Source organism: Alligator mississippiensis, chromosome 3, assembly GCF_030867095.1.
Source record: "Alligator mississippiensis isolate rAllMis1 chromosome 3, rAllMis1, whole genome shotgun sequence".
NCBI classification, from domain to species: Eukaryota; Metazoa; Chordata; order Crocodylia; family Alligatoridae; genus Alligator; species Alligator mississippiensis.
Genome location: NC_081826.1, coordinates 222,072,388 through 222,144,476, shown reverse-complemented (window position 1 = coordinate 222,144,476; position 72,089 = coordinate 222,072,388). Strand labels below are relative to the sequence as shown.

Genomic DNA, 72,089 nt, shown 5'->3' with positions numbered 1-72,089 from the left:
CTCATATTTCACAGGAGAGTTGAAGGTGTGGTAAAATCTCCTGTTTGAAATAGTTCATTTTATACACAGATTAGGCTCAGAGAAAAGTTGGACTCCCCAGGAGAGCTTTCACAATCTTTTCTCCTATGCCTGAAGAAGGGTGTTTGTGCCCGAAAGATTGCAATTAAAGAATTTTTATTGCCAAAATCTAGCTGGTTTAATAAAAGATATATTACTTCTGCCATGAGTTCTGATTCCTTTTTCCTCTAGACCAATACGGCTACAACCTGAATACCTGATAGATAGATAGATATAATATACACATGCAGACATGTGCATATATATAGATGTATGCACATGTCTCTGTATAGAGGAGACTGAACAGTCACCTTGCTGGGGTTACCTGATGCCAGTTGTCTTTCCTGCTTGGTGCAGGGGGGCTGGACCAGATGATCTTGCGAGGTCCCTTTCAGCCTTACAATCTATGAATCTATGTATAAAGTGAGTCTATAAGGCATCTTGTGTTTTCCCCATGCACCACGCCAACATAAACGTTGCATGCCTCCCCAGGCTGGGGGGGCATGGTGACCACCTGCAGGTGGTAGCGGTAGTGATGGGGGTATGTTGGCAACAAGTGGGGAACTTTGCAGGCAGCTGCAGCTGTGTGCAGTGAGGGGGGGGCGGGGTGGCAAGTGACTACCTGCAGACGTTGCCAGCAATGGCGGTGAGGTGGGGGGATGGTGGTGAGCAGTGACCACCTGTAGGCACTGCCGGCAGCATCTGCAGCGGCCAATCTCAGGAGGCGTATGTGCACCCACATGCATCCCCTACACATTGCCAATACATCCAGGCTGTGCAGAGGCTGGGCTCAGCCTGAGACACTGATGGTGGTAGTGGTAAGTGGATAGGTTCCCCCTCCCTGCCTGGTCCCCTCCCCCCAGGTATTCCTGGCCAGTCTGGTAGTAAGTTCAAGGAGGGAGATCCTGCCTGCCCATAGCTACCACTGTCCTGAGATCAAGTGCAGGCCCTGTACAGCCTGGCTGGAGCAGGGTAGGATCTCCCCTCACCTCTGGAGAAATGGGGACTATGGCAGCAACAGGTAGAGGATGGAGGTGGGAAACAGAGGTTAAGGGATGTACCTTTGAGCATGGGGGAGAAAGCAGGGGGGGAAATTCTTGCCTTTTTTGAGGAGTTAAAGTCCCGGACTGCTGCTCCTGCTATATGGTCACAAAGTGGGGTATGGCCATACCACTGCACCCCGCAATCTGCCCCTGTTTAGAGCTATACCAAGACTAAATAATATCTATTTTTTCTTTGGCATGAAACCATGCAGTTTTGTGACCCATTGAAATAGATAAAGCAAACCATACCAAATTTAAGCCTTCTTGATTACTGAGTTTAGCTTTACTAAAGCACAGCACATTATGATTAAAGTTGTTTGGCTTTGGCAACAATTTAATCAGCATAGAAAATGAGTGACATTGGGATGCTGGATTTGCTAGATCAAAAGCTTTAGAAGGTATGCAGCAACATCTACTCTCTTTTATATGGGTTGTAACTATCAAGAGAACAAAATGATGTGCCCTCACACATCTTTTCTATTCTCTGTATCCATGTTTTTAACATAAACATTTAATTCAGTATTTCATGTCAAACTACTGATTGTTTGACACAGAAGTGTAACTGGCAGTACCACACCCTGAGCAGTACTTTGTCTCCTTCCCTGGCTTTGGCTCCAGTTCTGGATCCTGCAGTGGTATGGAAAGAGAAGCGACAGTGATGCATAATGCAGAAGGAGTGGCCAAAGTTTGCAGCTGCTGTCCTGGCTGCCCCAAGCAGTTTCCAGAAGAAATTGATCTCCTTGTGAGACTTGCATGATGTTATTCATACAGTGCCCTGTCTTCCACTTGAGTGGTCCAGTGTTCTTCAGAGTCCAAACCTTCACATTTATGCTGGTCATATAGCCAGTCCTTTCCCTCTTTCTTTTTCTTCTTTCTTTCCTCACTTGTAGAACTGGAGGGGTTACAGAGGAGATAAGTGGCTTTCTTGCATAAATCAGATCAATTGCTTATATGGGAAAAGTAAAGTTAGTGAACTTTAAAGAAATTAAATGCATTAATGGCTTTTTGCTGGCTAGAAACAGAAAGAGGAGACTATAGCATGTGACTGGGCAGCTCTTTTGGTACACACCAATGCTGTATAGACATTTTGACCTTCAACAAACTTCTAAAAAGTGAAATGTGAAGTTGATAAGAGAATATTACAAGGTAATTAGTTTTTAGTGAAATTCTACTGAGATCAAGATGGTATATGAATGTTATCAGCAATTAATATTTGGTGCAATAAACAATGTTCAATATGTTCATCACAATTGTATCTTCACTTTTTAATTGACTCCAAGAAACGGTGCACCTTAAAACAACCTATTATTTCACTGCTTTTTGATCATAAAGAAATGCAAATGTGTACATACTTTGAAATTCTAATTTGATTATCAAGTATTCTTATGTAAAGTGAAAGGAATTAATTAAATACTAAATTAACTTTGTGCACACTGGCTGACTTGAAACTGCAGAGTCCTCCTTTGATGTTTAATTCAGAAGAAATTGCTCAAACATTTACAAGAAGGGACCTGATAATCTAGCAGAATGGTCTCTTTAGAGACAGCTGAAGGAGAGGCTATAGTTCTATTCCACACTAAAGGAGCTCATCCCTCTGTACGCTTAGTCCAGGTAGGTTGTCTGGACCAATGGATAGGACACTGAGCTGGGAACCAATTCCATTCCTGGCATAGCCACTGAGGCTGAGTACAGACATTTTGGAGGTTAGGGGGAGGTTAGATTGCATTAAAATAGCCACCTCATCTAAGGTAAATCAGTATGGACATTGGCGACATGTAGGGAGTGCACGTGGGTGCACGTGCACCTCCTGAGATCAGCTGTGCACTCCCTGGAAGCATCAGTCATGAAATTAGAAGTGTCAGTAGAAATGTAGTTCCAGTTTCACTGCTGGCTTGATGATCAACCACTAGGGGATCTCCCCCCAGTTGGCGATCGGCTCTTGGAGTCCCCCGGTCAGTGATCTGGTGCCCCCCAGACTCAGGAGGCACCAGTCACCCATGAGTATGGGGGAGGATTGGGGGGGGGGCAAGCAGGCTCTGGGGCAGTCTGGGAGGTACTGGGGGACAGGTAGAGTCCAGAGGAGGGCTGCTATGGTTTGGGAGGGTTTGGTGGGATCAGGGGGACTTGAGGGGGCAGCTTGCGGGATGGGGGTGGGGCTGGCTGTTCCTCTGTGGTGGGGAGGTTGTCTGTCTGGAGCTGGGGAGCTATAAATAGCCTGGTTCCAGGAAGGGGGTAGAAAAAGTGCAGCCCTGGGGCTGAGGCCAGCAGCTGGGCTTTCCCAGCCCCAAGGTTGTGCTGGGAACTGTACAGAAGTTCAGTTAAATTGGTCCCACTGAACCTGAGCTAAGTTAGACTACCTCAGAGGTGCATTTAACTTAGATCAGGTCAGCCATTTTCAGACTGATCTAACTGTCCTAAATTTCTGTACAGTTTGCATGTAGATCCACCTAACTAAGTTAGATCAGGTGGCCTATTTTAATGCAATCTAACCTCCCTGAACGTCTGTACACAGCCTGATTTGTGTAATTTTGGTCAATTAATTTAATAACAGGAATATAATACAAAGGAATAGTCCATACTTTTTTTAAATGAAAGTACATTTTAAAGTTTTGATGTTCACAAGGGAAGACAGCTATATTGACCCTCTAAGGCATAATTTGTATAATCATTAGTATGAAAATATATATTAATACAGTTCTGTATGTAACCATAATTTTAAATTTAAAAGAAGATGGAATTGGTTGTTCTTCAATGATGTTGCTGTTGTAACTGTGGTATTCCCAAAGATTGATGCTATGATTTTTATTATGGTATTTTTTTAGTAAAGTCCACAACAGACGTGCAGGGTAAAAAAGCAGTATTGACAGAGAAGTTACCATGTGTGTTTGCAGTATGCTTAGCTAAACTGTAACTGAACTGAGTGAATTCCTCTTCCGAAATTGTAGTTTGGAGTCCTAGTGTTCCCATTCTTTTCTATCTTTAGTGATCTTATTAATAGCTCCCCTCTGACTGGGAGGCAGAATGAATAATGTGCATTGCAGTTAACGGGACCTCCATAACTGCTGTGACAAAACTGCTGTGCCTTATCTATGAGAACTTGCTCTTTGACATGCAGGTTTCTACAGTAACCAGAATTACATTCACATAACTGCACCCCAAGCCACCCTCCACCCTGCATTACAAAGGCAGCATTTTATAATCTTTATAATCCAAAAATATAAACACAGCTTCTTAGAGACCTGCTAGATTGCAAGTCTAATTAACATGAAAGTTGCTTGAATGCTACAGGAATGGTCAGCCACACAAATCACTAAGATAGAATGCTTCGGCAATATCATTTAGCTGCAAAGACAATTGCAAAGCTTTATAGGTTCATCAAATCTTGTGTTTCTATGTGTATTCTGTTATGAGGGTAATTACCTTCATTGATCACCAGCACTGTTACAAAATAAATGGAGCCATCCTCATCAGTCATTTCAGAGAACCAGAGAAACAGCTCAATAATGCATTTCTTCTTCAAAGTTTTTATTAAATTAAAAAGCAAGACAGAAACAAGCAGCGAAACAATCAAGCAGGACCGCACAGTGCTACTCATTATGATTACCTTAAAAATTTAAGGTGGATACCATACCAGAGTTACCATCTCCTGAAATAGAACCTGATCCTTATTGTATTGAAACACCAGTATTTTATAAGATAGCATGTTAACACCGGTTTTAATTGAAAACAGCAAAAATAAATAGCTCAACAATATTCACAAATGCATCTTAACTCAGAACGATGGAATATAGAACATTAGTTACTTACTTTTGTTATATTCTAACTGACAGTGTTAAAGCAGGAGTACCAAACTCACCTTGTGCCTTGTGCTGCATGGCAGATGATGTTAGGACCAGCAGTCACAGGGTGAACAAGGTTGTTTTGGCACAGCCCTTGCTTGCTCTTCTGCCATCAATGCCCATATCCATTGGTGCCCTGGGGCCCTGGATTTAGTAGATGATTACACTGTTCCCAATTCCGGTAGCCCAGCCGACTGGATCTGGCCCACAGGCTGTATATTTAAAAACTCCTGGTTTAAGTTAACTTAATTGTGCATTTATTTAGAGCATTTTAGCAAATGCAAAGAAATCTGTTGATAGTTTTGTATAGCCCAGTGTAAATTCTCAGTTATTATCATTGTTAATGTGTTCTTTTTGCATAAGCAATTAGGAAAAACCGTATCATTTTAACAGCAGAATATTACCTGGTCCAAGTGCTTCAGCCAATTCTCAGCACACATTTGCCATTTTTAAAGCTGATGTCCTGTGGGATTTCTTCCAGTTTCACACACAGAGTATTCACCCATCCCACTGAATTCATCTGGAGTAATGAATGCTAGCACTTTTGACAAATAAGCCTAATAATTACATAACTGAAAAAATAAATCAAGAGATGACTGCTTTTCTCTCCCTTTACATTACCTTGATGTTTTGGGGTCAGTGGAGGCTTTCTCCCGCTCCTCCTCCTCCTCCCTAAACATATGAGTGAAGAAAGCACATATAGGTAAAACTTTCCAAAAGGGTGTGGCTGTGATTTTTTTTTAAATCTATTTAGAATGATTTGGCATAGCTATAAGATGCAAAGTCTCTTTTCTTATCTGTTGTTCCAGTAAAGTAGTTTGGTTAATAACTAATTCACAATTTCTAACATAAGGAGAGTGAGGTAAAAAGCTGCTCTAAGGAGCTAATAAACTAAATTACTCAAAAGAATGAAATACATGTTTGAAGTGTATTTCTTTCAATAGTCTACCTATATATTTTTTAGCAAAACACCTTTATATTGAAGAATGAGTGATATCTCACTACAGGCAGACTAGACCATTTGCTAAGACATTTTAATGTCCAAAGTATGTGTGAGCTTTATATCCTTTTTTGCCTTATTATTTTATTAGTGAGAAGTGAGAAATGGGATTGTGACATGGCCATCTATTACTCTACCCCTAAACTTAACACAGCAGATCATGCACTCCTTTACCTCTTTCAGTAAGTTCTGAAGGAGTAATGTGAACATTTAACATTGCCATTTAAAAACAATATTTCTTTTTCTTTTTTTTCCCTTCCACTAGCAGGCAATAATGATTCACCACTTTGACCTACTGATGTGTTTTTTTTAGAACAAAGTTTGAGTTAGTGAATCTTGGACCACCTGGAAAGCTTGACTATAACCTTTGAATAATGAGTCATCTCCTTGATGTATCTTGATGGAATATTTCCCTACCACAATAAGAAGCGAGGCCTAAGAAATATGCAGCAATTGAAAGAGCATTGCTTCAAAAAGCCTGAAATAAGTTTCTTAATCTCACATGCATGTACGGCTGATTTTGGCACCCAACATTTAGCTTTAATTTAATGAGAGAAAAAATATTGGTTTAATAATTAAAATACAAAACACAAACAAACCCTGCTGCTATGAAGTTCTGAGCGGCCACAGAGGACAATTGAACCATTCCAAAATGTCACCAATTGTGAACCATTTCACAACCGTGTGAAGTGCTGTGTCTCCTACAGGGGATGGGAGTGCCCAGCCCAGCATGTCTTGCAGTGGCCAAGTGGGGAGGGAAGTGCTTGCATGCATGCTTTTAGGTCCCAGGGTTTAGGTGACTTGTGAGAGTTGTCACTTTTTTGCTTTTCCTTGTTTCCTAAATGTGAGTTCAATAAACTTCAATAGCCTGTGAATGACTATAGTCTGCAAGATGCTCATTTGACTGGAGGTGAGAGAGGGGAGAGAGAAGGCATAGATCCATGTTTTTTGGTTCCCAGGGACTGGAGTGAGGTATGGTGATGGGTTACAGCCAAGTAGGGAGTGAAGATATAGTTGTCTGTTAGGAAGATCACTTTTATTGAACAAGCAGTGCAAGGCAGTGCAATGATAAATGGAACAAACAAGCAAAAAATAGGGAGGGGGCAGTAGAGTTCTGGTTGCATGCCAGAGTGGCCATTTGCAGCTGTATGTGGGCTAGGGGAGGTGTGCAGGTGAGGAGCAATGCAATGTGGGATTCCTGGAGGACTAACCATACCCATATAATAGAATGCTTGGGCTAGGGACAGAAGGTACACATAAACTGGTTTAAGTGATCAGAAGCTGGCTTAAACCTCTAACAGAACAGAAGCTCAGTGCACACACATTGGTTTCAAAATGACTGAAATTTTTTTAAAGATAAACCTGGTTGAATGTAGCAGCAGACTTGGGTCAAACTGGTTTATGAAACTTCTGTCCCAGAGCCTTTCCTGGTTCAAGTTAAATCACAATCCCCCAGCATTTTGTGGGCTGGGCTGTCCTGTCTGATCCAGAGAGCAGGGTTGGCCCTGCTGCTCTGCTCTGTAGCTGGAGCTATGAGGGCTGGCTGACAAGGGGGTTGGGGGAGCAAGCCTAGCTGAGGATATAGCCCAGTCTGTGTTGGGGGGTGGGGGAGAAGGGGACTGCCCCCCCGGCAAACCCCGGCTGGGGTCTGGGGCTGGGGAGGGGGGTTAAACACCCCTTCCCCCTTTCAAACTTACTGCTGGCTGAGACTGTGGACTACAAATCCTAGAGGCACCTGGAAATAGGAAGAGGAAGTGCTGAGCAGCCCTGCTGCTGTGATTCTGGACTGGAAATCCCAGAGACCTTGGAGGCAACAGGAAGTGGAAGCAAACACACAGCCCATGCTGCTTATGCGCCAGAGAGCCATACTCTAGCACCCCCAGCTTCTGGCTTGTGCCAATGCAGGCATCTGGCTGCATTTCCTGAATCAAAGGTAAATGTCTGTCCACTTCTGTTTCAGTTTAATCTGTGGAGTTTAGACTAACCTGCAAAGACTGAATTGATTCAGCCTCGGGCTGTTTTGACTTAGTCTTGGTGTCCACAGGAAACTAAACTAGTTCACAGTAAGCTAGTTCAAGATCATACATAATTTTTCTAGGTATGCTCTTGAAATGTTCTAGGCAGATTTAAATCAGTTTAACAGGCTTGTATGTCTGTTTGCTTCAGATTTAAACCACATTTACACCATTCTCACTGTTATGTGTATCTGTGTCTTAGATGAGCACAAATGTAACACAGTATTATGCATGGTTTTTTTACATTGGGCTGAACTGAAGGAATTGTGGGGGCCTTCTTTAATATCACATCACATTACATTACAATCTCACAAAATGATGATCTTTTGTAATTAATAATTTTAGAATGCATTACTTTTCTTTCCCATGTCATCCTGACACCATTTGGGGTGAATACATTAGAATGTATATGTTTTTGTCACATTTTTTACTGATTATGAATCTGATATGTATGGAGGTTTGGAGTGTCAAGTCTTCTTATTTTAGCACTTTAATATATTCATATTCCTTATAACAGAAATGCATACAAACAGAAAAAAATCACATTCATAATCTTAGTAAACAAGTTAATATTTCTGAAAATAGGTGACTGGATTTAAATTCCAATGGAAAGCAGAACTGAGATGAAATTAAATTCCTGGGTTTCAGTGTGGCAGCCAGGACAATATGTCTTCAGTCAGTGAGTTTTCTTTCCTCTTACAATTTTATCAAGTTCATGGATCCGAGAAGGAGGTAATTAAAATCAACTGAGGGGAAAAAATGCAATGTTTTACACACATCCATATACGTTTAAAGGTGAAGTGAAATTCTGACTGTAAATGTGATGAAAAGGTGAGAGGAAGCCCTGAACCTTGATAGCCTAGTTGAATGAAAACTCTGTAATGAAGGCTGGTTTTTTTTTTTTATGGCATTTGAGGAGGTGAAAGGCTTGCTAGAACACTGCAGACTGATATTTCTTTGTGCTTTCATTTGCACCATTTAATTCAGGATCCATCCCTTTTTGTTTTTAAAACTTTTCATAAAGTTGACCTTGCACACATGGACTTTGTCTCTGTATTTCCTCCAACTGTTTTCTGCTTGTCCAGAAAACTTCCTCATACCTGTCCCCTTTCCAAGTCTCACCATTGTTGTAATAACCTTAATTTCCTTTGTAATGCTTGACATTTAGAATAGCTTTCAGCTAATCTCAGGGCATATAATTTCTTCCTTGTCTATTTATTTTCCATCTCTTCCTCATGATACCAAACAGTTATGTGGCAACTCCCATAGTTGAAGGGTGTTTCAGTTGACAAATTTCAAAGTAGCCGTGTTCCACCAACTGAAGGGGGAAAAAAACAGGTGCATAGGCCTAGTTTAGCCTTTTAAATAATTACTTTTTAGTAAATTCCCTATACATTTTGTAACCACTAGCTATATGGTGGGTAAGCTTTTTTGCCTGTTAAAGAGCTCCTAAATTCTATGTAACTGTCTTTTTTTTGTATTTAGAGATCATGTTTTTGCATCTGTTCAGTCCTATAGATTTTATATCATCTGCAGGCACATTTTTTTAGACTTACAGGCAGCTAGCTTAAATTTGACCCCATGAGTATGTTTCCACTGCAGTCATGGGAATAACCAATAACACCCTAGCTTTGACAAAATAGAGTTTGGCCTGGGTTGTAAAACCTGCCAAAGAGGGAAAATAAATTAGCCCACAGTCAACTCAGTGCTAGACTGGTAGGCAGGCACCTGAGCTAGCCAGTCTGAGTATCTTTCCACACTGTTTTGCAATCCCTCCTTTAGTGAAGACACCCTAGAAAATATACAGTAAAAACCTTGTTTTCCAGTGAAGACTGGCCTGGCACAAGGGCTATGGTAATTACATGGACAGAGGTTTGTTAGGCCTCTACTGTGCCAGGGGTCTATGATTCGCTTGCACCTGAAAGGGTTAACCCCTCAGTTTTGGCCTGTGGCCCAGCCCCACCCTGAGGCCCACTACTATTAATAAATGCAAGCACCAAAGTAAGGGTTAATAAGCAATCGGTATTACAAGCCAAAAATAACAATAATCATAGCAATATGAACTAGTTAACAACTACTTAACAGAACGCTATATACAAATATGTACAGAGAGCCATACCAGCCTGTCACCAGCCGTGGCAGCCAAGAACACTGACACCCAGGCTGCAGGGCCTACTGTCAGATCCCCATCAGGCAGAGGATTTCTACTCTTTCTTCCACAAGTGGAGTACTTGGAGACCTCAAAAGGGAAGGGTGAGACTTCATCCGTCCTATGGGGAAATGAAGGTGAGTATCTCAGGTGAGAATTCTGGTGTCCCCGCACACACTCCACTTAATGCCTGCACTCCCAGTCTTCCCCAGCCTCTCCAACAGATTCAACACCACACAAAACCCTCAGGCTCTCAGACTCAACTCTCACAGCTTCTCAGCGCATGCGCTTTTCACCAAATACAGAGACATGCACGCACACACGCATGCTCATGCACACACACGCACACACCGAGATGGTGCCTCACACTGGTTTTTGTAGCGGCCACCTCATGCCACCTGCCAATCATACCATGGTCCAATCACTGCTTGCACATCTCAATCCATCAGTGTCACTCAACAGTATCATTTTCTTGGACCACTCATATTCATTATCACTTCATAACTTATTAACATAAAGTTCCCACTCTTTGGTTATATAACAAGGTTTCAACTGCGCATGCCTCAGTTTCCTAAGTAGGTTATAGCGTCATCAAGGTCAGAAGTTTTGATGTTCCAGAGACTTCTAACCTCTAGCCATCCTATGTATACATAATCACTATTATGCCTAGACCAGGACTCACACTGTTTATACTAGCATGAGTGGGGAATGGGGGGTGCACATAATCTAAAAATGCCTGTTACCTGAGGCACAGGGGTTTCTGGCCAGACGGGGGGGGGGGGGGGGGGAATTGTGGTGGTGGCTGCAAGCAGAGCGGCAACAGCACAGGGTGGTGGGTGGCAGCCACGGCCATCACATGCAAGCTCCCCCTTAATAGAAATGCCAGTTAGTAAAATGCTGGATAACAGGGCTTTTAGTATATTGGTATTATTCTGGGTTTATTAATGCAGAGATTGTGTAGTTTGTCCCTGTGGAATTTGTCTCTTTGGAGATGTATATATATATCTCTGTCCAGCATTTTCCTGTCTTCTTTAAGTACAAATGCCCAACCCCACTCTTGCCTTCAGCACTAACTCATAGTATAGAAGCATCATTTAACTCTTGGCAAAGTAATCATCCTGTCTGTGATATAATAGAAAGTTACTATGTGGTGCTTGAGAAACAAGGGGTTAGTCTTCATTCCACTGGTGGCGATTTGGAAAGCAGAAAGGTGAAACCAAGGATCTACACACACAGCTTTCTGGCTTTGTTGGACCCCAAGATAGGGAGTTAGTTTTGATTTAATTTAGGTTAAAGAGTTCCTAATTATCTTATTATGAAGTATAAGCTCTTGAGAATGAAACGGCAATGAGCTTAGTTCAGTACTCTTGTTCTAGGTCTGGCTGGTCCTAATGGAGCTGTCAGGGCAACCAGTCCCTGGGACTTTACACAAACAATGATCAGGTGGCAATGTAATGTTTGTCAGTCTTTGACCTATTCAGAATGTCACTGGATCTTGTCAAGAGCCAAGATCTGAATGGAAGCCAAACTTCAATTACTCTCTCATATAGATAATGAGGCCATAATTAACTAATTAAAATTGAGACTATTATTTATGTAGTAAATTATGACTAAGCTTAGTTAATCAAACAGAACAGCTAAGACCTTTATGCACTTACACTCTGACTAACTACAGGGCTCAGTACTGCAACCTTGTTCAGGTGAAAAGCCCTCGCTCATTTGAATATTTCCACAGGTTTGAATGGGAATAATGAGATGAGAATGGAAAAGCAGGTGCCCAGTGACAGGAAGGATATACATGAAGCCCTGGCCTTATTCCCTTCTGAAATATTTTGTTAATAAAATATTTCTATATTTGTTTCGGCATTAGTTAATCCAATAGTCACCAAGAACAGGTGATTAATATGGCTGATATAACTGTAATAGGTTCTGAAAAGAGCCAGCCCTGCCTCTCCAGCCAGGTGCTGAGCTGCTGCAGCTTTGGAATAGGAGAGAGAGAAGCATTTGTTGGAAGTGGAATAAAGAAAGCATATCTCATTCTGGAATGTATTAACAGGACTGCTGTATGGGAGACATGGGAACTAATTACTCTCCTTTGCTTGGTGAGTCTCCATCTGGAATTGTGTGTCTGATTCTGGGCACCACAATTTAAAACAGGTGTAGAAAAACTAGAAAGTGTCTAAATGGAGGGCAGCAAGAATAATAAAATGTTGTAAAAAGACTTGTTTGGAAAAATTTGAAGAATTGCATTTGTTTAGTGTTTAGGGCTAGGGATAAACATTCAAAAAGCCTGAGCCTGAATTGATTCAATTTTTGCAGGTTAGTCTAACCTGGCTAGGCTGAACCAGTTTGTAACAGTACAGACATCCCCTCTGGACTGAAGAAATGCAGGCACATACCTGCAGTGGCTCAGACTAGAACCTGGGTGGGGGGGTGCTATAGCAGCCCTCCCTTCCCTTCCCTTCCACAGTACTGAGCTGAGGTGGGTTGCAGCCACGCCGTGGCAGGGTGCTCTGATTAGGGAGGGGTTCTGCCCCCCCCCCTGCTTCTGACCTGCCCAGCAGGGAGTTGATAACAGATCATTTAGTACTGCATCAAGAAAACAAAGTCCTCTCTTGTTAGTTCAAGCTCTTCTTAAACAAGTTTTTCCGAGGAGGGAACGGTGGGACATGACCAGCTGACTAGTTGATTAGCTCCAAAAAGCCTTAAGCGGACATTCTCCTGTTTACCTTTGTCCTGTCTGCCTTACACAGACACCTCTCAGTATTAACTAGCATACCACATGCTGCCTATGATCTGTGCTGTGGGAGAGGAGGAGGTGGGTGGAAATCCCTGCTTGAGCAGGGAGAGGTGGTGGTTGGGAGGCAGGGGGAAGCCAGGCAGATGCTGCTGTAGCTGCCGTCTCTGCTGGAGCTCCAGTGAGGGAGCAGAGGGGAGGGGTGGGGCCAGCCCTGCTGTAGAGCAGGGAGCCCTGCCCAGGGCTGCAAAGCATCTGAGATGTTGGGGGACTCTGGTTAAAGTTAAACCAGGAAGGGGTCTGGGACAGACATTGTATAAACGGGTTTGAGCCAAGTCAGTTAAGTCTGATAAACCTGGTTGAATGTAGTATCTCAAACCAGTTTCAGCCATTTTTAAACCGGTTTATGTATCAGAACAGATGTTCAGTGCACAGGTTTAAACCAGTTTCTGATCACTTAAACCAGTTTATCACTTTAAACCAGTTTATGTGTTATGTCTGTCCCTAGCCTCTAAGTGAAGTCATGATAACCACCCCAGTATGGTTCCAAAAGTTTCCCCTAGCAGGAAAAGTAATTAAGTGCTCTTCCTTGCCACTGGTACAAAAAAAGAAATCAGCTTAATTTGTAAACAAAAGCAAACCACCCTTTCTGATTGTAGGGATAGCTAAGCTTTGTACTAAGCTCCCAAGGCTTGCTGTTGTAGTTTCCTTCATTGGAGGTTTCTAAGGATAATTTAGACAAACACATCAGGGATGTCACAGGTGTACTTATCCTGCCTCATCCCAGGAGGTGGACTAGGTGACCTTCAGCTCAACATTGTTATGATTTTATATGGTGGAAGAGCCTCAGCTCTACAAACTAATCTTCCCTGGGCATGTTTGCTTCAGAGCTGCCTGGAAGTAATGGAGAATCCAGCTGATCTGAAAAGAGAGGATTATTGCTGGTCACTATTGGTGACTGCTTGCCTCTAGATTTGGTGGAGTGATTGTCACAGCTACATAACATTACCCAGGTTATGTTCACTGCGGCTTCACAGTAGGGATAGGCTCAGGGACAAAAAGAAACTGGTTATTCTCTGTAGCCCTACTTGTTTTGTAACATTTTTGAAAGAAATATCTTAAATGATACTTTGTTACATCTAGAGCTAATGCCATTTTATGGGGAGGAGGGGGGATGACAGTAAAGTGAATTATACAAATCAGTATTTGCAGTAAACACAAAAGCAGTAAAGTTCTTTTAAAAAGAAAGAAGTGGAGATTCTTTTAGATGTTACTGTAGTGTTGGAAAGCAAAGTGTGCCAGCAATGGGTAAATTAAGGGGAAATATTTTGCCATGAGGGGCAGTCCTTTACTGCTCTTTTCTCCCCTGTGTAGCCAATTATCAAACTTTGTACATTCTGCTTTTCTTGCTAAGTTGCCTTCTCCTGCTATTAGTACCTGAGATGAGCGAAGCATTTGGCCTTCTTAAATAAATGCACTACTTTATTGTTTAGAGGGCTCTTTTCCTTCCCACACCAAAGGGGGTTGGTGTTTATCAGGTGCAAGATGGTTCTCAGGTGTTTGCTTTGGACCTGACACTCTCCCCTAATTCTGGACTGAACCCACATGGCTCCCTTCCCCAACCCAAAACATACACAGTGGGAAAATCCGTTTGTGCGTGGTTTTTGTTGTTTTGTTTTTTTTGTGGATAAGGCAACCTTTCTCTGCCCCCTCCCTTGCAACCCTAATATAGTTTTACTGTTTTCTTTTTAATAGCGAGAGACAACCCTGGCCCATCAATTTATATTATAAAAATATCTCAGTTTCAAATACTGTATGTTGGCTTCTCAAGGAATCAAATCTGTTATACTGTGCTAAGTTTCTTAACTTCTAGAGTCAGCATTAGATGTGTGTGTGTATGCTGTAAGGGGAAAATAGATACCTATCTATATAGATATATAGATATGATACCTGATACAAGTAATGGCTCATTATATTCTGTCCTTGCCTGAGAAACCAAGTGCTCTTTAGCTCAAATTTTGAACCCTTCTGGGTTCCTCAGTCAGACAAACTGTGTCAAAGTTGAGTGCGCCTCAGCACCTTTGACTCTTCTATCTTCAAATGAACTGATTTAGACCCTTTCCTTTTCAAACCAGTTAGCCTTTTTGGCTATAATCACATTAATGTTAATGTGGAGCTTTTAATCTGGCAGAAAGTAATTGTCACAGGAAAGGAGAAAATAACTATCCCAACTGCTCATGTTCCAAGTACAGTGTTTTAATTTGGTTTCTTTTGTTTCCTTACCAATTATCACTTAGATGCTATGTTCACAGCTTGCTAGCATGGTTGGCTCTGCCTTATTTTAGGGCCTGGATTAGGTGACAGGATGATTGCCTTCTCTTTGCAAAAATTGCCTTTTTAAAGCCCTTTTAGAAGCTGTTTTACTTGATTTTTTTTAAAGAAAGTGTGTTCATTCTGACTCCACGCTCTATTTACAGCTGGGAATTGAGTTAAATAAGTATCAAACTACACCATTGATATGAAAACTGTGTATGGTTAGAGCTGATCTAAACTGTTGTTTCTTTTCCCAACATCTTACAAAATATAAATAGCTGTGGTGAAATTTAGTGAAAGCAAATTAGATTTAATTTTAGCCACCTGTATTTTCTCTCTGCCCCACAAATCTTCCTCTGTTGTAGAAGACTACATTATGCCCAGTATTTTTGGATATCACAAGAAAGAAAATAATATATGTTATGCACATGTTACGCAGTAAGAAGCTGCAAACATCTAAATGTGTATTTTGCCTCTTTCAGTAATTTCCACTTACTTATAGGGCTAGCAAAATGAGCTTTTGGTATCCTCCAAGATAGAAAAACTACTTCTCATTTATTACCACTGCCATGACTTTGGTAAACCTAAACCTTGAGAATACTGTGTTGCTCTGGGGTAACTTAGTTTTGAAGCCTATATTTAATTGGCATACACCTTTCACGTTTTGGTAAGACAAGAGTACCTCTATTCTTTGTTAAACCATATTTATACTTGGCTCTGAGCATTTTTCTCACATTTTGTAAATCACTGTAATTTTTTTGTTTGTTTGTTTGTTCCATTGTTCTCAGGCTCTTTTTAGAGATGATACTTTCTATTTTAGGACTAAATTATAGTAGTGTTCAGTACCCTGTGCATCTTTTCTTGCCATGTATTTCTGCAAATGAAGATAAAAAATGATTTAGGTAAGGGGGTTTCAACAGCTGTGCAGAACAAAGGTCTGGAAAATGGGAGACCAGCCTCTAATGGTCTGGCTTTGACACTGACGTTCTGTATCAACTTATTCAAAACACTTAACTTCTCAGAGGCTCATTTACCTCTTAAAATGGAAAAAATATTCACCATAACTACCTCTCAGGAGTGCTGTAGGTATTAATCAATTAGAGCCAAATCATAGCTACTTTAAATTGCTGAGTTATTACTGATACAAATAATCATTAAAGTTAAGCTCCTAGCAATCTGAGAATGAGATTTCCAGTATTGTCCTTAGTTTGAAATGTTTTAAGACCCACGGATAGATGGCCTTAATAATCTGATATTGCTGTGGTTTATTATGTAATAAATTATCATTTAATTATTACCCTATGCTACTTGGTGATGTCTGAGGATCACACTAGTCTGTTTTCTAGTTCTGTTGTAAAAAGATGCCACAGCAATTCTGCAGGTTTGGGAGAGATGATTCTCATTGGCCTAAAATAATTTGTTCAACCTCACTGATAATGATGACACTTAGTTTTTATACAATTGTACCAAACCCTGGAAACTGCACAGGAGCCAAAAGGAGGGTTTTCAAATTTATATGAGGGATTCTGGGGGGATAGGGTCACAGGCCAGTGGGCCAGAGTGATTGGGAAAAACATGGTGAGCAAACATTAACATTAACATATGCGTAGAGTACATATAACAGACAATAACAACTCAGTGATAAAACCCTTCAGAGACGGATAACAAATAGGGAATATTAACAATGGGATGCAATACACTGAAGAAACCTTAAGCCCTCCCTTAACTCCAGAGGGACCCTCAAACCAGTCTTTAGCCTAAAAGAGCACTCAGTTACTGTGTACCTAGGTTCCCAGTCTGAGCCCCACTGCTGTGGCCTACTGATTCAGTCCCACTGCAGCTCCTGGTCTTTCCCTCCCCTTTCCTCTTTCCCCAGCAGCCTGCTGGGAACACTAGTTCCTGCTGCATTATTACAGTCCATTACACATGCTTTTCATCAGTAGGTCTCAGAATGCTTTACAAAGGTGGTAAACATTGTGATGCCTATTTTAGAAACCATGAGTCCGAAAGAGATGAAAACATCCTGAAGCATCAATTTCATAAATAGAGTAAAATAGAGGACAGAATTTAACAAAGTCAACACAAGTAAAAGCAGTAAGGGAACCACTGCCATAGTTCTTCTGGATCAAGCAAAACTTTATTTCTGTTCTCCTCTATTTTCAGTTTTCTTTTCTTTTAACATTTTTTTCCAACGTGTGAACTAAAATATAAAAAGTGTGAAAGAATATAAAACTATTTGGCAATATTACAAGACACTCCAGCTTCTTCTTCATTATTTGTTTCTATAGACTTCTTGAGAAATGTGCTATTTCTTGTAAAGATTTAGGACCTGATCATGTTTTATTTCAGGGATGGTATAAATTAGTGATATAGAGAAGACTGTAAAAAGAGAATAAGATTGGTTTAAATTCAACTCCTGAGTTCCTTATATTCACTAAAGCTAGGTGAAATCTAGTGCTGGAACATTTTTCTACTAAAAGATGCAGGTTTGGGTTCATAAAACCTTACCAAAAAATTCTTTAAAAATTGAAAAATTGCTTTCTTAAATTATAGGTGTAATTTTTTCCACTTGGAGTTTTTGTTTGTTTTACTTCATTTTAGTTAAATAAACAAAAAATCCACAAGGAAAGTTCAGAACTATTTTTTTTGCTTGACTTTTTGGATTTTTGACCAATTTTATTTAAGGTTTACCCAAAATATTTTTTTCAGTACAGTATGCAAACACAAAATCATTTTGTAATAGAGCTACATCTATGACCACAAGATGTCTCTATCCTAGCATTTCCCATAAGCAGCAAGGCCATATTTTGAATGTTGAAGCCCCATTTGTACAGAGAGCAGATTGAATAAAATGTGCTTAAGTGAATGTTGTAAAACCGAAAAATCTCCTTTGTTGTCATTGTTAGTTTTATACAGTAAATCAGCAGGAGTTTTAGTTTAGTTGGTATAATGTTTATAAAATGATTATGGAGTTGTCAGAACTCTTGACATATTTAATCTGCTATAAGACTTTAGCAGAAAGCTTTCAGATTTCAAATTTGTCAAATAACAAGTATTTGTACTAGGAATTATTTTTGCTTAAACAGAACTAAGTTACAGTCATCAAATAAGCAAGTAAGAACAAAGATTAAATGCATCTCTGGAAAAAGATAGAAGAGCAGTGAAATATAGCTTAAAAGGAGAAAATGAATGGTAAAAGACACAAGGAGAAGCAAAAGGATGGGATGCAATATGGTAGGGGAACATAGAGGGAGAATGTAACGGCACTTGTGTAAGCAAAGGTAATAATCTTATTGGCTTTCTCCTAATGTCAGTTTTTAACTATCACAGCTGCAGTACATGTATAGTCCCTCTCTCTTTTTCTAATCTAACATTTCAGACAGTGTTCTCACAGCTAGCTTAAACGATTGCAGTGTAATGTGTTTCCATTAGTATTTCATGTGATGGAGTATGAATTAAAAAAAAGCAGAAGTATAATAATTCATATCTTCCTTCAGTACATAATATCATTTTTCCTTCCAGCTTGTTTTATGCAAATTTGCATTAATCCTTTGGATGTATAACATACCAGCTGACGCAGTGGGGCTGACTTCTTTGGCAGGCATACTATAAATTAGTCCTGCACCCTCCCCAAGTAGCACTCTGATCTCCTTCCTGCTTGATCTGCTGCTCTGCATTCTTGTTTCCAGCCCTATCTGTCATGCTGTGCTGCATGCCACTCAGAGGCTGCCTATGCCATTGGTGGTACCTGTGATGCTGCTTGGCCACCCTTGAGATAACAGATTTAACAATATCTAGCTCAATTTGATGATAGCACATCAATTTGGGAAGTTTTAATAGATTTGGTTTATTGAAAGTTGCTTCAAACAGTTTTAAAATGCTTACAATACCCTTTACAACATGAAATAGCTCTACAGCTATGAAGTGAATTAAGTGTCTGACTACAGAGTTGTACATGCATTCTGTAAAAAGCCTGGTCTTGCTATTTGGTTCTGCGAAGCAATCTAACTAAGTGCATCTTTACTCACCAGTTGCTATATGGCAGCTCCCTTTCCTATTTCCCTGTCTAGACACATGGGACATCTTTACACATGCTTCAGGGGAGGGGGGTAGCAGGCTCTTTAATTACAGCGGCCCTCGGTAGCTGCTCTACTTAAAGTGCCTACAGCGTCTTGTGTATTCAGTGTCCAGTGCTTCAAAATGGTGGCAGGGGCTCTTGAAATAAACCTCGTTTGATGAGCTTCAGTTAAAGTGTTCCCACCACCATTTTGAAGAATGGGGATGCTGAATGCATGAGACACCAAGGCTGCTGGAGTATGCTAATTGGGGCTCAGTTAATCAAGTCTGCTCTAACTTGTCCTAATGATCACGTGTTGGAGCAGGCATCAAGCACGTGTATAGGTGCCCATGGGGAGAAGTGCTTCTCACAATCTGAACTTTCTGAATGTTATGCCAAAAAAAAAGGGGGTGGGTGAACTTGAGCTTGAACCTGAGTAGTTTCTGTTGTGTAATTGGGGACCAGAAATATCTTAAATTGGTTCAAACTTGTTCAGAATATGATTCTTTCTCACCCTGTTAATTAAACATTTGATTAGATGCTGTTTGCCTATAATTTAAGATTTACAGTTATGTGAATTGTTAACTAATACTACATACTGTAAATATCATCCATGTCTCATCTAACGAGGTTTGATAATAACACAATGATCATATAGATGCATAAAAATAAATACAAGAAAGAAAGGAGTGTGAAAGATTATCACACTGTAGCTAAATATTTCTTTACCATTTATTAATGAAAAATACCAGCATGTTTTTAACTTTTGATCCAAAGCAGAGCAAAATACCTTTAGGGATAATTATCTTTCTGACCTAAAGGGAAAATTTTAGAAGTGGTATATGGCATTCCCATTCTTCTCCCCTCTCCCCCCCCCCCTTAGTTTTTGCCTGAATCCATTATAAATCAAGCTTGGTCTTTATCCAAGTATTCTTATTTGCATTTATTGTCACAGAGGGAACATCACAATTTATTGCAACCAGAATTTCTTGCTAACAGTAAAGTAGAAGTGTTCCCCAACTTGACCTTTTGTTCAACTGATATCAGCCTTCTCTTCCTGAAATCTTTACCATCTCTAAGCTTTTTAAAGAACTGCTTTCTTGACTAGATTAGTAATTTGTATTTCACTGCTGATTATCAGCCTAATGCAAGTATTACTTGTACCATTTGGAGATGATTTTCTTGCCTGAGTAAATGTTTACAGGAGGCTGCCATGAGGGGCTTTATGAGGTCTTTCCTATTGGAGGCATCAGCCTCTTTGAACCCTCTTGCATGGGAACACTGAAAAACAAAAACCACACAGGCTAGGTAACCAAAAAAGATGTAATCCCTCATGGGCCCATGAAGTTCAGGAGAAGGTGCTAATCAATTGGAGGCTGTCAGGCCAGTTAAAAAGCTTGCCTCCTTTCTCTCCTTGGGATCTTTTGGCTGAAGCTTGATGAAAAAGGCAGTCCTTAGTGCAAGTACTGAAATGTCTTCCATCCAAGATTGAGGATCAGGAAGCATTTGTATGTGACTTTAAGACACAGAGAAACAATGTCCTGGGCTTATTTATCTTTTTGATGAACCATTTCAAGATGGACACCAGTTTGTTTTATTAAAAGTTGCCCTGTTCTAGAAGGGTTGCCTTTATTCAGGTAACATAATTAACTGTAAAGGGCTGAGAAATAAATTCCAAGTTTATTTTAAAAATAAAAGTAAAACAAAATGAACACAATGTGGCTTTTTAAATTTTTTTATAGAGAGAACAATAAAGATATGGTATGAGGCTTAGTACATTCATCTCCTGACTATTTCCATAGAAACAACACTGTAAGTTACATTTTCATTTTAAAGTCATAATTGTTAAGAATATTTGTTTGTCTTTCATTTGCCAAAGAGTATACTCTGTCCAAAGGGCCATCAGGATCACCTGTCGAAGAGAATGGACAGCATTTTGAGTTCCAGAGACCAATCCATCTCGACTATTTCAGATGCATTGTCATATAAAGGGCTCCTGGATGCATTTCTCAGCTTCACCTTTTGCCTTCTCAACCAATTTCCTAGGCCACTAGCCAAGCAATCCATGGTTCCCTTCTGTAGGCATCTGCAGGGATGTTAGGTCAAACAGATTCTGACCCCAAACTTGTGCGCATGCTGTGGGGTTAGTGGAGCATTAGAATCCTACACACCCTGAAGTATCTAACCTCAAGCGTGTAATGGTGTTACAGTAACTGGGTGGATGCATGCATGCAGATTTTTTCAAAATAAGACTGGCCCCAATGTTGCAAACACTTAGACATGCTTTTGTAGCTATTAAAGCCAGAACAGATTGCTGTGATCACTTGGTCAGCCTCCTGTATAACACAGGCCATAGGACTTTTCTGAAAACTTCTTGTTTGAATTAGAGTAACTGCTTAAGAAGAAAACACCCTGATTTAAAAATTGCAAGTGGAGAAAATACCCACAAACATCAGTTAGTTTTTTTTTTCTTTTTCCAAATGTTAATTACTCTCATTGCTAAAAATATGGACTTTAGTTTTAGTTTTGAATTTGTCTTGTTATATATTCCATTAACTAGACTTACAATGCCTTTAACTGCTTGACTGGTTAAAATTTTATTCTCAGTATAGGTACTTATACAACGTGAACAAATCACCCTTTAACCTTCTCTTTAAACAGCTATCAGCTATCTTTAAACTCCATCAGTAGATGGAGCTCCTGGAGTCTCTCACTATATAAACTACAATTTCCAATCCTTTAATCCTTCTTGCAGCTGTTTTCTGTACCCTTTCCAATTTAACTGCTTTGTTCTTGAATTTTAAATACCAGACTGGATATTGTATACCAAGAACAGTTGCACAATGCCAAACAAGAGGGAATGAAACTTCCTTACTATTACCCAAGAGTCCCTTGTTTGGATTTTCAAAGTCCTTAGTGGTCTTTCTTCCCACTGTGTTTCCCATCCAGCTCGTGTTCTGTTTTGGTTATTCACCAAGGCCTTTTCAGGGTCATGGTTGCCCAAAATGTTTCTTATCATGTAAACATGGCCCAAATTCTTTGCTCTTAGATGTATGATTTTATATTTTGGCTGCATTAAAATGCACATTGCTTACACCCTGCTTCCAACATGATCCAGATATCTCCCTATCAAAAACTTTTTTAAAAACTATCTACCACGCCCCCAATCTTTAGAATGATTTTCTGTTTTCATTGGTGATGATTTTATATTTTCTTCTGATCAAAATGTTGAATAGTGCAGGGCCTAGGATCAATCTTTAGACCCCACTTGAAACGCATCTGCTTGATGATTGTTCATCCTCACATTTTAAGATGAGTCTGGTAATTTTTAAATTCACTTAAAATATACCATGTTAATTTTGTATTTTTCCAGCTTCTTAATTAGAATGCCATTCAGTACCAAAGCAAATGTTCTATGGGAAGTCATGTATCCTATCAACGTGGTTATTTTTATTAACCAAATTTGTAATCTCATTAAAAAAAAGATATTAAATTAGTTTGATAGTGTCTAATTTGCATAGTCTGGTTGATTAGCCTTATGTTTTGTTCTTTATTAATAGAGTCCTATATTAGCCATTCTATTATTTTTACATTGCTTTGATTTTATTGAAACTACTTGCTTGTATAAAAAGTAATGTTATGTACTTAAGTGCACAGGACTAGACTGAGTTTGTGTCTTTATTGTGTTTTGGATCTCATGTTATAGAATCATTTTCACTTGCATTTTTGAGGTCCAACTTCAGTTTCTAATATGTCATAGGGGTAATTATATTATGTGTTCCTGTGACTTAGGCACTTGTGCTTCTAGATTTATCACTCTTTAATTACAAGATACTTTATTATCAATTCACATTTTAATCTAGTTATTTTAATCTGCTTTTAAATCCCTGGTAAGTGTAGTTTTGTCACCATTGAAAAAATGTATTTCAAATTTATGCTCTAAGATGTGGTGCAGATGTTTGATAAAGTGCTCTGAACTAAAGCACTTCAGTCTGATACCACAGCCATCTAGGATAAAACACTAGTCTGATACCACAGCCATCCAGGATTAATTTTGAGAGCTGGTAGATGTGCATGGATGCTGCTACAACATGCTGTAATTACAGTGCCTCAGATCACACTTGATTAATTGACTGTTGGAGTGTGCAAATTAGCATGCTTTCAGCATTCCCATACTTCAAAGTGGCAGCAGAAGTGCCTTAACTAAAGCTCGTTGAATGAGCTTTAGCTAAAGCACCCCTGCTGCTATTTTGAAGCCACTCTAATTAAAGGATTCCACCCCCCAGAGCACATGTTAAGATGGTTTTAGATTAGTATCTGCCATTTTTAAAGTTCTTTATGTTCTGTGAGTGTGTGTTTTGTTACAGCTGTAAAGTGCTTTCTGCGTGCTTAACACATGCTAAGTGTAACAGCTGGACCCAGTCTGAGTGTTTCCTCTCTTGTCTTAAAACTGTTTATTAACTCTCAATTCTAAGCCAAAACCTAGCATATCCTTGTATATCTCTGGCTGCTGGTGTCTTTGAATGAGAAAATTAAAAAAAAAATAATAATAATAAAAAAAAAAAAATATATATATATATATATATTAGTTTTTATAGCTCCCCTATTCCTTCACACTATTTTATCTGAGATCTGCTAAGGATATAGATTCTACTAAGATCAATTTCTTCTACCAGCATAGAAATCCATAAAAATTTAATGGGGCTGGTATGTGAGGGAGTAATATAACTCTTTATCAGATGGTATAAAAAAAAAAGCTGAGTCTTGTTAGGGCTACTTTAATGTGTTTCCATACTTTATATTATTAATGGTTTGTGAAATCTGTTAATAATTTGCTGTTTCCACTTTCACTTAGCTTTGTATTTTCTAGATATTATATCCATACCTACTGTATATTTATCTGATGCCATGCTCTTCCAAGAACTACCTGTTTGCTTATATTTAGTTCATAAAATTAAGCTGGAACCTTCTATTTTTTTTGTGTTTTAAACTTTTGTTTATACTTTTTTTTCTTTTAATGAAGGATGACATCCCATGGGGAAACACTGTATTAATACACTGAGCTCACACACAGCCATCCAGTTTTTCTTACCATTTTGGTAAGAAAAGGTTGACTTAAATGTTGAAACCATTGGCTTGTTCTCCGTTTCTGAATGTCCTAAACTAACTCAACCTTAAAAAATGATCTGAAAGAATATATTTCACAATGGAAAAAGAAAAAAAAAATTGTCAGATAAGTTATTCTAAGGATAATTTATAGGTTTTAATATTAAATATAACTTAGGCACATACTGGTTTTGATCTTTGTCACAGGGCACTAAGGTGTGCCTGCTCCTTTAAGGGCAGAAACTGCCTAGAGAGAGGGCCCTAGGTAACACCCCCACAGGTGCAGGTTGCCATGGCAGCAGGCTAATGAAGGAATTAGTCTGCACTAAACCCAGTCAGCTGACTGGAAGGAGGCAGGGCCCTGGGCACATATAAGCCCCAGGGCTGGGGCTGAAGGCAGTCAGTTTTCTGGCAGCAGCCAGAGGGGAAGGAGTTGATGCATAAAAGCTCCACAGAGATGCTTGGCCACCTGTCTGACCGCTGGTAAGACTAACAGGCTCTAGGAGCTCCTAAAGTGCCTGGGGATAGGAGGCACACATGGCTGAGGGAGAAACTGGGCCTCTTAAAGGCGCAGTGTGTGGCCTCCAGTATCATTGATATTATTATTTTGAGGTTATAGCCCAAGAGCTCTTGTTTTTGTTGTGGTTTAATCCAGTGGACTGGGCTGAGTGTATTGGGGGGAAGGAGGCCTCATTGGGGGCACACTACCATGCAGAGCCCCAGTGCCAGTGGGTGCAGTGACAGGGGGTGAGGAGACCCCAGTGCCAAAGGGTGCAGTTACTGAGGCTAAGGGTCCAGTGACAACAAAAGGCCGAACTAAACTGAGGCCTCACCACTAGAGGCGATGTCTAAATACCATCTGTATTTGGGGCCCCACACCATGGGTCATGGTAAAGGGATGGTTTTGGAGCCGTGCCTCTAGCCCATAAGGCTTGGGGTATCTCGCAAGGCATGTGCTTAGAACGAGACCCAGCAAGGGGTCTAAAAACCCTAAGGGTTTAGTGGGGTCCATCAGGACCGTGACTGTGTAGCAACTTGAGGGCAGCCTCCCTATCTACTGCCTTAACCAACAAAGCATGGCAGGTGAGACTAGAAGGCGCCCACAGGGCAAAGCTGGCACGGTCACAGGGCCCTAGGGGCATCACGGCTGTCTCTAGGGACCCCACCTGGTGACAATCTTAATTAAAAATATAATATTGATGATTAAAATTGGTTACTATGCATCAACATGCACCATTTGTCATTCACTGTAATACACAAAGTATTGCAGGGGTTTAGGTTGTAGCTGTGTTGGTCTAAGGATATAGGCAGACAAGGTTCCTTGGGTGAATTTGATATCTTTTATTAGACCAACCCAAATGGTTGGAGAATAGTTATTAAGCAAGCTTTCGGGTTCAAAAACCCTTTGTCAGGCTAAGGACGCTGCAGCAGTTGCTGCGTGCTCTTCCTGGATGGAATGAAAAGTAAAGAAGCCAGGGGCTGGGCTGGGCTGGGCTGGGCTGGGGAGTCAGTTGCCAGGCAGATTGTAATGTGTCAAAAATCCAATGTCTGTGTTTAGTCCCTGATCTCTAGTATCCAGGAGGTTGATGAAATGGAGCTCATAGGCTCGTCTCTGGGATGTGTTGTGTAAATTTCCCTTGAGGATCAGGACTGAGAGATTGGAGAGAGAGTGGCCCTCCTGTGAGAAATGTGCCCCCACCGGTAATTGGGTGTTTCTGTCTTTGATGGATTTCCGGTGTGCGTTCATTCTAGTGCGCAGTTGTTGTCTGGTCTCTCCTACATATCTTCCATCAGGGCATTTGGTGCATTGGATGAGGTATACTACATTCCTGGAGGTGCAGCTGTAAGATCCTGGGATGCTGATGGCTCTGTTGTGGGGTGTAGTAATTGTGGGGGTGGTGGAGATGTGTTGGCAGGTTTTGCATTTCTTGTCCTGGCACGGTCTGGATCCTTTTGGTGTGTTCTGGGGTTGAGGAAGTTTGCTTCTGGTGATGAGGTTGGCGAGGTTCGGTGCTTGTCTGAAGGCTAGGATGGGTGGATTTTGAGGATTTTCCGTACAGGTTCAAGGGATGGGTGATAGGTCATAACCAGCGGTGTGCGATTTGTGGGTGGTTTTTCTTCTGTACTGCAGCAGTTCTTCACGTGGTATCCAGGTGGCTCTTTCAAACGTGCGATCTACCTCTCTGGAGGAGTGTCCTTGCTGGGTAAAAGCCTTTTTAAGATTGGTAAGGTGGCAATCCCGGGTGTTCTGTTCAGTACAGATGTGGTGGTATCTGAGGACTTGTATTGCGAAGTATTGCATACACTTGATCTGCACTATTTTCTTGCTTCCTAACCCAGAGACTTGTCTCATTTAATATAATAACTTAATGTTTTGAATTTGAGGAGATGTGAACCTGTGAAAATTTGCTTGCTATGATATCTGCTGCTAACTTGACCTGGTCTGTACTTTCCAAAGTTTATATTCTCTGGAGGAACTCCCTTCACATCATTACTTCTGCTTCAGTGATATTGGGGACCTGGAAGTACATTTGCTCTACATGGCATGATGTTCATTTTGTTCCAGAGAAATGGCCTTAATGGGAGGAACAAATTTTGAATCTACAGATATTCTTTTGTTGAAAAATTGTTGTTTCTTCTTTTGACTGGAGTGGCTAGCCAATTTGGGGAATCTGCAGGGTTGTTTTGGTTAGGAGAGAAATTTGATGAAGGAATCAAGCATTTTTTGATGGAAGCTTATTTAATTGCACAGAATGTAATAGTCTCATTTCCCTGAACATCAATATGGCCAATTCCCTGAATATCAAATGGCAGGCATTCAGTTCCTAGCCTCCTTCCACTAACATTTTAACCCAAAGTGTTTTTTTCCTAGGTTTTTCTTGGGGGCACATGCCTAAGCTACTTTAGCTGTATCTAGGGATTCCTTGTACTGTATCTTCTTTACTTTACTGGTGCTTTTTCTTTTTTTCTATCTCAGTCCCAGTTCTAACCAAACCAGTCTGCTTCTTTTGCATTTGCATTTATCCTACACTGTTCACATTTTTGAGCAGCTTTACACATTGCCTATGTTTTAGATAGTCTTGTATTTTCCAGATATTTCCATACAAAGGGGCATTTAATTATTCACTCAACATCATGAAAAGAAGATTTTTACTAACTTCTGTGAAGTTACTTTCAAACCCTAGTACAACATAGTTATTATGTACCATAGGAAATTTCCAGGCAGCAGAATAAAGCAGGCAGTGGTAATTATGCAGAAAGTATGAAAACAATGGCTTGGGGAGATTTCAAACTTTAAAGCACATGATTCTTGGGGGAATGCAGCTTTGTGCTTTTTCCTCTCTCCCTCCTCAAATTCCAGAGCGCACAGCCAAGCAGCCAAAGATCCAGTAAAATAAGAAGGGAAGTGGAGCTATCATCCCAAGAATGATACCTGATAGGTTAGGATGCATATTTTGGGTAGGATGTTTGGAAGCTTACACGTGTTCTGAGGTGTGGAGAATGAGGGACATTGCTGTACTACCACCTGAAGTTTTTTAAAATTTATTTTGCACACATCTAGTTGTACTTGTCTTTGTCAGACATACTCTTCCTTCATGTAATGGATGTGAAATGAAGGCTTTTGGAATAAGATGTACTGTTGCATCTAGTTTAATGTTTGTTGAACAAGCAAGCAGCAATCACAAAAGTATGGTAGAAGTAATTTTCACTTAATCCAGGAAGACTTTATGGAAAGGGTAATACTTACCTGCTTTTTTGTCCTGATACAAGCTTGTTTAACTGGTCAAGTTTTATAAATGTGCCCTGAAAAACTTTCTAAAAATAATGGGTAGCTGTAGGTTATTTTTTTTTTTTTGCTGCCTTTGTAAAATGCACCCATTATAAACTGTTCTGTGTTCAAGCCTGGTTTACATATAGTATGCATTAGTCAGATCATTATATTGTAATTAATAAAAAGGTACTGCTATGGTAACACTTGTGGTATTGTGAGTGAAAAATGCTGCCACTAATTACCTAATTTTTAAGGTACAGGTGCTATGGTATAAGCTATTCATGCTTTATAAATCTTATACTATTGTTGTTTTGTTTTATTTATATAGCTGCAAGGTAGCAAAATACATGTATACTTTGAGGTGATGAATCAATGCAATGTGGAGCCTTCTTTTGAACCTGGAAAGATAACCGTGTATTTTTGCTGGTATGAAGCACCAGTTATTAATTTCTCTAAACTGATTAAGGCTGCTGCGAAGGCAACCATTTTCATGTCGTTTAAAACACTAATGAAATTACTGTTAAAACACTAAAATGTCATCCTGACCTTAATTTTTGTTTTTGTCTAGAACTGAAATTTAGTTATCATAACCAGCTGTTTCCTGTTACCTGTTTCTTTTCTACTCATTATTTTTAGGAATTCTTGTCACAGCTTCCATAAGATTTTTAAAAGTTACACCAAATTTTAAATGAATATTTATTATTACTATATTGTAGTTATCCGTGGATTGTTAGGACTCTTGTTAGGATAACTCGACTTCTTATTTTCTGAAATGTGCATGGAATGAAGAGACATAAAGGATCACTATGGGAGGGACTCAGGTTTTGCCTTGTCTTGACACTATACATTTTAATGTTTTTGCTAAATATATTGAACCAATATATATGCTCATTTTAATTCAGCACTGAGTTCACTTGAGTACCCACTTGTAACCTAACTTCTTCTAATATATGTTTGGAGTACATAATATTTGGTTGTTGTGCTTAATGTATACTATACTTATTATTGACTAAGCTGGCTGCCTAGTCTATTAAGGAGTCTTAACCTGTCACATGAGAATAACCTGTTTTATATTACTTATAACTTTGCCAACTATTTGGGTTGAAACTCCCAAGGCTTGGCATCTGCCTCTGATTGAATTATTTTGGAGTATTTCATGCCAGATAATTCAATTATTTTTGAGAATGAGACTTGGGGAAAGTCTTACTTTTTTGTCCACATTAAAAAAAAATAAAAATATTGGGGTCTTTTATTGCAACATTCCAATGTCTCCATGTCTTGAATTGGGGACTTTGAAGTTTTTCTATGTGGGTATAGGGCTGAGTGGACTGGCATTTGTGCCAAGCAGAGCTGACCCTAGAGGGGTGCAGGGCCTGGGGTAAATCAGCCTGTGCAGGGTCCTTTTAATACTGCACGGGGCTGTGGCACCCCTGCAAAGGCAGGGTACAGCAGTGCTATAGCAATGAAATTTGGTGCCCAGAGCCAAGCAGATCCCACACGCCTGGGACGAGCTGTTCTTCAGTGGACATGAAACCAATGGTGTGCTGTGGGGCAGGTGGGGGGAGTGGCAAGCAGCTGGCTGCTTCTTGTGCGGTGCAGGGCTGAGCCACCAGCTCCAGGTGTGCCCCATGGGAGGAGCCATGGCTCCTTGGCCCAGCTCCACAAAGCACAGGGCCCGGGGGGTCGCCCCAATTTTCCCTACCCAAGGGACGGCTCTGGTGCCAGGGATGTGTTTTTTGCCATCCTTCTGAAAAATATGACCATTAAAGCCTTTGACATATTTGCTTGACACGCTCAGACTTGTTAGAGCTCTGGAGCTAACCCCCCTGAAGAGTCTATCTTCAATTCTGGAACAGATTTGGGCTTCCTAATAAAAGACATTCACTCTACCATCCCTGTAGAGTAAATGAGCAAGGTGATACTGCTACAGAAACACTTCCTTGTAGTGTTTTTTCTCAGAAGAGGACAGGCTTGATGGGAAAGCCAGGCCTGAGAGTTGCTGTAGAAGTGAATCTAAGGCTGATTGGGCCAACGAGATTGGTGCTGGAGGTGGTGGAAAAGGAAGGAGCTAATACTGGTTGGACAGAGAAACAGAGGCTGGAAGTACGTGTGTGTGTTGGCAAGAAGCCATGGTATGAGAAGACGGGGCAAAGAAAATGACAAACAGCTGGGGGAACAAGCAGGTTTGGATGAGAAGCCAGGAAGGAAGATTTGAGTGACCCAGTAGGAAGAAAGACAATCAAGTGAGTCACTGTGATTAGTAAGGGAGGTGGCAAACTGAATTGGAGTTTGGAAGAAGGTTGGGACTGGGAACACTGAACCCAAAAAGGATTTGTGTTTGTGAAGGGCATGGAAATTGAGTGATTAGTACCATAGGGAAGCTGATGGGGGGGGGGGATTAATATTGTCTTTCTGGCTTTCCTGAAGTGTTTGAAAAATGTTTGCTATGTAAGGCTTAACAATTCACCAAGGAAGATAAAACAAAGCATTAAATTACTGCTTAGTAAGTAGGCACCACTCATCCTGTGTGCTGATTGAGACAGAGGTCTGATGGAAAAAAGGTAGTCATGTATTCATAATAAATGCATATACTGGAGCCAAATTGAGTACAAGCAACTGTAATTCTAGTCCAGTAGAATAGAATTCTGAACTACCCTCCCGATAACTGCTTGTCCAATCAACTGCATATTGTTTCTTTGATGCAGTTTCCTTCTGTTCCTTCAATCGAGAAATCTCTTGCTATTGGAGAGAGACTGAAATTTTTTTTCTAAATTCTTATAGATGAGCAAAATACTTTAAAAGTGAAATCTCTGGCCTGACTGAACATAAATAGATATTATAACTGTGATGGTTCAGGACAAATGTGCAAGCTAGTTTATGTCCCTCCCAACTATACAGTTGATCATTAAAAAATGTCACCCACAAAAATCCTTGTCTTTAACATACGTAGAGACATATTGGGTCAGACTAATGGTCTATCTAGCCTCCTATCAGTCTCCAACACTGGAAAGTAGGAGTTGCTTTAGAGAAGTGGTTCTCAACCTTTTTAGACTTGAGGAACCACTTGATATACTCAAGGCACCCCTCAGAAAATGCTAGCTCTTAGTTTTCATTCTGTTTTTGTCTATAGAAAACCAATAGAGCCTTTCTCCTATTGCAAAGGACTCAGACCATGACAGGTCAGAGTGTTTTTGACACTTTCTATATGAAAACTTTGGGTTTATTTTGTGAATCATGTTTGTACACCTAATAGGCCTAACTTTGTGTGGCACCCTTGAATGGATCTCAAGGCACCTGTGACAGGGAGCCAGACACTCCTGTCACTTTAAGCAGAGAGTGCAGCTATTGATGGCCGATTTTAGAGGGGATTAGACCTCACTTCAGTATGACCCAGAAAGATGTGGACAAGGGTTAGAAGCTAGCCAAGGTGACCATCAGTACCAGCTAACAGTGCTGGCTTGGAAGACTGCCTTTATTTATTTGGTATATATGGCACAACAATCATGGTGAGAACCAATGAAAAATTATTAGTGGAAAAAGTAGCCAATAACAATAGGTTTGAACACAGTTTGGAATGACCAGGGATAACAAGTCAATACAAGTCAGTACATTACCAGAAAGAACCAGCATTCAAGGACAGGAGCTGAGAGGAGGTGAAGTCACTTGCCAATAAGATCACCACTCTCCTACTTTGAAACCTAGTAAGGAGATCAACACTTGCCTTCTGAGATCAAGGAGATTGGCGCTCTCCAAGGTGAAGCTGAAAGATCAGTAAGGAGATCACTGCTTTCCTTGATCTGTGGATGTGCCACACGTGGATCCAGCTTCCCACACGCACAGTTCTGGAATGCTTTAAGCACTCGCACACAACATCCCACAACTCATCTCTGGAGTAACCTAGCCAGGCTCACAGAGCACCCAGGCATGCCCAGAGACCCCTCTGCAGTGTACTTCTTATAGCAATAGTGCCCAGCAAGTTGCTGCTTTGTTGCCAGCCAGTCAGGTGCTGACAATATCTGTTGATCATGTGAGTTGTTACAATCTTTCACTCTTTTTTTTTCTTCCTCAACTAATCACAGCTCACACTTTAGTGCTGCTTGCTGTCAATCAAAAGCTGTTGCTTACATTTACCTCAGGATTTCTCCTGCCACTTTTACAGACCCGTCTGAGCATGCTCACCCCTTTATAAATGGGGCAATGGTTCAAAAGGTCAACTCTTTTAGAGGGCTCCCAGACCAGTCATCACTACACATGTGCACAACTCAACGTTAACTTTGGCATTACCTGTACCAAAACAGAAATACAGTCTACACTGTGTGGGGCTGCAGCAGAGGAGCATGGGCCAGCCATGAGGCAAAGGGGAAAACCCTGTGTGTGGCTGGGGAGCCACATGACCAGAAGGGGTAGAGCTTAGAAGCATACAAGTCCAAGGGCAGAAGAAAAAGGCACAGTCTGACTCCACATGCTGTGGGGGAAGGAGCTCCTGGGAGAGGGGCTTCAGGAGACAGGCCCATGGACAACTAAGCTACCCAGGGAAGCTAGACAGAGCAGCTAAAGGGGAAGTATGGTTTCTGATGGGGCATTGACCCAGAGTGAAGGTAAAGTTTAGTTTGGGAAGTGACGTGCTTATATTTGTGTTATGTTTAAGTCTAATATTGGAGGGCTGGTTTGTGCTACAGGGGTGGTATGGAGGCCATGGGGACACCTGAGAAGTGTCCAGAATAGAGCCCTGAGCAGCACAAGAGCACCCCAGCCTGGGGCTGGGACGCAAGACAGCAGTCTTGCCTGGGTCAGAGATCCTGGGGTTGAACAGCCCGAGTAGGGTGACACGAGGGCCAGGGGCATGTGGAGCACAAGACTGTTGAGAGACTGAGGCTTTCTATGGGATCCTGGGGCCGCCTCCTGCAATACTATAAACTCCACCAAGGTGTGGCGGGAAAGCTGGAGTAGGGCAGGGGTCACTGGGCCAGCGGGCGGCGGGGGGAGGGGATCACAGTTACCCTTGGGGCCAGGACTTTGCTACAGTACCCAGGGTGCCACCACGCCCTGCTTTAGAGGGACAGTGTGTTAATGAGGCATATCTAGAGAGAGCGGTGCCCTTTCATGGTTCTTCCTGGCATCAACCATCATTGGTTTACAGATGCAGTAATGGAGGTTATGGACAAAGGTAAAAGGTAAGGAGGATCTGCTGAAGTAAAAGGTAAGGAGGAAAGCCCATGTAACTGTTAACTGTGACTGTTCCTTCTGCCTGCACCTGTACTGATACAAATGAGTTAAATCACTTTAAATTAAGTACTTGCAATGGTATTGCTATGCTTGTCTCTATACAAGTGTACAGGAGCATGCAGATGTTGCAGTTGCGTCACTGTCCTGTTCTACTGCATGTTTTCATAAGTGCCCAGGCGTCAGTCCAAATTATTAGATGTTTGACATTCTTCTATATTTTAAAATTTATGAATCCTGGATTCAGCAACTTTAATACAAACAATAGGGTTTTTTAATTTAATTTTCGTGTGCAGTTCTCTAGAAGTTTGAGGCTTACTGTATGCGACCACCCAAGTCTGTAGGATGTTTCTTTGATGTTTACACTGTAGTGTAGAAGATTGACAAATATTGGTGTATAGTGTTGACTTCTGTGGGACAGCCTTAAAGCTACAACTGTATGTCATCAGCTTTCTTTTTTTTGCAGTTCAGACAGTTTCACTGGGATTTTTAAATCTTGGCTCTTAAACATGTCTTCTACGGGGCACCCAAATTTACAAGTCTTGGTCATTATTTTTAGTTTCTATTTAATTAAATTTACAAAGTAATAAAACAGATTTATTTTATAAATCCCGACACATCAATGTATTACATTAGGAGAGCAGAAATAAACTAGCAGCTTCTTTTGACAGCCATCCAATGTCTTCTCATGTTTATCCACACCAAACCCATCCTATTCCTACAACAGCCTGTGCAAATGGATACACCTTGTGGTTTTCCTTGAAAGGGGACAGACTGTGGTTGTTTGAATGAGGGGGAAGGTTTTACCAGAGGTCTTACCCTATAAAACAGTTCTATGGTGCATAAATAGAGGATGATCTGATTAGGAGCACTGTTGCTAATTATAGCTGTGTTTGTACAGTCTGGAGAGGGAGACATTCTCTCAGATGGAGAGAGCCTAAGACAATCTCTCAAGGGGTAGGAGTACATAGTTTGTTTCATGAAATCAGAATTTAGCCTGCAGTAGTTTCCAAGTCACCAGGATATGCAATGTAGCAACAAATCTGAGGTCCTAGATTTTTTTACAGCCCATTGAATATCTATAGGGCATGTAAGAAGTTAAGTTCTGTTTTATGATATCTATTGAATTATTGATTCGATGGGTGGACACTTACAGGTGTCTGTGAAGATGATATGTGAAGAGACTCTTCATCTTTTAATGCTAGATGATCCCTATGTTGTCCTGCGGCTTGATTATAAATCAGGGGGAAAAAAAGGTTTACCATAAGCAAGGTTGAGCATATTTACTATAACAAGATTTTTGAACTTACCAACTTAAATTTTACAGTGTGTTCTCACTGCTTGTATACTGGAGTTACTTTTAAGAAAAGCAACCATATGCTCTTAGGTATATTCCATGGTCTGGCATATTTATTTAATGTGGAGTACTTTTAAATGAAGGCAAAACAGGTTTAGGAAATATTAATTTCTCTTGTCTGACATGGAAGTTAACACTGGCAATTCACTATCACAAAAATAGTATTTGTTGATCTTTACAACTGCCTATACATTTTCACAGCCCATGATATCATCAGTTTTATTTTTATCTTATCTATTTTGAGAGGGGAATTTTTTGTTTCAGGGCATGTGCCATTGCTAACTGTTGGGCTAGGACAGAATTCTGTGCTGTTTGAGGGAAGGTTCAGATCCTTTCCTGGTGTATGTATTTTGGTTCAGTGGAGTTATGGTGAATACGTCACCAGATCTGTTCCAGTGCATTTTAAGTACGTTATTTTGAAAATAAATAATAAAAACATCTCAGTTATACTTGGGTGCCCCTTTAATATACCTTGCTTGTAGGTGTCATGGAAGGAAATGGTGTTTAGGGTTTGCATCAAGGGTGAATATAAAAGCAGGGTTGGGGGTGTGAGAGAGGAAGGGGAGGGGGGTTCATTCCAATTACAGAGTTAGCATCGTAAAAGGCACAAAGCAGGAGAACTCAGGTAACCTGTCTGAATCACTAACACTTTTTTGGCAATTAATTTCAAGTAGAGGGAAAGAAAAAGAGACGACATAAACAACAGATTAGTATAGGTGAGCAGTACGCATGCTAAATGTAAATGTAACAGGAATTATAGGCACTGACAGTGTTCATCCCAAAAAGAGAGTAATTAGGATGAAATTTAAATTAAATTATACCTATGCTTATAGCTATATCTTTATTCCTTTTGTGTAATATAAATCATAAGCCTAGGAGCATAATGAGAAGTGGGCACAAACCCTGGGTGCTGACTGCAGAGAGGGGTGCTGGGGGCCCCAGAATGGAGACCGCTACTAGCTCTGGCTGCATGGAGTGGGAGAAGGAGCCATGGGATAACAACAGGGAAAACTTGTACTTGATAATACCATCAAGCTGCCTGGATAGAGTTGAGACAGTTACCTGCTCCAGGGTAAGGAGCCAGGGGGTGAAGGTAGGGAGGTGTCTTGACTGCCAAATATATCTTTGTTCAACATAGCAGTTGGTGGCACCTGTAGGGGACCAGGCAACAGATTTAAATCCTTTGGCTGGGAAGCGCCTTCTCCTGTAGCTGCCAGGATTCCTGCCTCTACTCTGAGTCCTGAATGCCAGCTGGACACCATTGCGGCCCGGGGAAGCAAAGCCTACTTGGTACACCTCTGCTAATACCTATTCTATGTGAGAGTTTTTACCATAACAGCTATGATGGACTTATCAAGTACAAGTATCAAAGTGTACCATATTTTTATGGAATAGAGGAGTAAAATAATGTTTACTTTCCTACTCAAATACGTGAGTGTTTAGTGTTTAAATCTTGACCATTTGTTTATGGTAGGTCTGACCCTATCATCTCAGGAAGTTTTCTCATGGTCATTTTGAAAATCACTGCTTATTATTTGCACAATAAATTTACTTTGCAAAACAGTTAAAAAAAAAAAAAAGGGGGGGGAGGGGTTTGTGGATAACATAAACAGAAAATGAGAGTCTGCCTGTTTATCAAACTGAAGTCAACAATCGGGGAATGGAAATGAGATGCAGGAAGTGTGCTCAGTGTTTTAGTGTAAATAGTGACTGCTCACTGTGACCTGTTCTCAAACAAGCTATAGAATAAACCTGTTTATCCAGTCTACATGCTGTATAGTTTTCAATGATCAAAATCAGGTAACTCTGACCACTACTTGGATATTTTGAGAAGGAACAGAAGGCTTGCTCATCAGGTAAATATTTATATGTAGTTAGAACTGATCTATTTTGGCATCTGAACTATATACGATATAGAAGTATATTCTAAAGTTATGTCTAAATACTGAAGAGAAGAATGGTTCTTGAACAAGTATATTAATATGCTGAGCAGCAAACCTCTCTCTCTCTCTCTCTCTCTTTCCCTCCCCCCCATCCCACATACCCCCCTCTCATCATTGTGGCAGGACTAGGGTGAACAAATCAGGTTGCTTAAAATCAGAACTGTCTCCCCCTCTTCAAGCCAATGGTGTGTTGAAAGTGGACTGGATACACTGCATCGGTTTTTGGTATTCTGCCCCTCCTACTATTGAAGAATAATAGAAAAAAAAAATTTGAATGTTTTGGATGAAATATCATGGAGGATGGTTCTGTCCCCTATTTTGCTCATCTGTGAAAAAAGAAGGGATAACAAAACAGCAAGAGTCTGAAGCAGAATGACAATGGGAGGAGAGAGAGAGGGAGACATAATAAAAGAGGATGTGAAAATGAAGACATGGGAAGGTGAGGAAGGCAATAATGTGTAAAAAGAGTTACCCGAGAGAGAGAGAGAAACAAACAAATTGCATAGGTTTCTAGCCTGGCCAAAAATATATATGTGTATTCTCCTGAAAATGTGGGGTTCATGGGGTGTCATGTCTGTTTTCTTAAGTTAGTTTTACTGATATGGCATATGTAATCTGTACAGTTACATAGCATCACACTATATTGAGCCTTAGTGACCTTACATTCAGATGCATTGTGGTATTTGATCTAAAATGTGTGTGTGTGTGTGTGTGTGTATGTATGTATGTATGTATGTATGTATGTATGTATATATAGGGTCAGGATTGCACAATATAATAATAACTTTCAAGTGATAAACAAACACAAAACAGCAGACTCTCCCTATGCCTGAAGAAGAGTGTTTGTTCCCGAAAGCTTGCAAAGAACAATTTTTCCGTCTATTTAGTTGGTCTAATAAAAAATATTACATCTACCCAAGAACCTTGTCTTCCTGTGTCGTTAGACCAACACCGTCAAAGTGGTAAACAATGAGTTTCTTTGGCACCTAGGAGAGGTTCAAAGCCAAACAGCTGAAGAACAGTAATCATTCAGAATTAACATTTGACATGAGTTTTTTACCCATCTCCCTTGCAGACAGGGTCTCGGGCTGCTGCCAGGCTGCCTGCAGGGCTTCCTGCAGAGCCCCTGAGCTGCATGGAGCCTGGTGCTTTGCTCTGCGGCTGTAGGGGCAGCAAACGAAAACTCCTCTGAGGAGTTTTAGTTTGCTGTGCCCTAAGCCATTTAAGATGCTTTACGCCACCAAATTTCCTACAGTGGCTGCAATTAATGTGCAATACACCACCAACATGTACAAACACCAACACCATTGAAGTGTTGCAAAAGCATTTAGCTCACTTTAAAGGTGTTGTGCACACATGCCCCTTGTTTTGTCTACGCATGGCCTAAGAAGCAAGGTTAAGAAGATGTTGTTGTTCTGATGTCTTTTGTTGGTTTATTCTTATATCATCTTTGTCTGTATCTCAACATATGGTTACTGATTTCCTACACTGGTTCTTATTTTCATAATAATTTATTTTTGTTATCTTTTTAAGCCACTGTGAGAATTGTGATTCCAGAGCATTTGCTTGTACAGGTAGGCCTCTTTTCCAGAAGAGGGTATTCATCTTTTTTGAGTAACCACCAGCATTCCCTCTAAGAAGTGTGGTATGTGTGGCTGCACAGGCACATCTGGCAGCATGGCTTAAGCATGCCTGCACAGCCATGTATGCCACACAGCAGAGAGGGAATGCTGGTAACCACACCAGGGTCTGTTATCTGACAGAATCCCCTTTGCTAAGAGCTGGTAAGGCCTGTATGAGATGGGTATAACTGAGGCACCATAGGTTGGGAAAGTGACCTTTGCAGTATTTTTATCTGCTTTCTGTGGTCAAGCAACAGATGGCAGAGAGGGCCTTGTCACTGAAGGGTACTCTTGAAGGTGTGAAAGCACCCTAAGATTGTCTTGGAGGTACACCTGGTCACATCTGGGGTCAGAGCATGTCACACATGGTTTCCTTTTATACAAAAATTTTGGTGCTTAAGATTTCCAGTGCACTTTCTAGGTTAGAGACTTTTGAATATACTATATTTTTTCTCATTTAACCCACACCTTTTCCCGCAAAACCAGCTGAGGACAATGGGAGGTGGGGCTTTGTGAGGAAAAGCACTTCCCACAGGTCTGGAAATTTGGGGTAGGGGCAGAACAGGGGTAGCATTAATTGGTGTAGTTGTGGGAGCTATGGCAGTTTAATACTGCCACTGCTTCCTCCCTTCTTTCTCCCACGTATGACAAATTTCTGGATCTGTGGACAACTGCCTCCCCATCCACATGATGGATCAGCATAGTGCACAGGGTTGGTCCATGGATGAACTGGGCACTCCAATGCAACCCAGCATGAGGCTCCAGACCTAGCACACAGCTGCAAAGCCAGCATGAAGTCCTGGGTTCAGTGCACTGGAACCAAAGTGCAGGGTTGGATCTGGCACACACCCCAGGTGGAGTCAATATGCTGGACTGGGCTAGTATTGACGTGTGGCACAGCCTGATCATGCTGGAGTAGATCATGCTGGATTGGGCCCTACCATGTGGCAGGACCTGATTATGCTGGAGCTCATAAGCTGAGCAGCCCCTATGAAGACGGTGTTCAGAGGCAACTTGTTACATTTTATATTTTGTGGGGTGACTACTGCTAAAGAGAGATTCTCTGCATACATTCTTAATCTTTTCATATACCTGATTTTTGAATAATATAGAAGATTTTTTTGTATTGTATAGAAGAATCTCTTTTATATGGAAGAATCTATTTTATTGTGATTTTTATAAATTTTACTGATTCAAGGATTTTGATTCATCTGTGAGCCAGTTGTCAGGATGCCAGATGTAAATTGGTCGCTATTTTGGTTCTGGACTTCCATTGTCAAGACTTTTTTTATATTTGCAATCGAAGCATTTTCCTACCAGATTTAGAAGGAAAATATCAGATCACCCCAAACACCCATGAACAGGTCTATAAGACGGAGTGAGAATTTTACTTTTTTGGGCCAGAGCTATTTCTCAAACCATTTCATGTTCCTTCTGTAGAAAACTATGAGAAAAGATCTGGTCCTAAACAGCAAAGCCATATAATGTACTTTATTGAAGTCCGAATAAATCACTAAATTCAATCTAGTATCCATTGAAAATAATTTAAAAATCTATCTGGTTTCTGTTCACTTGTTGGCTCTAACATGCCTTGGATGCCTCCTGTGTGCCTTAGTGGCTCACTATTTCAAATTGGAGCAAGGAACTTGTTTTTTTCCAAGTCAGTCTATCAGAGCCCTTTCTCCAATACTAACATTGAAATTGGTTACTTTTAATTTTCCCAGCAGAAAATCCTAGCATTTTATGATGGAGCACCCTGGTTACTTTCAGCCAAAATGTGAATTTAGTGTTTGTACTGGGTGAACTATTTTACATTATGAAAGCCCATCCAACTCCGACCACTAGTGACTACATGTCTTGCAGCTCAATGGCTGCAATTTATTAAAAGGTCCAGCTGGGTCCTGCTACAACTGAGCAAAGGCTTCAGTACTTTACTGGAATGTAGAACCTCTGTGTTACTGGCTACTAAATATAACTTTAGAAATCCTGGGCTAAAAGAGTCCATGGTCTGTAAAATTAGACATTAAAAAAATTAAGCATTAGAAAAATTGAAGTTTTTCCCTATTATGTGCCATTCTTAATAATGTACTTATTGAAAAAATATTTATGCTTTAAATCTAAATACAAATCTTCATTGATGCACTGACAGCTAGTTTAATTTATGCTGGTTCATTGTAAATAGGTTATGCATAAATCTGAGAAATTAATATTTGTCTCTAGAACTTTAGCCTGTTACTTGAGTTTGAAATGACACCTAGTACTGCTGATAAAATGCAAATTTATGACTACCATGCAATTAAAAGGTTTATTATCATGGCAAATGTACTTAACATGCTACACGATTGATATCTAATTTGATTTCACCCCAGTAGCATTAGCTGGAATTTGGACATGTTTTATTTTCTGGGATATGTCCTGGACTTTCTCACCTGTGACTAAACAGCATTTCTCCTCTCAAATTGGATTCTTCTGGCAGCAAAATAACTGGACTCAAGAAGACAGCTTGAGCGTGAAAGTACCGGGCAGTTCAGCTCATCTTCATCTTGTCTGGGAACAGCAATAAATCTTCATCTCTTCTCTATGACCTAAGAAAATAATTGGTATGCTCATTACCATCTTTCATACGGAGAACCAAGTAGAACTTCCCCTTTTGCGCTATATGAAAAGGAATGGATATCTGGCTCCTTTAAACTTTGTTGTGTCGTTATTGTGCTATTTCTTTGCAATTCCCCCCCCCCCCCCCCCCCCCATATATTAAGAAAAAGCTGACCACCAATTTTTCTTTTGGCCAAGGAAAGACTTTGGCTTGAAGATAAATTATTAAACGTTATAATATCATAAATTCCAGAGCAAAACACCTTATGTGAGGAAAATAGTTCCCAACCACAATACCAATCTAAATAACTTGGATATTAGAATACATTTTTATATTTTAGTTACAGTTTGGCATTCTTTTTTGTGATTTGATTCTGTTCTTATGAATTTTTCCAAGCTTCTGCATCATTTTCCAAATATTTGTTTTTTACTTTGTATTGAAATGTTAAAGAATTGTTCTGTTACCAAGTTTCAGATAAATGTTACCAAGATAAAATTATTCCTTATGTGATTAAATACTAAGAAAATTAATTTTATAGTAGAGAGAGCCTCACCCTATGAGTTGTTCTGGTCTAGATGTCATTAAAATGTTCCTATCATAAACATCTAAGAGAAACCCACACCCTCATAGTAACTATTTAGTATTACTAAAGTTCTTATAGTGAAGGTCTGAATGAATAGTAACAGTCCACAAATCTAGTGATGGGATATGCTACATCAGACTTTCAGGCTTTGCACCATCAGATTTAAGGCTGAAGTGTTTCAAGAAAATGAAGAAGAGGTTAAAAAGATATCATGAACTCCACAATGATCTGGGGGGTTCATGGCATGTCATAAATGTTTTCTCATATTTTGTTGTATTGATATGGCCAAGACCTCTAACGTGTTCCTTTCACTTAGAGTTGGCAGATATGGCTTTGCTGCAGCTGTGAGGTCTAGTATAAGGACAATGGATCTGGGGCTTGTGGGGATAAGGATTTAACCCTGGGGCAGTCTTGGTCTGTTTCTTGCAACAATCAGTGGGACAGTGGGGAGAAACTCAGGGCTCTGGAGTGGTTGCACAGATGACTTTGTGACAGAAGGCATGAATCAAAGAAAGGATAATTTGAAATTAATATATTTTAAGGTTTACTGTCTCTAAGAAGAGTAGTAATATATTCTTTGAAAGCATCAAAAATATTCTGAATTGGAGTCTTTTGCTGTCCATCCAGACTTCCTGACACTAATTTGCTTTGCGTCTGATACTAGTTGTAATCTGTTCTTCAGCCAAAGTCCTCTAAAGTGTCACCGTGGAAATTCACTCTCCAAATTCTTCACATAGTTTCAGACATTTTTTAAGTCTCCTCTACTAACTTGGAAATATGGGCATGCCTCTCTCTGAAGGCCCAGTCAATAACATGTATAATGCAGTTTCTTGGAATAGGTTCATCCATGCTCCACCTTTCTCTTGCTCAAAAAATGCTTTGGCCTGGATTTTTTTATTACTTCCATCAATTAAAAATTTGGTGAGGTTAGTTTCCATTTATGGAAAAAGTGAGTGCCAGAATGGGAGAACAATTCCATTTTAATGCTGCTGTTTTCTTTAGTAACTGTCCCAACAGAAAAACACATTTTTAAAAGGAGGGCTGAGGATGATTGTAAAAAACAAAATCTAATCTTCACCTTGTGTCTATAGTTATTACAGATGACATGTAAGAATCAGCTGGTCATAGGTGCAAATGACTAAATCAGTTAGCTTCTTGTGTAGGTATTCTGCCAATTGTCCTCGCAATTTTGATAAACTGCATATACAGATGTATGCATGTGACTGTATGTAAACCTAGTAGCTCAAGTTTTTAAAAGTAGACCTGATGTTCTAAGCACATGGACCAAGTTGTAGAGGCTGTGGAAATGCAGAATTTCTTGGTTTTCTCCATTGAATTCAGAGTTGTAAAAGTGTGTTGTGGTTGCCTTTGGCTATTTGTGTTTTTGCTGCTCCGGCATCAGCTTCATACCAGCAGGTGCACGCATGCCTCAGAGCAGACAGTGGAGATAGGGCCTGAGGCAGCACAGCCCTCCCGCTATCCACTCTGAGGTCCATGTGCAGTTGCTGCCAGCATGGAGCTGATGCTGGGGCTGTGAAGCCCAGCACAGCTGTTTGCTGCCTGCTGCAGCTGCCCAGAGCCCAGGCTGGCTACAAACAGCTGCACCAGGCTCCAAAGCCCAGTTATCAGCTCTGTGCCAGCAATGGGGGAGAGGCCAGGGTTGCGCTGTCTCAGGCCTCCCCCTCCACCCCTGCCGGCTGCTCTGAGGTGCACATGCACCCACCAGTATGGAGCTAATGCTGCAATCTGGAGCAGATGTTCTGGAGGGTATGTTGGATAACAAAGCCCATGTGGGAAGTGGTTAGAGAAATTATAGAGGTTAGAGAAGGCAGAGAGAGATATTAATTAGAAGGAGAGAGGTGGTCTCCTGCTTGGAGTAAAGAGAAGGGTGTGGAGAAAGGCTTCTAGGGGCCTTTGTACATGTCACAAAATTGGCCTTTAAAGTGGCTTAAATGTCCTTTTGTACCACCTTTATGGCATTGTTGTTTACATTGTCGGCGGTGTACCGTGCTTTAAAAAAGAAAGAAAGATGAAGCGGCAAGCTTGATTTCCCCGTCCCTGGAGCCTGCCTGCCTGCCTGAGCTGTGTGGGGGCCTGGTGCTTCCCTCTGCAGCTGTGGTGCCCCCCAGTGCCGCCTGGGGGGCCTCCGTGCACCTCAGGGACCACTTGGCCTGCTGGCAGCTTACCCCCCCCTACCCCACTGCCAAAGAGGCAGGTAAGGATCAGGCCCTCATCCTTGTGTACACTCCGTGGGTGTTTAGTTCAGTTTAATTCTCCTTAAATTGAAGTGATGTTTTTTAAAAACCCACCATTTCAACTTAGGGAGAACTAAATGAATTAAACCCCTATGGCATGTGCAAGCAGCCCAGCTGCCTGCAGCCTATGTTGGTTGGTTGTGTGGCAGAAAGCCACTTCTGTTTCTCCCCCAAAAACTCTGCTCTATGACAATTTGGTTAGGATGGGCCCAGCAGAGGATACATACCTTACCTTTCTCTTTGGGTAACCTGAGCTGGATACATTCCTGAGGGAGAGGGGAAACCTGCTCCCTCTGCCTACGTGGCTGGTATCACATACCTGGGTGAGGGGCTTGCTCCCTGGGGAGCTAGGAACTGCCAGTCTGCCCTGCAACTAATGATGCATTTCAAATTGGTTGGCTGACAGCCAACAGGTGCTGGCCTCCATTGGACCAGGTAAATGAGGTCACAAGGGCTATATAAGTTAAGGACTGCCCAGGAGGAGGGGGCAGCAGGCATGAGGAAGACTCAGAGAGGGAGAAGAGCTGAACCATCTGAAACTTGCGCGCGCTCTCTCTCTCTCTCTCAAAACTTATGATTAAAGAATCTCCAGAGGGAATCTCCACCTGCCTCTGGATAATACTTGTGAGTAAGCCACTTGAGATCTAATGAGATATATAGCTTGCAGTAACTCAGATGCGTGATCAAAGGCTACCCAGCCAGGGGAGTTTGCTCTATGGGATTTCTCTGATATTGCTCTACCCTGTACCCTATTCTAACCCTACCCTTTGTAACCGATAAAGTTCTCCTTTGTACCTAATGTGGGAGACTTATTGGGAGTGGGTCTAGATTATACCTGGGGATCCTCTTAGTTCAGCTGACTAAGGGAGACCACTACTTGTGCTTCTGACTGAGGGAAGCATCCCAAGTTCTTGAAGTGAATCAAGTACCCTCAAGGTCTATTTTCTCTCAAGGCCTGTGTTTCCCAGGGTGCATAGAGCCAGAATCAAGCCCAGCCCTGGGTGGTGGCAGTGGAACCCCTAGGCTAGTGGGTATGCTCCAGGAAGGGGGTTGGCCAGATGTGAGGGGCCCCCAGGGAGGCACTTGGAGCCTGGAAGGTGGTCAGGCGCAGTGAGGTGGGTGGCTCAACACAGGAGCGCCCCCTACTGGCCCACTACACATTGCATAGCTGTTTTATGCTGCCTTATGAGTATTTTTAAGTTATGGCTGGTGAGAAGGAATTGGAAAAGATCTGGGTAGGGTTGTTATATCTTCCTGGGCTGGGAAGCCAATATTTCCCTACTTAATCTGCCTAATATACCTAGAGCTAGTTTAGAAGCCATTCCTTTCTCAGTCTCAACTGTGTCATTTGGAAACAATGTGGAATGCTCTGGCTACAGAGTTCCCAATTTGTAAGGTAGGAAGTAAATTGTGAAGTAACTGTGGGGAGAAAATGGAAATTCAATCCCCTTATTGGTTAGGAAAAGGCACACATCTCTCCAGTTGGCTGATTTCTGGGGCTTGATGTTTTCCCTACTTTCCTTCAGGTCCTCCCCTGACCCACTGATGTGAGGGAGAAAATCTCTTGTTTGAATCTGCAATTCTTTTTAAAAATTGCCAGATTTTTTTCATATTTATTTACAATGTTTTTAAAAAATGATTCACATAACTTAAGGGTTTAGGTTTTATAAATTAAAACAAACTGTTCTGTCCAAGACAACAATGAAAAAAACCCAGTTAGTGAAGTACAGAATTTCTTTACACAAGTCATTTTGGTCATCCATCAAGCTAATGTTTTCCCAAATGTTTTTATTTGATCCTTGATTAAGAATTTAAAGATTTAAACTGATATCTAACTTAACAAGTCAGTACTGCCCTGTTATGTTCCTAAGCCCATTTCTAGCAGGAGAGGGGGAGGAATTATTGTAGCTACTCGCTGCTCCTCTGGGATCCGTTTCCTGAATCAAATAGGTTATAAAACATCTGCTAATGGCCCTCTGGTTTCTTTGCCCTTTAGCACTCTTGATTTTATGTTGTCTAGTTTTCAAGCCTTATAAAATGTAATGCTCTCTAGCCTTTTAATAACGTTCTTAGGTGTGATGTCAACATTTTCTCAGGTCTCATCTTTCATTACTGTAGGTCTGATTTATGGTAGGCTGCAGTCACTTCCATTATTCGTAAAGGCTGAAAAAAGTACATTAAATGTTTCACATCTTAGCTGTTTCTTTATCTTCTCTCCCTAATTCCCTATCTCTATTATGACCAGGACTTTTGTTTCAATGTTGTTGTTTTTTTTAAATATGTGATGCTTATTGAAATGGTTTCTGGTTTTTCATGTCAGTTATCATCCTTCACATTTTTAAATCCCTTTAGCTCTTTAAAATTGATTTCTCAGGCTAATCCAGTTATTTACATACATTAAATTCTATCCATTGCACTCTTCATTTTTGTGTAATTAGTGATAGCTAATATTTTTTCTTTTTGCTTTGGGCTCTAGTCTCTTTAATAAATTATATTTGTAAATCTCCTATAGAAATCTCCATTAAAATATTAGCATTTGCTATTACTTAGCACACACAGAACTCTCATAGACATAGACAAAATTAGTGGGAGTCATCCTGACTGCTTTTGAAGATGGTGGGGGGGGGGGGGGGAAGATGGCAAGGACACAATAATAAAACTGAGAAACCCCATGGACCACTTCAGGCACCCACCCACGTTTTCAAACAAACGCAGGGGGTCATTACACCTCTGTACCCTACCAATTTCTCTATTAGATTCAAGGGACACCAAAAAGTTAAATCCCGCTGAAAACTGGCCTATAACCCAGCCCTGACCAGGGTGCAAAATGCCAAGGAATAACCTACACAAAGTAAAGTTAACAAAGTGTATTATGACAAGAAAACAACAAAACACTCTAACAGCAAACACAACACTTTACAACACCATAAATAGTATACAGTACTATAAATGGTTAACAAACCCACCAGGAGTCTGTCACCCTAGGTGGCAGACTATCACCCTAGAGAACTGCTGTGCAGGGAAGGCCTACTGTGCAGTCAAGGCCTACTGTGCAGTTGCATACCCCTGAGGATTTCTATGCTGTTCCTCACATGCAGGTGAGTATTAAATACCTCAAGCAAGGATGGGTGATACTTTACCCAACCAATGTGAAATGATGTGACATGAAGAAGCAGGTGAGTAGCTGGCAAGTGCCCAGGTGATCAGGACCCTCAGTCGCTGCCTCCCAAGCACTGCCACACGCTCTGTTCTCACTCACTCGCAAATCAGAAACACACTCTGGCATGAACTACTGGTGCCTCCCAAGACTTGGGCAAGGGGTGGGGGTGAGTGGGGGCTGCCCACAGCTGCCTGTAGAAGTGTTGGCAGTGGTGAATGGGGACTGCCTGTAGCTGCTGGTGGTGGTGTTGGTGGTGGGGGGCAGTGGTGGTGAGCGGGGACTGTTTGCAGATGCTGCTGGCCATGTCGGTGGTGGGGGGTGGGGGTGGCGAGTGGCAACTGCCCACAGAAACTGGTGGTGGCTTTGGCGGTGGCCAATCTCAGTGGGGGGGGGGGGGGCACATGTCTCCCCCTCCCCCCCCCAGTGTCCCACTACACATAGCCTATGCACTCTGGATCGCAAACAACCAACACAACTCAAATGCTAACTCAATTGTATGCTAGTTATAGACACACACTCAGTTGCATACACCAATTAAAGAGGAAGAGAGCGTGAGACAGAGCAAGTCTCAGCGAGCTCCAACCCCATCAACAACAACTCTGGAAAGCTGCCCTGACCCCTACACTGGACAGACTTTATAGGGCCTAAATAACTTGTGGAGACCCAGTCATTAATTTCTGGTCACTGTTAATCCAAGTCAATCAGAGTTAGGACCATACAAATTAAAATGATCACCATATCCTGTAATAACTCATTAGCATAACGGTCCTAACTGCCATGTTCCCTTGGTTACCAGACAAAGAACTTACTGCACATGCTCAGCTCTTAGAAGTAGGTCATGACATCATTGAGGTTTGCAGGTTGGATGTTCCAGAGAGTTCCAACCTCTAGTCATACCACGCATGCATAATCACATCAGGACTCTACTGTCTACACTTTAAATGCTCCCATAACGTGGATGAATATGGCCAGACATCCCTACAGGATGCCCCTTCTCCCTTGCCCTATTGGGCAGGTAGCCAAATTTTGGATGCTTACCTGAGATTTCCATTTTTGCTATTTTCTTCACATTGTGCCTACATATCCAGATTTCCATAGGCGGGTTTGTCTCCTCAGTCCTGAAACAGAGTAAACACATTTCTATCAGGATATTTTTAACTTGTCAGACTTCTCCTTTGGGGTAGTCAAATTCAGGATCTAAAGACCATACCTGCATTTCCTCAGCTAATGTTGCAGCAGCTCTAGTGAGCCTTACTCTGAATAAATGGAAGCCAAGATCATCTGAGTTAAAATAAAGAAATTCAACTACTTTCATCTGCACCACTATAACTGATTAAACCTGGTTAAAATTTCCTATTTGCATGGATAACTGTTGGCTTGAACCCATAGGTTGAATGGTAATGAATGGCTCATAATGCTTTATTGCACAAAAGCCTGCTTCCTCTTTTGTTCATAATGATCTTTGTACTATGACAGCATCAATCTGTTTTTTAAGATGACTGGTCTTAAGTCCTATTATAAGTCTCAGTGGCTAATGTCATGCCTGATTTAACATTCTTAGATCCAGAATTAGCTCCTCTATCCTAAAAGATCCCCAAGATAGTAATCTGAAGCAGCATGGACAATTACAAATGCTTGGGCAATGTTTTTACACATATTAAGGAGTTTAAAGACTAAATCTCTTATGGTGCGAGTAGTAATCAGTTTTCTGGGATCCTCTCAGAGGGGCCTCTTAACATGATCAGCAGGGATCTGGGTTTTCTGGTTGCCACAGATTTTCTCCTTTAAAGAGAGAAAAATGCAGATTTTCTCCTATAAAGGAGAAAAATAACAGATTTTTCTCCTTTAAAGGGAAACATGGAAACCTGGGTTTATATGTGTGGGAAATGGTGGGTTTCCCCTTGAAGGCTGGCAGAGTTCCAGCCTGCAAGGGGCTGCAGAGCCTGTAAGTCCTGCCAGGGTATAGATGACATGGGGTGTGTGTGTGGGGGGGGTGGAGATTTAGGTGGCAGCAGCCATGGTGAGGGAGGGATTGGGGCTGGGGCTGGGCAGGGCCAGGGCAGGAATGCCTGGACAGGGAGTGGATCGGGAGGAGGTTGGATCTCCTGGGGAGGGTTCAGGCGCCAGAGGTGTTCATTGGAGGATGTGGTGGGGCACATGACCTCCCCCCCGCCCCACCAATTTTGTGTGCTCATAGTGGGGCATGGGGATGCAGCCTGGCTCTCTCTACAGCCCAGCAGGCAGGATCTAGTGGAGAGTCTTGGTGCTGCTGCCACCACCACTGGGAGCACTGTACTAGCTGCACTGCTAAGGTGAGGTGCTTTTTGCCTGCCTGGCAGCATCAGGGGAGCACAACTGGGGGGAGGATGCAGAAACATGGGGCGGAGGGTGGGGGAGGATGTGGGATACTGGCTGTGGGGCTCCCTGGCCCTGTTGCCTTCCCCCTGGGTTCCTCCGCTGCCCAGGGGGCAGGGCCCAGAGTGGGGCAGAGAGACTCAGTGTCACCCCCACTGCCAGGAGCCCCACACCAGCTGTGCTGTCATGGTGAAGTGCCCCCTGAACACCTGGCAGCAGTGGGGGCAGTGTAAACACTGCAGAGTTGTGCTCTCCTGCTACTGTTTGGGTGGGCAAGGGGTGCCTTGCAGTGGTGGTGTGTCTGGGGTGGGGCTCCCAGCAGTGGTGGTGGCAGTAGTGGCATCACCGTGTCTCCCAAGGGAAGGGTAGTAGGCTGGGGATCCCTGAGTCTTGCAGTGGACAGCCCATATCCCCCACTCCCCATTAACTCCACTCTGGCCATGCCACCCATGGGGGGTGGCAACTATGGGTTGTGACTGAGGGGCACTGGCAGGGCCAGGGGCCTGTGGGTTGGGAGGGAGTGGCACCATCATATCAAGACTGCTCAGCACCAAAAAGCAGTGTGTGTGTGTGGGGGGGGGGGGCAGGGCAGGGAGGACGGGGGCAGCTGCAGCTGGACCTATGTCCTGGTGAGTAAAGGGGGCAGGGGAGCTCTGATTTTTCTATGATAAAAAAAATCTAAATCAAATGCCAAAATATATAGTTATTTAGATTTTTATTTTATTACAATGATTGAGGCACTAGTCGGCTTCCAAATTGCTTTAAAATTGTAAATATATGACTAAAACATTGTATCTGAAAGCTTGCAAAGAAGATTATTTCCCGGTATTTGAGTTGATCTAATAAAAGATGTCAGATTTACCCACAGAACCTTGTCTGCCTGTGTCCTTAGACCAACATGGCTACAACCTACACCTTGAATAAAACGTTGTGTTCAACTGATAGTGGCATTTTATTTTAATTGCAGAAAAATGTGGCTTTTGGGGTTTTAAAGCAGATAATTTGGGGTTCTTATTAGATAATTTGTAATTTTTTTAACAGAGAAAACCAGGATCCCTGAATCAGCCTTCTAGGAAACCTGTAAACTGCAGATACTGAGCATGAATAGGGGAAATCCTTCCATCTTTGCAGGGAAGAAATTGTCTGTTGATTAGTTTGCAAATGTCAGACATGCCACATTACCTATGCCACAGACTGAGGTAGGTGAGAAACTGGGATACATCAGCTGTAGGATCGATCCTGGCATGCCTTGAAATCTGTGAATGCAGAAAACCTCCTCTGCAAAGTTCAGAACATCTGCAGCACTATGGAATTTTCCATCACTCTGTGCAGTCAACACCACATGGGTTAAGGCGTTGCTACAGGGCTTGTGGTGCTAGTTCCTAAAATTGATCAACCTGAAAGTGAGAAAAAGGTATTAACATTATTAAGCCTAGAGATATGCCTGGCTGTTCAGTGTGTCTTTGCCTGTAGGGACTACACACCAAGTACCTTGTTCTTTTGGATTTTGCTGACTCTGAGTTATTACCACATTGTCACTTCAGAAGCAGATTTTATTATTCTGGAATATATTACTAGAATCTTAGGTTATTGGGAATGAGAAAGGTTCCAGAAATGCAATTGCTTTTGTCATGCCCTGTACATGCTATTCTATTGGCTACCTGTATGAAGTGGCAACTCATTGAAAATATGCTCAGAAGGACAGTGTGGGGTGCCTCTCTTTGGGGCTGTTGCTTGGCTTGCAGGTGCCGGCTTCACTCCACCTGGACCTATTGACTGAAGGAAGCAGCTGGCACAGGCAATGCATTATGGTAATTGTAGTTTTAGAGAGTGACAGTGGAATTCACTGCTGTTGGGGGGAGAATTGACTCTTTTTTGGTGACTGAGATCAGCATTTTCTTTGCCCTCTTGAAATGCATTTCGGTGGCAAAAAATGGTAAAACCTCCCCCAGCAGTAGTAAATCCTACTGGCACTTTAGAAAATGAAGTTTCCCAAGCGTCCTGCACTCTATGACACTATCTTGCTCTCTCATTGCTTCTGTTCCTCTGCCTGCAAGCCAGAAGGAGAAAAGGGAGTGGGAGATGCAGGGGGGAAGGTGAGAGAGAACTGCCCTGGCTGCATTTTTTCCATGCCATGCCTCTGGTTGCAGAATGTCCAATTCCATAACCTAGCATCATCAACTTGTATTGATTGATCAGTTTTGCTGTCAAACAGAAATCCCTTCTTTGGGCCATCTCTCGTTCTTATGGGCATGTGATTTGAACCTAGCAACATCCTCTCTGCCTGCTAATAGTCATAAGGTAAAGGTGTAACCAGGAGCCATCCCCTTGCAAACAAAACTTAGATGACCAGAACTTTTAGGATTACACTCTCTAGGCTGCTAGTATAGTGGATAACAACTTTTGAGGGCTTGTTTGTTTATCTGTAGGCAGTCAAAAGACTTCTGCCACAGAGTTCAATCTCTGTATGTATCAATTGATGTACAAGGATCTTCTGCTTTTGTCTCTGCAAATTGAGTTCCTAGTCTGAAATGCTTTCAGGAGATGCTCATCCCTCCCTGCTTTCTGTATTAAGAGAAAGTCTTGAAGATATTGGATAAACTGGTTACATCTGGATTTCCTTTCTACTTTACATTACAACTTTCTGCTAAACTTTTAAAGAGCTTCCATTGGGAGAGCTTTGTCAAAAAGCAAAAACCAAACAAACAACCACCCCTCTTCTCCCTAAAATAGTTATTTAATTGAATAGTATCTTGAAGTTAGAAGAGCATGTTGGGGTCCCAGGGGTGGCTGCGATGCCCCCTGGTGACTCCATGACTGTGTCTCGCTTTGCCCATAGGGTGCCCTCCCTTCTCTCTCAGCTGCCATGCCTTGCTGTTTCTTATATTTCTAAAAAGAGAGGCTGTCCCCCAGGTCTTCATGTGGCCCCAGTTTGACTGGACCCCTGCTAGGGTTCTCTGGCACCCTATGGTCTTCACTATTGCCCAGGCCTCTCATCGAGCCTCACTATTCCTCAGGCCTCTTGCTGGGCATCGTTCTATAACTGTGCTGCTGCAGGGTACCTCAAGCCTTAGGGGCCGACTGCATGGTTCCAATCCTTTCCTACACAATGCCCCAAGCCTTGCGGGTGTTACTATAATGTTATAATGTTGTTCTTGCATTGGAGCTTCGGCCTCCTTGGCCTCTGCCCCTTTACTTTCAGCCCTTTTGGGCACTGGGCACGTGGCCCCTGTCTGGTCCATGCCTCTCTTCGGCACTGGGTCCCTGGTCCCTATCTGGCTCTGTGGCCTCACTCTATGCACTCCCTAGGGTTAATAGTCACTCAAGCCTTGAGCCTATCCCTGGCAGGGCTCAAGGCTATTGCGTGCCCCTCAGGCATTAATGGGACCTCTGTATACCGCCCCTGAAGTCCCAACCCAAACCGCCAGTATAACTATAACATAAACATAAGCCCCTAGGCTATAACATAAGTATAAAGTGGGAAGCAGCCCTCTGCCCAATTAAGAGGACAAGCTTTTCTTCACCTCTAGTACTGGCAGACCTCCCGGCCCTGGGTTATACTTGTGAGCTCCCTGAGCCTCACTGGGGTTCCACAGGCCAGACAGTGGTCCATTCGGGAGCCCTGCTGCCAGGAGCTCTTCACCCTGCAGCAGCGAGGGAGTGGCTACCTGGCTAGCTCAGGCTCTGGGGTAATCTCTTCCCAGGGACCTGCCCCCTTCCTGTCAGCAGATTGCCTGGGCTGCCTGCAGATGACTGCCAGTTGGCCTCATTGCCCTGTTGCACTGGCAACCTGCAGTTGTTGCAACCTGCCTAACTTGCAGAGCTCCCCTCTGCTGGGCTATTTCTATCTTAAAAGAACAGGGAGCCTCAGGCTCTCTGTTACAGGGCCACAGGCAGAGAACTGAGTTAATTTAATATCACTTCTGGTCATCAATTCCCCCCTTTCCATATATCCTTATGCTTAATCCATTGAAGAGCTCCAGGCCACTTTTGATTTACTTCTGTAAAGCACGTGAAGTGTTTAGATTCACAATCATCTTCACGGAAACTGAGATGCTTTACTAGTCTACCATAGCCGAACCAGCTCCTCCTGCACACATTAAAATTAGAGGGCAATCCTTGGAGAACATCAAGCATTTCCCCTACCTTTTCCCTACCTTCAGCACCCAAACCAAACCAAACTTTTTATCTACCAGGCTGTTGTCACCCTATTGTATGGTCACAACATATGGCTTTCCGGCTCAAGCCAACACCACCAGTACTGAAGTCATGTTTATATGACACCAGCTTGGTTGGACACAACATGCCCTCAGGATGCTTGAGAACTGACTCCCCAAATGGCTCCTATACTACCAACTCACTGATAGTCATCACTGTAGAGGTGGTCAAAAGAAGAGATTCAAAGACATCTTGAAGGCCTACCTGACGAAATGCAATATTAACATTGATACCTGGGAGACTCAAGTACTGAACTGGCTCATATGGCTCTGTAATGTAAGACGAGGCATTGATCATTTTGATCAAACTCTCCTTACCATGGAGGTGAACAGACAAGAGAGATAAAGGGAAAGAGCTGTGATCTTACATCACCAGGATCTAGTCCTTCTTCCCACAACTGCTTGCCACATCTGCAATCAAACATGCAGAACTTGGATTGGCCTCACCGATTACTTCTCTATATACTGGATGACTGTTACTCTTTTATCAAGGGACTACTGATGGTGGCTTAGTTGTCCTACATATTTGATATTTTTGAGGGTTAGAGGGTGAGGGCCAAAGGCTTATGTTATTTAAGAGGTTTCCTTCAAATACCACATTATCTTTCCTTTTTCTGTTTCATAGATTTCATAGACATTAGGGCTGGAAGGGACCTCGGAAGATCATCGAGTCCAGCCCCCTGCCCAAGGGCAGGAAGTCAGCTGGGGTGATAGGATCCCAGCAAGATGAGCATCCAGTTTCATCTTGAAGGTGTTCAATGAAGGCGCTTGAACAACCTCTGGTGGCAGGCTCTTCCAGACCTTGGGGGCTCAGACAGTAAAGAAATTCTTCCTTATGTCCAGCCTGAAATGATCTTGTAGTAGTTTGTGACCATTTGACCTTGTCATCTCTTGGGGCGCTCTGGTGAACAAACGTTCCCCTAGATACTGGTGGTCACCCCTGATGAACTTGTAGGTGGCCATCAGATCACCCCTGAGCCTGCGCTTCTCCAGGCTAAAGAGCCCCAGGGCTCTCAGCCTGTCATCGTAGAGTCTGCTTCCCTGACCTCTGATCATGCGCGTGGCTCTTCTCTGGACTCTCTCAAGCTTCTCCACATCCTTTTTGAACTGTGGAGCCCAAAACTGGACTAAGTTTCACTTAGTCTAAACCAGATTTTACTTGTCCTTCCATCCCTAAGTTCTTTACACCCCCTTTTATTCTGGTAATTAAATTCTTCAACATGTTTGACCATCAAATTGTAAAAACAAGAGATGTAGTGTTTCTTATTTCTTTCATTTGCTTATTTTTATTTGATAGACATAGGAAGTTGGCTTTGCTTTAATCTTTTTTGTATGGTGAGACTAACCTTGCTGAGCTTACAGTATGGCTTTACTAATTTGATAGTAAAAAAGACAAATATTTTCACATCATTTCATTAAACAAAGTTTATATATGACTAAATATAAATGGAAGGCTAGATGGCATACATTTCATTTCACAGCTTTGAGCAATTGCTCAAATAGCAGAGGAAAATAAATTATCTCAAGAATCTTCTTATGTTGCCATTCCACATGCAGTCTCTTATTTTTATTTTTATTTTTTATTTTCACTTGGCATGGTTTTTTCTACTAAATGAAACTATGTGAAGGATGTGCGGGCCGGGTGTGATCCGGGCCCTTTTCGTGCTGCACGCAGGCTGTGGCCAGCAGCCCAGGCACGCCGGATCGGAGAGGGCGGGTGATGAGCTAGAATTAGGCACAGACGCGTAATGGTAGATTTGAAGATTGTTTACTTACACCGGAGATGGTCGCGGTGCAGGCTGGAAAACTTGCTTGAGTTGCGGTTACAGACAAAATGACACGAATAATCACGTGGAGTTTGCTAGGCTCCACGTAAACAGAGCTCCGGATGCCCTGGACAAGCGCGCCACCGAAATGGAAACTCGTAGATACGTCTTATAAAATTTTATCGTTCGAAGACGGGAAGAGGTGGGCGGTGGATCAGGCCGCCAGACTCCTCTGAATCTCACACAAGGTTTCTGTTGCCCTGCCGTATACCCAGAGTCCCCACGAGATCGATGTGGAGTCCTCCTCGGCCTGGGCGGAAACCGCTCAAGCCTCTTATACGGCTAGCAGGCCAATTGCTAGCCGCCACGTGAGAATAATTTAGAACTAGCCAATAGCAGGGAACAAATTTGCATACGGGTGGCAGGAACTCCTTTGCACCGTGCATTTCTGTTGCAACTTGAGAAATGCACCCCGCAAATAGAGCTGCAAATTGGCGGGAACTTTTCCCTTGCACGTGGGTTCTCTATGCAGCAAAACTCCACCGTGCAATGAAGCTGTAATTCAACGGAGATAATTCTAGTGCCGAAGCACACACAAAATCATACCTTTTGGTTATGACAAAGGAATGCTGTTTACCTTGCTTATTTTTAAAGAAAAACTAACAAACCAACCTAAAGGCTAATAGGTTTTTTAATTTCTCTTCATAGAAAAATGGTAAAACATGGCCAAGAATTCAGCATATATTCTTTCTTTCCTTTTTTGGGGGATTTGTTAAAATGTCAGACTCTGGATAGATAAAAGTTGTATGAAGTGTCTGAACAAACACTGTATTAGCATTTAGACAATATTGTTCTATTCAACTGTAGAATCGAACAATGCTGGATTGAATTAATTTGGAATTTGGCAAGAATTCTAATAGGTGGAGGTAAAGCATGCAAGTAATTGAGTGAATTTGAAGCTTGTAAAGACTTTTATTGAAATGAATTAAGGAACATCATGGCTGATGAAAATACTTGCAGAATTAGGACTAATCAATGCCAAATAAACACACATTTTTTGTTTGTTTATGGAGGTGAGAGGTATAATTAAAGGGGAAAATATATTCTTAGCACATTTTAAACATGCATTTTAGTGTATCTGTAAAATGAAGACTATTCTAATCTGTTGACACCAGATTAAGGGTATAGATTAAATGAGTTGAGATTTTATTTGTCTCTTCATGCATAGATAATGAATTGCAGTAACAGTAATTATTTAAGTTTTTTGATTCCCTTCACAGATAAAGAAATAAATGGAGGATATTTCATATTTAATAGAATATCTTCTCCTACACAAAGGCTTGCCAGTGTAATTACTATACGTTATAATTTATTCTTTATCTTTTTCTCTCATGTTCACATTATAGATCTAATTAGGAACAGACAGCCTATTTAATGTATACCTGTATTAGATATAGCATAGGGTTGATTTTAGAATAGTTTATAAAATAGCCTATATTAAGGAAGCAATTTATTTGTCTCTTATTTATTGTCTAAACTATAATTATGAACACATAATTTAGCAAAACATTAAAATAGCTATTTTATTACAGCCCTTTTAAAACTTTCACAGTATCTTGATTTATAAACACAGATTTTTGCATTATTGTTTCTGAAGGAGTTTGTCCCTTGATCTTGTGCACTGGAGATTTGAAATATAAAAAGGTGAATTTGAGAAAAATGGAAGGCATGCCCTATTTATTTGAATCACCATAGTACCCATACTGGAATTTTCACAAATCTTGAATGATCTCTGCAAAAATGTTCTGCTAGCTTTTGCTTAAAGAGCACTATCAAAGATAGTAACAGTGCTAGCGGCCACTTTGATAATAAGTGAAAGTTAGCTTGAGAAGATGTTTTTACATATCCCCACTAGTATCTTGTTCCTATCACCTAGCAATGGTAGCTGTCAGTTGTGAAAACACACTCCAAAAGTATCTGGATGAAATGATTAATTATATAATGTTTTGAGATTGAATTTACAATAATGGATGGACTTTTCCAGTGAATCAGATAGCTGTCACTCACAGCTACAGTTTTGACATTTTCAAATGCTCTTTGTTTTGTTTTGTTTTTTTGCTGTATCTAAAAAAAAAATGATGTGGTTTTATGATAACAGCTGCTTTCCTCCTTCTTCTTCTGTCATGTTGGTGAAAGATGATAATGAACTTTTCCCAGGCTATGCATTAATTAATTAATTTCTATCTATCTGCTAAGCTCAGAAGGCCAGATCGAGCTCTAATTGTTACAGCTGATATAGGGGTTGCCAAGGTGTAACTAGGGTAGCCACATTCAGAGATCTTGAATTAGAGAAAATTAGAGTTGAAAGGAACTGCAGGAGGTCATCTAGTCCAACCCCCTCCTCAAAGCAGGATCACCTGCAACTATATCATCCCAACCAAGGCTTTGTCTAGCCAGGCCTTAAAAACCTTTGTGGCAGGGCACCTGCAGTGCCTGCCACTTTAAGGTTTCTAGTTGGCAGTGGAGCAGCCAGCAGGTAGGTGCTAGTCTCATCAAGGGTAGCACATGAACCTAGGAGGACCCTGGGATTGGCTGAGGGGGCGAAGCAGCCTCCATTTTAACCCAGGCCCTTAGAAAGAGAGAGAGTAGTCTGTGCAGAGCAGGCCAGGAGGCAACATCAGGCTGAGCTGCTCCTGGAACATCTTGGAGGTAAGGCCAGGAGCTTATAGAGATGTTTGGAGGCTCCTGGTCCTGGGTAAGACCTAAAACTGCACCCTGCTGAAGATGAGTGTTCTGGTGGGGCTGTTCATGGTGGAACAGTCCCCAAGAAATGCCAAGCTAGTTACCACCCTGGTGAAAGGTGAGGAGGGGTGCCTGAAAACCCCAGCCCCTGCCTATGGATGGGTTACTGAGAAAGGAAGAGCCCTGGGCCAGGCAAGCCCAGAGGGGGACACATGAGCCCATTGTAGTGGGGCCAGGTAGGGTGGCAACCACCTGAGTCCACAGGGTGGAAGACCCCAGTGCAGGGGGTCAGGCATGGTGTCAGCCACCTGAGCCCTGCCAGGAGTGTGAAGTGGCCCAGTGAGGGGCCAAAGGCCAAGTGAGGGGACAAGTGAGAGTGAAGGCCCAGTGAGGGGCCGAGTGTGGCCCCAGTAAGGGGCTGAGTTAAAGACAAGGGGCAGAACCACTGACTTAGGGAAGAGCTGTATCAGATGGGATAATATGGAAATACCAGCTGTGATGGAAATACTGGAATTGACAATATGGAAATACTGTATGTGACATAGAAACAGTTGTGTGGCATGGGACACATGTAAGGGGAAGCTGGAACGTGTACTTAGGCCCTTGTTATCAAGAAGTCGAACAATGGACAGCCTCCCGCCTTAGAAATAACATTCATATTACTTTCATCAAGGCGTGGCAGATGAGTGAGGTGGGGATTTAGCCCAGGACAGGTGGGCAGCCAGCACTGAGATCTGGCCCTGAAAGGCCAGCCTGTTACAACCTTCAAGGATGGAGTTTCTACAACCTCTCTAGGTAGCCTATTCCAGTGCTTTACTACTTTCCTTGTGGGACAGTTTTTCCTAATATGTAACCTAAATGTCCCTTGTTGCAACTTGAGACCATTGCTCCTGGTTCTGTCATCTGATATCACTGAGAACAGTTTCGATTTATTCTTTTTGGGCATCTTTACATTCTCATCTTTACTCTCAGAAGCTGCTCCAATTAAAATACCTGTATGTCTCATGTATTCAGCACCCTTTGTTTTAAAATGGCGGCAGGGGCACTTTAACTAAAGCTTGTTCAACTTGATTGAGTCTTCTCTGATGTGTTCTAATTAGAATGTGTCAGAGCAGGCATTGGGCATGTGTATAGGTACCCTTTGAGAACACCCATCAGGTAGAAGATTGTTATTAAATCCCCGCTCAGTCTTCTCTTCTCCAGGCTAAATAAACTCGGTTCCCTCAGCCTCTTCTCATAACTCATGTGCCCCTTCTGGATTCTCTTCAATTTGCCCGCAACCTTTCTGTAGTGGAGGGCCCAAAACTGGACATAGTACTCCAGATATGGCCTCACCAGTGCTGACTAGAGGGGAATAATCACTTCTCTTGATCTGTTGGCAATGCTCTTACCAATGCAACCCATTATCTTTCTTCTCAACAGTATGCTATTATCTTTCTTCTCAACAAGGGCACACTGTTGGCTCATATTCAGCTTATTGTTCACTGCAACTCCAAGGTCCTTTTCTATTCTTTTGGTCCAATCCTCCAACTTGTCAAGATCTCTCTGAATCTTAGCTCTACCCTCCAGCGTATCTACTACTCTCCCCAACTTGGTATCATCTGCAAACTTGCTGAGGGTACACTCCACCCCATCTTTGAGATTGTTGATGAAGACATTGAATAAAACTTGTCCCAGGACTGACCTCTGGGGCACTCCACTTGATACCGGCTACCAACTAGACTTTGAACAATTGATTATTATCCTTTGAGCCCAATGATCCAGCCTGTTTTCTATCTACCTTACAGTCCACTCATCCAACCTGGACTTCCTTAGCTTGCTTGTTATAATGTTGTAGGGGATGGTATAAAAAGCCTCAGCAATGTCAAAGTATATCATCTCCATTGCTCTCCCTGCATCCACAGATCCATCTTGTCATGGAAGACAATCAAGTTGGTCAGGTGTTACTTGCCCTTGGTGAATCCAGACTGACTGTTCCTTATCACCTTCTTCTCCTTCAAGTGCTTAGAAATGGATTCTTTGAGGAACTGCTCCTGGTATGCCTTTAGGACATATATATTGGTAAAGCAGTGCCTAATTTTTATTCCTTGCAATTTCTTTACTGAGTAATATAGTCATTCGTGTCCAAACACAGTCAATTTTGGAGAGTCAAATGGAAAGAGAATTAAAAATCAATTTGGTTATGCTGTTACCATGTGACCCAAAGAATCAATTTTCTGACATATTAAAGCAGATGCTGTAATAGGTTTCAGGGGACATGGTCACATGTTCCAATTCTATGAATTATGTTGCTTTAATTCAGCATGTTTATCTGCATTTTGGGACTATACTTAATTAGAGTGGATTATTAAATTAGACCTAGGCTTAATGTATTTTTGAAAGCTTATTTTTCGTACATATACATGTAATGCCATACTCCAAAACGTAGCTACACAAGTAGAAGCTGGCAGCTTTAACAGACACAGCAGTGCTCTCCACACCTCACGATTCCAGAATCCATGATCTGATGTCTTTCCTCATTTTCCACTTGCTTATTGAAGTCATCTCCCATTTCCAACACCTAACTTCCTTCTGCTGATTAAAGGATTTCTTTTATTCTGAAAGACTAAAACTTGTAGGCAGTCAATGCCAAATATATATTAAACTATACACAGTTATAGCAGAAGCCATACATTTCTACTGGCTATAGATATTAACCTCAGTTTTCATAGTCTAGAAAAGGGTTGGGCAATTATTTGGGTTGGAGGGACTTATGGGGGGTTTTGGTGAGCTGTTCTGTGCTGGATCAGCACCTTTCCCCCACCCCTGCAACAGCACACCAAAATGCTCTAAGTGGCTCAGCCCTAAGGCCTGGCCTGATCCTGAGGTCTTCACGGAGGTCAGCCGGGGACCTGCAAGAGCAAAGGGCAGGGTGCGCTTGGCCAGGTGGATAGGATGGGGCTACATGTGGGTGGGGAGTGGTGTATGGGACTGGGATGGGAGGGCAAAGGTGGGGCTGGGATTGGGATTGTGGGAAGGTGATAGTGTGGGGCTGGGGCCTGGGACAGAGCCACAATCTATTCTCTGAACACCATAGCCCATGGAACTTCAGGGCTGGGTTCAGTGCTGGTGGTGTAGATGTCATCAGTACCTGGCAGGAGCTGCCACTGTGCAGGTTGCTGGGAAGTGAGTCAAGCTGCCATCCCACCCCATACCTCATGCATGCCCAGGGGCAGCAGGACCTGCTGCATGTGCCATAGCCTGGGCTGCCCCTGTGCCTGGTCTTGGTGGGGTTGAGGCACCCACTGCAGGCTGGATAAAATCCCTTGGTGGGCCAAATCCAGCCTGTAAGCTGCATTTTGTCCATCTCTGGTCTAGAGTCTAACTTACTTTTAGATAGCACCTCTCATCCAAGGACTTCAAACCACTCATAACAATTGCATCTTTTATCAGCTCTAGAGTATTATCTCTTTTTAAAACAAATCAGAGATGGAAGTGACTTGCTTAAGACCTGAAAAATGAGCCTGTGAGTCATGTAGACCAGGGGTTCTCACCCTTTTTTGTACAAGGAACCATTTGTAAACATTGATGGCCAGTCCAGACCCAGTGCCCCTCACTCCTGACCTGCTGCCCCCAGGCTCCAGCCCCCAAGTGTGTAGGCTGGGAGAGGGGGGAGTGTGGGGGATGGGGGCCCCAAGCAGCTCCTTGCAGGCTGGAACTCTGCCAGCCTGCAAGGGAAAAGTCATGGTTTCCCATCTTTTTCTCCTTTAAAGGAGAATCCATTTTTAAAGTTTGTTTGTGACCCTTTCATATATTCTTGTGACCCACATTTGGGTCGTGACCCACAGGTTGAGAAACGCTGATGTAGACAACACTTGTCCATCTGAAAAAGGTTGTCAGAGCAACAGATCATTTAACAAGCATGCATGTAAAATTAAAAGATAGCCATAAAAGCATGAGATGTTTACTGTAGATCAGAATAAATTGCCTAAAAATATGTAATTTTTTGGAGGGCCACCTGCTTGGTGAGAGGGCAGCAGGGCAGACCCTATGAGGAGAGACTGAAGGATCTGAACCTGTTCAGCCTCAGCAAGAGGAGGCTGAGGGGGGACCTGGTGACTGCCTACAAGCTCATCAGGGGAGATCAACAGCAAATAGGTAGAGCCCTTTTCTCCCCAGCACCACCTGAGATGATGAGGAACAATGGTCATAAGCTGATGGAGAATAGGTTTAGGTTGGAGATCAGGAGGCAATATTTTGCAGTTAGGGTGGCCAAAATCTGGAACCAGCTTCCCAGGGAAGTGGTCCTTGCCCCTACCTTGGGCAAATTCAAGAGGAGGTTGGATGATCACCTGTCTGGGGTCTTGTGAACCCAGCATTCATTCCTGCCTGTGGCAGGGGGTCAGGCTAGATGATCTGTTCAGGTCCCTCCTGACCCTAGCTACTATGAAACTATGTGGCCTAGATTTTCTGCAGTGCTGAGTTTCTGCTTGGTGCAGCTGTGTTTTTGTTGTTGGGGGTTTTTTTTTGTGGGGGGTGAGGGGGAAGGAGGCACACACACAGGATTTTAGGGTTGAGCAGTCTGGAATGGTTGCGTCTGCTACAAATATTAATACATGCTGCTGATACCCTTCCCTGGTTCTGACAACCATTCAGTGTAGGAAGTGTACTGTTTGCCTCTTGGTGGAAGTTCATCTCTTGATGTTCTTTAACACTTCTCTATGGGGATGCAAGTTCTGAAGGGGACCATATCCTAGCCTGTAATGGGTTGCTGATAAAGCCTTGTGAAAACTTTTCAGCAAAATATATTTTTGGTAGAAAAAAAAAATCACTTTTAAGGTATTTTTCAAAGCATTTTCAAATCTCCTGTGTAGTGTCAACCAGAAAAAAGTGATAAAAGGTTTTGAAAAATATTGAGACGGTTAATTTAATCATTACTGGTAGATCTTGGGGCATGGGTAATAAAAACAAAGGAGAAATAGTTTTCCTGGTGGTGGTTTCCTTTTTCTGACTAATTCAATGGTTAGTGCACATTCTTGAGAAGTGCTAGAGCTTGGTTTAAATTCACATTCTTTTTGATTGAATGTTATGAGAATGAAGTAGGAAAAATAATTAAAGAAAATATCCATTCTGTGAATTAATGAAGTCTTTCATTGATATTCTAGTATTGTGTTCATTAAAAAGGACCAACAAACAAATAAACACTTGAGACCAATAAATAATGTATTTTTTGTACATTAGTCTTTATCTGCTGTAATACGTACTGTGTAAAATGGCAGTTGTCAGAGGATGCACATAATGTGGAGGTGCTGAAAGCAAGAGAGAGATATTATTGACTGTTTTGGCTTATTTGTTGTGGAGAAGAGAAGACAGAATAGCGCAGCTTAGGAGGTAAAGTAATGGAAATTAGACCTTGAATGGGAAAAGTGACAGCGGGAAAGAGCTCAGTTGAGTTTAACAGATTCACTATTGATGAGTCTAACCAAAAAGAAATGCTCAAAAAAGAATGAAAGTTGTTATCAGAGGAAGCTAAGCATGAACGTAAGCATCCCATTTGGCTCTGAACCAATTTCTGATTTAATTATGATCCTGTATTTGGGGAGTGGAGGAAGAAACAAAGGCTGCAATCTGAACTTCTTCTTACTTGCTTCCTTATTTTTGCCAATGCCTGGAGCAGATGCACAGAGTCAGTAGAAATTAAGGTAGTTGTGAAACTAGAAGAACCAGAGGAGATGCATACATTTCTGTGATCTCTTCCTTTTGACTTTAAACTCTAGTGGTCAGATGGGGAACATGTAGTCTGAAACCAGGCTTTTGCTTCATTTTTATTTCAACATGAGTTCTATTTTGACTGGAAATAGCTGACAAGTTATGCAAACTGTGAACAGTGCCAGATCTGGAAACACTAAGCAGGAAGCCAGGAATACATACCTACTTGAATGATAGGCAGGTGTATTTTTCAGGCATTGACAACTGGTAAAAAAATCCATCTTGGCAAAGAGATTTAATTTTTTTTTAATATAATAATTATAATATTCTCTTGCAGCCCATTCCCAACCCCCCATCCACTCAACACCCCCTCCCCACTAATCTCTCCTCCCACCATTGCAAGTTACCTTAGATTGGGTGGCCATTTTAAATGAAATGTAACCTCCCCTAACTCCCTCCCCACCCCCCAAATATCTGCACTTAGCCTTTGTTTATTGATATATTTCATGAGCTGTTTAAATGTCTGCTTCTGAGAAGTGCCCAAGTCATATCAGTGAATAGCAGCTAGAAGCTTAGGTCATACCTCTTCCCCACTGGGAGCCACAGATAAATGATTCCCCATGTCTCTAGTCTGAGGGGTACTGTCCACTGGGCATTCTAAGAGCACATTAAACATGGTCCCAAATTAAATATGGTCAGTGAAATAGATAGTGCTGCCTTCTTCCCTTCCCCATCCCTTCCCATCTTTTTATCCAATAGTCCAATGGTAAGAGCACACATCCAGGGTATGGGAAACTTGGATTCAAATCTCTCCTGCTTGAAGAAACTTGAACTGACATGGTGGATGCTCAAAACACCAGGTTAAGAGGATATTCTAGGATGGGAAACCTCTCAGTCCCCCCTACTTTGCTTGGCTTATATAAATATTCACTTGGCAGAAAGCAGAACAAAGAATACCGTAGTGACTAGCAGCAGGAAACCTCTCTAATGGCAAGGAAGAAACCTTGATTCTCCAATCTCTATTTTAATGATGTACAAGTATTTTATATTACTGAAAAAAAGGAAGAGACAGAAAGCACTGAGCGGGGTACCAAACTGACAGGAAAGAATGAAGTCTAGATATAAGGCTGATATTTTACGTATGAATCCTGCATCAAAGAAAGCCCTCCAGTGGGAATGATTGAATGGACTTTAGGGCTAAATATAGCCAGTCAAAAATCCTGAGGCTGAATTGATTCAGTCTTTACAGATTAGTCTAAAATGCAGTGATTAAACTGAGAAACAGCTGAATACACATTTACTTTTGATTCAGGAAATGCACCCACATGCCTGCAGTGGCTCAGGTCAGAAGCCAGGGGGCACTATTGCATGGCTTTCTGGCATGTAGCTAGCATGGGCTGTGTGTTTACTTCCTCTTCCTCCTGCCCCCAAGGTCTCTGGGATTTGCAGTCCAGAATCACAGCAGCAGGACTCTCCAGGGTTTCTCATCACTTTCTGTTGGTGCCTCTAGGGTATTGTAGCCCACAGTCACAGCCAGCAGTAAGTTTCAGTAAATTTAGCAGCAGGGCAGCTCTGTACTCAGAGGAAGGTGGGTTTAACTCTGCTCCCTGGCCCCAGACCTTAGCCGGAATTTGCCTGGGTGGGGCAGTCCCTGCCTCCTCCCCCAACCCTTCTCTGCTGGAGTAGACAGCACAACCCAGCCCAGGGCTGGAAAGCATGCTGGGGGCTGTGATTTAACTTGAACCAGGAAGGGGTCTGGGACAGAAGTTTCATAAACTGGTTTGACGCAAATCAGCTAAGTCTGATACTACATTTAACCAGGTTTATCTTAAACCATTTTGAAACTGGTTTATTTGCCCTGAGATTCTGTTCTCTTAGAGGTTTAAACCAGTTTATGTGTAACTTCTGTCCCTAGACTAGAGGGCTATCCTTCAAGTTAAAGTAATATACTGTGGCAAAATAATACTGTGAGGACAAAGAAGAATAGCAGTAGAGAGGGGTGGGTTTCTCAATCTCTCATAAAATCACTTAAGGAACACTTTAATTTGCAAGAATGCACAAGACCAAGGGAGTATGTGTAGGTAAACTGCTAAAGGGTTGCTCCTAATCTTCCTTCAGATTCCATGGTGGTGTCATAAGTTTGAGAAAAATTTGCACATCAGTAATACCAAGTTGTTCTCCTTCTTCATGATACATTTGTAAATTATGTTGATATATTAGTATTCTGCACAGCCCTTACATTTAATCAGTCATGTACATTTAAACTTTAAGCATAACTAATACAAATAAAAAGTTGTTCATGCTTAAAGGCAGCCCTTTATCAATAATCAAAAAGCAAAAACCCAACATTGTATACTTCCTCAGCTGTGTGCTTCCTTGTCATGACAGCAACAATGTGTAGCAATTCATTTTGAGGTTCGTAGCCTGTGAAATTAAACATTTGTAGTTTACTGGCAACATTTTCAGTATATTTTGCAAAAAGAAAATGTAATTCCAGAAAATGACCTGCATTCTCTGATGTATTGCTCATTGTGACCTCCAGAAGCCAGATCTTGATGAACCATAGTAAAGCAATAGTTCATTAATTTTCTTGGTATTTTCCTTGCTTTTCTGAGTGGTGAGATTGTTGTGATAACCTAAACTATAGCACCACTGCAGTTGGTGTGCTTTCTGCCGCGTAAATCTTCCACTTCTTCATGTATTACAGAAGCATGTTTGACTTGGCCTCACTGATTAAAGTCAGGTTTCAGGAGTCACATTTCTTTTTCTGAAGAAACATTGCCTTTTTATTGTGAGGAATAAAACTACTGCAAGGATAGCAGAAACAGCCTTGCTTCCTCTACAAGGAAACAGAAAATGGGTAATTTTGCTTTCAGCTTTTTGGCTCAATTAATGATGATCATATTGATTGGGTTGCCAGTTTTTAGATATTACAGGAAGTGGACCTATGCATATATTTGGTAAATGAAAGACAGTTGTAATTATCAGGTGATGGCTACCCTGTTTTTGTCAGAGAAATTTGAGAGCAGGGGTGCCCAACCTGTAGCATGAGTGCCACAAGTGGCACAGGTAGCCTCTGTGTCACATTTGGTGGATCAGGGAGGGGACAGGTAGCACAGCAGCAGATCAGTAAGGGAGCACAGGGCAGGAAGTGAAAGAAAAAAAAAAAGCAATGCAGAAGCAAATCAGTCAGGAAGCTTATGGCAGGGAACAGAAAGCAGAGCAGCAGACTGAGCAGAGAAAGAGGATCAGAGTGGCACTTGGGGAGCATGTGGGACTAATGTGGCATGCCTTTTAAAATGGCTGGCCCCCACTGTTCAAAATGATGGCTGGAAAATTAGTGGGATTAACAATAGCATGGGATGCATAAACTAAGCAATTGAGAAAGGAAGACGTATTTTTGTCAGCCATTTTAAAACATTTTGCTTTTGTTTAACATTTTCTATATATAAATTGATTACCTGGCAGATAGCTGAGAGAAGAATTCTCTGTAGGAAAGATATATAAGGGAAAGGGTAAGGATATAAATATCCTTTCCCTTTTCTACCTGAAAAGGCTTCCCACTCCCTTTGACCTTCAAGGAATTCTGAAGAGTACTAAAGGAAGTCAGAATTTTTACTGCTAGTATCTCTTAGGAAGTAACTAGAATTAAAGCTGGGTGAAGAGTTCTTGGCCATTATATTTTCCTCAAATGCAAATTTGAGCATATGAAAGTGTAACACCCACACACACTTGGGTGTGTGCCTCCTGGGGCTGCTAAAGCCTGAACATGGATTTGGGAGCCAGAGGGGCCTGCTTCCTATGCAGGGGTCACCCCCCACTCTTCATGGATGAAGCAAACTGAAGCTTTGTGAAGGGAAAGCCTCAGGTACAGGGAGAGAAAGTCTGTCTCAGGGCTTAAGACCTTCGTTCTCTCCCTCTCCTTTCCCCTTTTTATTTTTGGGTTTTGAGTGGGATGATGCCATGGGGGTGGGGGTGGAGCATCAATCTCTGCAGCAGACTGGGGAAGGTTGGAGCCTGGCAGTTTTGCTGGCATGCTCTGGGCCAGGGCTGAGAGCCTGCCATGTTTTAGTTGCTGTTGCAACTTCTTTTGGGTTCAGCATAACTGTGTTGCTGAACCACAGCTACATGCCTTGCTGGCTGTTTTGGCCACACAGGCCTTAAGTGGGAGGATGCCATGAGTGTATCCTTCCCTAGTGTCGGCAGCTCATGTTGAGGATTGTGGTGTCTAAGTGAGGGGGGTACAGCTGAGACTACATGTCCAGGCTGCAGCCTGGGCCCTTTTTGCTGTTTTACAGCTGCTGCATTTCAGCCCACAGGTGTGGGGCTGAACCCCAGCTTCAGTGGCATATAGGCCTGGTTAGCTTTTTGCTGCCCTGTCCAGGCCCAGTGAAATTGGCCTGGGCCACCTTTTTTCTCTTTTGCAGCTTATGCCCCAACCAAGTGCTGTGGTTGGGTGCTAGTGCTAGTTCAGGCCCAATCCAAAATAGGCCTGGCCCCCAGTTTTGTTGTTTCCTAGCTGTTGGGTCTCGGCCTAGAAGTGTGGCTGAGGCTATATGTCTAGGCCGCAGTCAAGTAAGCCTGGCACTCTTTTGTTGTACGTTTAGGTCTGGGTGCAGGACAGGCCTGAGTCCCCCTTGTACTGTTTGACAGCGGTTGTATCTCAGCATAGCTGTGTTGCTGAGCCCTGCTGTTCATTTGTTTGTTGTCTGTCTGGGCCTTGCACAGGTTGCTTTTGTGGCTCTGTGTCCTGACAAATGCAGCGTGGTTGGTGCTGGTTGCTGGTCGGGCCCTTTTGCTGTTTGGCTGTTTATTTTTCTCTGAGTTCTCTTGCAGCTTCTTGGCCCAGCAGAACTGGGATTAGGACTAAAAATTTTGGGATGCGATATGCTGATGAAAACTGCAGCTCACCCCTTAAATCTACCATGCAGAAGTGAGGATCAGCACCACAGTTTCACAGGGAGCAACAAGGGACCTTTAGAACACAGGAGGACCTATGCACTCCAGCAGCTTCCTGCGGTGCAGTGGACCCCTGGAGCTGCTCATTGGACTGTACAGTGTGGGCCCCCCTTTCGAGCCCATTGCTGAAGGGCAGTATAGGGGTGCAGGCCCCCAGAACTACCCACTAGGGAGTCCCAAGTCCCAGACTGCCTGGGCATGGGTAAAGACCCCCCCAAAGAGGGTGCCACCTATAGACTTTGTTTTGTAGTTTGCAGTGTTTTAAAATTATAGTTCGGTTACTTTTGTTTTTCTTTATGCTTTATAATAAATTTGGTGTTTGTGTTTACACTGCTTGTGGGGGAAGGGTGGTTAGTTTTATTGGACATCCTAGTATTTCCCAGGTAAACTGGGTGGGGGCTCAAGCCAAGATAAATATATATTTAGTGTCTCTGAAATTGAATCTGGCCCTTGTTGCTGCTGACAAGCACTCGGCAGAAGGACTACATAAGCATTTTGTGACTTCATAATAAATACTCAGATTTCTTCATGCCCCCCAGCCTCCCCCCTCCCCCCCCCAGAAAAAAAGAAGTTCTGAATGAAACATTTCAATTTTTCAGTTTTGTTTGGACATTTTTAGCTTGACATGATATTTTGTTTTGAAATTTGTCCTGGAGTCAATTTAAAAAAAAAATCCTAGGAAAGATGGCATGCTGTTGAAGTACAATAAAAAGTATACAAAGTTGATTTGCCATTTGTTTTGAATGCTTTTCACACAAGCTTTTCAGTCAGTTTCAGAGCATGAATTATACTCTAATGAATGAAAGAGACAGCATTTAGAGACTGGGGTCCAAAATAAAAATATCCTATCTTGGAAAATGTTAGCCTATGTTTATTAGATATAGTTTTTTTCCTCTATTTTTTCAGTCCTTTAAAAATAGATTAGGACCCCCCCCCCCATTTTCGTGTGTTAATTGAACAGAACATTATGTAGATTTGGGCACCAATATGAATATAAATTAAGAGACAATAACACATTTTATTATATCACACATACATGCATGCTCAAGTATTTTTTTTAAATGGTTGTACGAAATAAAGTTGCTGTTTTCCTCTAAAGCAGTTTCCAAGCTGTGCAATATGCTGGTACAATATACTAGCAGCCTGTAAACTGTCTAGCTACATAACTAATAATGGCAACACTGTATTCTACAAGGTGAAGTGATGAAAGCTTGTTGTAGTCTGAGCTGTATATCATCACAATACCTTCAGTTTTGAGGCAAAAATGTCACTTCATGTGCAATAAATTTTCTTGTCATTTAATAGCAATTCAATTTGAATAGCAACCATGGAGTTGATTATTTCTGCAAAGAACCCTTCATGTGAGAAGACTGCACACACAACTTTGAATCTGTTTTGAGCATCATCAACATTTTGTTTTCTATGAAGATAAAACAGTTTATGTGGCACCTTGCTCTAAAATGGCATACCTGCTGTTAAGGCCTCAGCTCTGTGTAAGCAAAGCCCACATATTTGTATGTACACCATCCTTCTTCCTTTTTACACAAGATATAAGAATTTGCATTCTGTTCAATATCTGTGAGTTTCTAAAGGATGGATGCAGCATCTCAAAATAATTATGAAATAATGTAGCAAACATTAAGAACATATGTCAGACCACTTGTCACCTAAGAAATAATAGTTTTATTTCAAAGAATAGGGACTGAACAACTGTCCTGTTCCCCCATTCGGACACTTGCACATAGCTGAAAATTCTTTAGTGCTTTAAGGTATTTTGATTTTAAGAGTTATGTCAAAGAGACTGAGAAAAGTGTTTCTAACATTTAATCAACTAAATAGTGTCAGTTTTCCTCTATTAAAATTGTCTGTAAATATTGCTTGTTGACACACAACACCAGGTTAATATTGATATTTCTGGCATAGTAATTTTTCCGTTAGTCTAGCTGATGCATTGCTAAATTCAATTAGCTTTTAGCAAATGTGAATGTCCTATTGTCCGGTGATGATGCCTTATTGTTCTGTAAAAATAGTACATTTAAATTGAAGAATATTACATGAATAATCTAATGAATATTGTATAAAATTATAAGAATATGTAGCCCAGTTGATAACATTCTTTTCAGATGCTATTTCAGGAGATGTAAAAAAAAAATCATATTTCCCTCAATTGCAGTAACCCATGACTACAGAAGTAATAATACCACTATCTTAAAAGTTTATATTATTACATAGAATCTACAAAAATTAATTCATGAATGAACTGCAGTTCATATTATGATAAAAGCAGGAGTTTGACTAAAATAACCTGTAATAAGAAGAGTCTTACTGAAGGTCAGTGGCTTTAGATGATAAGGTGTAACTGAGAAAGAAATAGGACTTCCAAATGTTTGCATCATGTTGAAATAATAAGAAACGTCACTAATAATTGACTGAGCTAGGTCCTCTTATTAAAAATATGATCCCCCCCCCCCCCCAGTTTCACCAGAAGAAATGGCGTAAAATTCCTTTTTATGAATCACTTTTAGCTCTTACAGTCTTATGGGAAATCTGTCTACGTTTAAGATTTTATTAGCATTTTTCTGATGTTTATTAAAAATTGGTTTCTAATATGATACATATATGTAGTGCATTGAATAAATGTAAAAGGCATAATGTTAATGTGAATTTTAGTAATTCTTTGGAAATAAAGAGTAGGGAGAGGAAGCGATTCATAAGATGTGCTCGTTTTCTTGGAAATCATAGATTCATAGAAGTTAGGGGCTGGAAGGGACCTCACGAGATCATCAGGTCCAGCCCCTGCTGCTCTTAGGCAGGAAAGACTGCTGGGGTCAAATGACCCCAGCAAGGTGTACATCCAGTTGTCTTTTGAAGATCTCCCAGGTGGGTGACTGTACCACCTCTGGGGGGAAGTCTGTTTCAGTCTCTGGACACTCAAACCATAAATAAGTTTTTCCTCACATCCAATCTGAAGCAATCTTCTAGCAGTTTATGTCCATTATTCCTTGTCTTCCCCTGGGGTACCTTAGTGAACAGATGCTCTCTCAGTCCCTAATGTTCGCCCCCTATGTACTTATAGCTTGCCACCAAGTCCCTCCAAGTCTTCTATTCTCTAGCCTGAACAGTCCCATGTCCTTCAGCCTCTCCTCGTATGGCCTGTTCTCCAGACCTCTAATCATTTGTGTGGCCCTTCTTTGCACTCTTTCAAGCTTTTCCACATCCTTTTTGAAGTGCGGTGCCCAGAACTGGATGCAGTACTCCAGCTGCAGCCTCACCAATCTGAATAGAGTGGGAATGTGACATTCTTAGTCTTGCTTGACTGGTCATTTGTTTGCTTTGCTGGCTATCGCATCTCACTGGTAGCCCATGTTCATTCTGTGGTTGATCATGACCCCTAGGTCTCTTTCAGTTGTGGTACTAGTTAGCGTAGCACCACCAAGCCTGTAAGTATGTTGCGGATTATTTCTTTCCAGATGGAGCACTTTACATTTCTCAGTGTTAAACATCATCAGGTTTTGGTCTACCCAATTTACAAGCC

General features: G+C 41.8%; 1 long non-coding RNA gene across 1 annotated transcript; it reads left to right on the top strand.

Annotated features, from left to right (window-relative positions):
* The first annotated feature begins 13,077 nt into the window (after window positions 1-13,077).
* LOC109280833 (uncharacterized) lies at window positions 13,078-40,967 on the top strand. Its single transcript, XR_002087282.2, has 3 exons — window positions 13,078-24,799; window positions 38,145-38,185; window positions 40,710-40,967. It is a non-coding gene; the product is annotated as an uncharacterized LOC109280833 (long non-coding RNA).
* Window positions 40,968-72,089: the final 31,122 nt, after the last annotated feature.